The sequence below is a fragment of the Xiphophorus couchianus genome, chromosome 22, assembly GCF_001444195.1.
Source record: "Xiphophorus couchianus chromosome 22, X_couchianus-1.0, whole genome shotgun sequence".
Taxonomy (NCBI): domain Eukaryota; kingdom Metazoa; phylum Chordata; class Actinopteri; order Cyprinodontiformes; family Poeciliidae; genus Xiphophorus; species Xiphophorus couchianus.
The window spans coordinates 8,015,807-8,076,754 of record NC_040249.1 but is presented as its reverse complement, the minus strand read 5'-3'; the positions used below and the strand labels follow the sequence as shown (position 1 = coordinate 8,076,754).

Here is a 60,948-nt window from a genome sequence, read left to right as displayed (position 1 = left end):
ACAGCGTGCAGCGAGCTCCATTCATATGGAGGGTCCACAATATACCCGTGCGACTGTGATAGACATGCAAATGGTGGCATGCAGACAGTCCTTTAGTGGAGGTTTCAACAAATGTTTGACTATGTACCTACAGACTGTACAATGACCGGGAGCAATGAAAGCCGCATGTAGATCAGTAGCAGAGCGATCACACAAAGACAGGAAACTGTGAGGGAGGTTTCTAATAGCCTGTAAACATGGCTGTATCTTCCATGTTTCCACCACCACAAACTGCAAACACTGGTATTCTTTTGTCTGCTTTCTTCTCAATCTTACCGTCAATCTTGATCTGAACCTACTATGGCTGCACACCTGAAGTGAGTTCTGCATTGATCTGAGAAGAAGCCAAAAGAGCCATGTTAACTCTGGAGGAGCTGCAGAGATCCACAGCTCATGAGGGAGATGCTTTTGACATAACTAATATGTGCCATGAATATGGCCTTAATGAAAAAGAGGGGAAAGGCCCACTGTGGAAATAAAGCTAAAGTTAGTCATGGGGAAAACAGCAAATATAAAAAAGGTGCTCAGATTGGACATAAATAGATTGATTTTGGCAAATAATTACTTTTTTTTTTTTTTTTTTAGCTATTCTGATTTTCTGAGCCAATGAATTTAGGGTTTTTATTATCTGTAAGCCTTGATCACTGTGCATATTTAAAAGAAAAAAACAGAGAGGTAGAAAAGTGCCAAAAAAACAAACAAACTTAAAAACAATTCTAAAGTCAATTCTATTGTGGGAAATCTATTGCTAGTCATTTTACACATCAGTGTCTTAGCAAAAATTGTCCCGTAGGGTTTTTGTAGAGTTTGTAATAAAAAACTTTTAAATAAATTCAGTCTAGATTAAAATAAATTGAACTGAAAAGTGATAATTACCTGAAAAATATTTTTAAAAGACCAACAATCGCTTAAATTATCGTATTTGTGCTGCTGTGGATTACCTTTCAAGTCTTCAAAATGTCTTAGGCATCAGGTTTTATCTGTACTGGACACCTGCTTGAGGATATTGATTAAGTGCTGGTTTCACCATTTTACCCAGAGACAGTTATCCAGTTTTAAACAGCACACTGCCCCCCTTTGTGTTGAACTCTCATAACAAAAACTTAGAAGCAGATTGGCTGTGAATTTAAATCAATTAGATTTGTAGAAAAAGTAATCAGCTGCATTAGTTCTGTAGAAACGCTCTCACTCTTTGTGTGCATTCTTTTGTGATGTTGGATGTGTAAAATGCCCTGTTCTCTATTTTACAATTACTAAATATAGAGATTTTGCTCTTTGGATTTCCATGGCTTACATAACATCATAGAAAATACATAACAACTCAAACAAATACCACAAATGATGCAGTACACAGAATAATTATGATTCATGCTCGAGTTTGACTACAACTCAGGCAAAGCCATCGCTAGTTCCTGCTATTCATAAAATATTACACAAGGAAAAAAACAAGTAGAGATTTAAACCTTAAAAGTTCACAGCAGTCTGTATCAAATGCATGAAAGCAGTGTGAAGAGGCATTCATGTATGCAAGCAAAGACTTAAAATAGACAAATACATGAAATACATAATAAAGAAAGTAAAAACCTCTTCATGTAAACCATATAAACAAAATGAAGTGTGTCCAGGTCTGAATGCCATGATTTGTAATGTGTTTGGTGTTTTAACTGACCTTGAAACCTTCATCTCAGTATGAAGTCTGCTGCAGACCTCAGTTCCGTCCAGCTTTCCTCAAACCTGCTGAAGAAAAACAAACCCACGGTATGAAGCTGCCTTCATAGTATATTAATAGTGCATTCAGGTTCATAAGACATTAGGTTCTCACAACAGAGCATTGTGAATATACAAAAAGATATTTTTGAAAACCCTAAATTTCCTTCTACTCCAAAAATTTGCAGGATAGGGTTAACAAAATATAAAAAGCTTCAACAGGTAAGAAAACTATTTTTAGCATATTATATGACTGTGTGAAAAGTTTGAGCAAAACAATGTTTTCCAGAAATGCGCCATGGTCGTGGAATAATCTACAAAAAATGCATTCAACAAAAACAAAAAACCTTTTACACCCATTCAGACTTTTATGGCGACCTTCCTTTGTTTTTCTTTAGAAGTCACTGTATTTTGGATAGCTGCATCATTCTGTTGTGCTGTTTATTGTGTATTTTTCAAGTGTGATTATAGTTTGGATGTGTGTAACTGGTATTTTGGAAATTTCTTTAAAAGTTTCTCTGATCTTAATGGGATATTCTGGTTAATCAGTCATAATATTATTATTAATAATGCTCATTTTCAAAGTATGAAAAAGCAAAACCTACAGTTTGCAATTAATACTATAACAACTGCAGTACAACATAAAAAACAAACACTGCAGTAACATATATATTTATATCCATTGTAATTTTGCTCGATTAAAACGTGTTAAACAGAGTCAAAGGTGCAAAGACAGGACGATTCCCAATGAATCAAGAGCCATCTGCGCCCAATTTACATGCAGCTCGTCAATTATTGGGTTTAATGATATGGGTGATTATCATTGGACGCTTTGAGACCATTAGGTGGTCGTGTGAAACACTAATAGTGTTTGTGTCACGTGTCTGGTTGAGAGAATTGGGGGGTGAGTCGGGGCTCACACGCTTTAAAGACTGCGCACTGGTCATTTCATTCACGCTGCGAGACAGACTGACAGCAGCAGAGGGAAGTGATGTCTGCATTCTGCGGAGGAACCTCTCCAAAACCCGCTCCACATGAAGTTTGAGCACTGCAAGCCCGCTGCAAAAAAACGATAAGCTCACCTCCAGGCGCGTAATTACGCACAGCAACCGCTTCTTCCGACATTCCAGGTCTTAAAAGCATCCAAGGATGATGATACCTAAGGAGCGATAATGATGTCTAGCCATAAGATTTCCTTTTCTATAGCTGATATATTGGATCCCAACAAATTCAACAGCAAAAGAGCAAACGAACTTCCCATCGCTAAGGAGAAGTTAACTGTGCCGGATGCAGAGGGGACAAGTTTGGAATGGGCCAACGCAGCGGCAAGAGACTTCAGAGACGAGCGCACAGATGCAGGTAAAGAAAACGCCGCATATTTTTCAAATTATTTGATTACTGTAAGCTCAAAATACGCGGAGGTTTCCACAAAAAACTGGTAAATTAAACATGCATAAAGTAAACTAAAATGAATAAAATATATATTTTTTTGGTTCTTCAAAATGAAATGAATTGAACCTAAAATGCAGGAAAGTGATTTGGTATCAGATTTGCTGTCGTCTCTGGATGACCTTCCCTTAATTTCCAGAGCTGCGTTTCCTTTGGGGGAAGCCACAAAGGCTTGCTCCCAGAGCCCCCGCCTGTGATTGGCACCGGGACAGGCAGGCCAGATAATTGTTTAAATCGTCCCATTGAGGATGCCTCTGCGCGCTTTGATCGATATCCCATTACTGCTTCCTGCATATCTCCCTCCAGCACCTTGCAGGTACAAACCTCAAGCCCCATCCATGTCTGATCCTAAATATCGTTCGATTAAAACTTCCTTTTAAATAGATGACATTTATCGATCCCCGCAGCAAATATGAAACTCCATTAGCACGTCACGGCTGGGGTGGCGGAGCTGGATTTAGACGGGATTTCTTTCCGCAACATGACATTTGAAGCGCCAGGCGCTTTATAAATTATTCAAGGATTAGTGACCATGTCTTCCTTCTCCTCTGAATGCAGCTTTCCGCTCCACTAACCTCTGACCTCGAAACAAATATTTCTGAGATGAAATAAATAAATAAATAACTAAATTAAAAAAAAAAGAAATTTTTGATTTTGTAGTTAAATTTATCATAAAAAAAGACTTATGGAAATTTCTCTACGAAATAATTTTTGTCAAGTTTAGAGCACGATATTTGACAGATTTCTAACTTATTAAGAGCTGTCCTTCAGCACCACAAACCTGGACAGGGAGGGCCACACTATTATTTGGGTCAAAGTTCTTCATTGCAGAAGTCTTGCACGTTTATTGATTATTTTTAAAGTAGATTTAAAAAGGAAAAAATATATATATTAAGAATCCCCTAGGACTGTCAATTTAAAAACTATTATTTACAATCAGAATTATCCATGGTTATTAAAAAAAATAATTAGCATGGTCAGAGTCAACTTAGCAAGTACTGAAAAAGTGAAAAATTAAGACAACAAAATAAATACAAATGAGTGAAAAATTGTGTGAATAACGATTTATTGTAGCAGATGAATTAGTGAGAAATATGGAGGTTTGGGAGCTTGATGAACATTGTGTTGCATGCTTAAAATCTAATAAAGGGAACCTATGCAGATGAGGAGATGATGAGATTTATAAGACGCCGAGCATATCCAGTTTCTTTCAGTTTTAGAGCAACATTTTCACACACAGAATGAGCAAAAGTTCCAATTCAGACACATTTTCAAAACTTCAACCAAAGATTTCTTTCCATCAGTCCTTCACTTTAATTGTAGGGCTCAGTTTTTCTTGATTCACATTCATTCAAAAACTCAATTTGTAGGCAGAGAACTCGTTAAAGTATTTTATGGGTTATTTTATAACTACTTAAACAAAGATTTAAGTTTTACAAAAATGACTCCACTGTTCTCACCTTATTTTGTCTTTACAGGAGAAGAGACAGGCGATGAAGACCCAGCGGTCCTTCCTGATCCCATTCTAACGTGTTCCGCAAGCGAGCATGAGGACGCAGGCAGGAGAACCGTGGCCACCCCGCGGGACCCATCACCGCACAAGCGGCGGCGTGTTGACCAGGCTTGCGCCAAACCGCGACGCGCCAGAACAGCGTTCACATACGAGCAGCTGGTGGCTCTGGAGAACAAGTTCCGCACTACTCGGTACCTGTCCGTGTGCGAAAGACTGAACCTGGCTCTGTCCCTGAGTTTGACCGAAACGCAGGTGAAAATCTGGTTCCAGAACAGGAGGACCAAGTGGAAAAAACAGAACCCTGGGGCGGACAGCACTTTACAGACCAGCTCCAGCTCCCTGGTCAGTGTCAGTCCAAACCCACCATCCTGCAGCTCAGGTTCCGGCGCCTTCCACCAAACTTTCTCCAACTTCAGCTCTGGGAGTGTGATTTTCCACACAGCCGGTGGTGTTCCGCTTTCATCCACTGGGGGGCTCTTGCATCCCTTTATGCCAAGTGGATTCGTTCAACCTTACTTTAACTGACATAAAATAAATGAATCTGACTCAAACTTTGAGCCAAATCAATTTTTAAATCTTTTTTTTTTGTGAAAATATTTTCAGTACTGAAAATATTCATTGTTCATGCTATATTAACTTTTTAAGGTTTCATTGATGTACAGCTAGTTTACACATTTATCCAGAGTTTTGAAATGTGTTAATTAACGATTTCATTAGATGAAAATCATGATGATGTATTTGAGTTGAAATATGAACAAATCTTTAGTCCTTAGTTCTCACAAAAGCCTCTCTGTCTGTAGCTGCTAACAAATCCCCCTTCTTGTGTTTTATTGCTCCAACTGTGGCATATCTGTCTATATTTTGAAAACTGACATGTTCCACCTGTATGATTAAGCTAAATGACATAAATGTAACTTTCATAGAACAGTAAAAACATGCTTGTGTGTGTGTGTGTGTGTGTGTGTCTGCTTAATACATTGTAAGAACATTTCAAAAACAAGCTGTTCTGGAAAGACCTCAAAGAAAATTTTGGTAAAAAAGACATAATGATGATACTTTGCATGGCTGTCCTTGTCTAAGATCTAATTGTCTTATTTGTGGGGCTGACGTTTTTTTCTTCTGTATAAGACAACTTGTGAAAGGAGATCTAATAGCTCACATGAAAGGCTGATTCTACGGTCTTAGCTACACAGACCCGTGGATCGGGAGTGTCTATCTCCAGTGGTTACTGGGCCAGACGTGGGATACATCCTTGACAGATCATCACTCCATTACAAGTCAAAACACACAGTCAGGATAAACAGCCATGAATCCACACATTGTTTATAACATCAATTTATACGTAGGCTCCATGTAGAAGGCTGGCAGGCCAGGATTTGAATCCATGACCTTTCCACTGCAAATGTGCAGCCCGGCACTCACCATTCAATTTAAAATAGCAATACCTCTTATGACTTTACACAAATTCTTACTTTTCTGGGAGTTATCCACACATTTCTTTGTCAGGTTTTGTAATGCACACTTGCCTATTAACAGAAGTTGTGAATTAGCCAATGAAATAGCAGCAACTTTATTCATTCAGACATCCACATATTCGGAAGATTTGCAGATGTCCAAACTCAGGATTAAAGTGGCGGAAAGCGACTTAGCTGACTTTTAAGCGAGCATGGATGTTGGTGACACATGAGTTGGAAGGACAATTTCAAAAACTGCTGACCTAATGGGATTTTCACATATAACCATATTTCATATCAGTGGTCAGGAAAAGAGAAAATGGAAAAGAAAAAATTAGTGAGGCTACTGTTCATACAGCCTAACTAAAATTTAAGAATAACATATTAGGAAAATGTCTCTTTGTCTGACGAGTCAGGATTTCAGCTGTGGAATTCGATTTATTCTGTCAAAATTTGGCATAAATAACATGAAAGTTTGGATCCATCCTGCCCTGAATCAACAGTTCAGGCTGTAGGTGGTGATGTGGAACCGGGAGATTTTCTTTCTTGACACACTTTGGGCCAAAAATCCTCCTCCCCAAAAAACACAATATAGGACTATGGAATAAGAAATGCACAAAACAACCTTAAGATCCATACATATGTTCAATGTTGACATTTTTGGCTTTTCAAAAAACAGTTTTTAAAATATATAATTGTATGCTAAAATGCTAAAGTAAGTTCCTTTACACCCAAAGAATGAGCTACTTATAACAGAGAAAGGCTGCACAAGACAACACAGAAGTAGTCAGGTGTCAAACACAGTTTCAGCTTTAGATGTAGCCTCCTTTGTTGTTTCTTTAATCCAACTGTAAGATGTGCTTACTGACACTCTTACTCGTACTGACAAAAATATATATCTTTTACATTTTTTCTTTTAAAGCACTATAAAGTTTTAACATCTGCAAAACTTGTTTCTTTAAACTCTTTAAACTTAAAAAAACATTTAGAATAAGAATTATACTCGTTGGTTTGAGCTTCACCCAAAAGGCAACACTTTGGCCACCACTTAATACATTTACTTCCGTGATACAACCACAGAGTGTCGCTGTTTCTTCCATCCATCCATTTTCTAACACCCTTGTTCCTAGTGGGGTCAGGAGGGCTGGTGCCTATTTCCAGCTAACATTCCGGGCGAGAGGCGGGGGTCACCCTGGACAGGTCACCAGTCTGTCGCAGGGCAACACAAAGACACAAAGACCATGCACACACACACACACACACACACACACACACACACCCTCACAACTAGGGAGAATTTAGAGAGACCAATTAACCTGACAGTCATGGGCATACAATTCCAATTAAATACATAAAAATTAGCTTTAGTAATATTTGAAACATTCGAAAACGTTTAGGAAAACATTCTGTAAGACACCGTATTACTTCACTCATGCTTTGTTTGACTGATGCAATATTTTACCCAACAAGCCAACAGAGCAAGACCGACAACTAGAGAGCAACGGTGATCCATGTTGTCCATCAGGAGAGGACCAGCCGATTTCAAACCTGTCAGCCAGCATCATTAGCTGACATTTTGGCAGTGTGTTGTGCTTTCATTTGTTTGACTCTCTGGTCTAGGAAGGCACCTTTCTCTATATGCTGAGAAGGTGAGCATCCTGCTGATGGGGGTACTGTTTCTGGAGGGCAGACAAAAGTCTCCTGATATCAATCTGATTGTTAGATGGGTGTCAAGAAGCTGTAAATTAGAAGGGATGTTCTCACTTCTGTCAAAACTCGAAACATATCTTCACGTCACTGAGGAGCTAGCATTCTTTTTTCCCCCTTTCTCTCCTACCTTCCTTACTCTTTCTATTTGTATAAACCCATATGTGCTTTTGCATACCGTCTTTGCAAAAGCTCACCAACTCACAGAGTCCGCAAAGCAGTAAATATATAGTATACCTCTGATAGCGCTCTCAGTTTCATACTGGTGCATGTACATGTCTGCCCTTTGGTTCAGGGATATTCTTCACTCGCATAAAGTCTGGAATGCAGAAGATTTGACATCCTAATCAATAGTCTCCGAAATCTAGCATGAGGAACTCACACTATACTTTGGCTTCAGGCAGCTCTGACATGACAATATGATGAATAATTTCTCAGTGTGTTTGAGTGGAGTCATATGGTCTTGGCGGAAAGGGTGCTTGTTTAAAATTCATGTTTCAGTGACTATGCAGAGACAAGGTCATTACCAGGTCTGTGATGCATGCATGCATGCGTGTGGGCGTGTTTGTGTATATGTTTTATGTTCTTTTTGTGCGTGCTGAGCAGCCAGCGCATGGAAGGAAAATTCCATCTGTAGCCCCCGTTCTCTGTACTTACCCGAGTTGCAGACTTGAATAAATAAAAATGAGCAGAGGATTTCCTGGTATGTTTGGATGTTATCTTCAGCTGTGGTGGTCCACAGGGACTGGGCTCTTCTCCACGGAGGATCACAGGTCGCAAGCAAGCAGAACATTGTACAGAAAGAAGAGTAAAAGTGCTTTGAAGTGAAGGGGTGAATAAAGTTTAAAGCTGCATGTAAATACCAGGATAAGAGTCTGGATTGATTGGCCCTTTGGGTTCTTAGAATTGTGCAAACCCAAGACTTTTAACCTACTGGAGTCCACACTGAGGGAAGCTTTGAGTCAAATCTATCACTGACTTTATAACAAAAATCAACTAAATATAATGTCTTAACGCTGCATTAACATACTTTATTGATTCTCCCACATTAACTTGCTTCTTAAATACACAATTTTGACAAATCAATGCAAGAATCAATGCAAGCAAAGAAATGTGGAAATGGAGCTTATTATGTGACACTTTGTTTCCCCACTTGAGGTCACTAATTAAACACTTAATGAATAAAACATTGTAATAAAAATTACAATGGCTTGTTGGGGGCACTGAGGATCTTCTGTACACTCAGAGAAGCAGAAGAAACCATTAGCTCAAAAGCAGCAAAATGCCAGATTACAGTTTGCAAATGAACTCATTGACAAAGAGGTTTCCACTTTTGATGATTTTTTGCTTATGGTGGGTAATAGTAATATTAGAATATTATCTCAGACCAATTAAAAAAAAACATTTTTAATGTTTATTATAGGCTTAATGAAAGGTATATTTAATACCTGCCTATGTGTAATTTTTGAAAACGTAATTTTAACCTAACAAATGAGCCTCATGAGAAAGCACATTGACCATTCACACACACAAATGCACACACATTTATACATGGATACACACATTGGTAGACATCTTGGGGTTAAGTGTCTAGATCAGGGGTTCACCTTCCAACTGCAAGATGACAACTTTACTAAACATGCACATGAGAGTGGTGGATAAAACAGCAACTCAGTGAATTCAATGTTCCTTTTCAGAGGGTTTTTCACTCTGTTGTCATGGAAACATTACCTTTGTCATTGCAACCTGACCTAAAAAGGAAAGAAATACAAAAACTGCAAGTTCCTCATGCAAAAGCAGCATAAAATGCATCCACATGTCTTACATAACAGGGAACTGTAATTAATGTAAACTAATTTGTGTACATTGGTGCAGACTGTAGAGCAAAAGGTGGCACCATCCCATAGATTTCTTCTACAAACCAAGATGGCAACGGTTCAGATTTTTGCTCCTACGCCTCTGCCGCATATTTAAAAGTCTGATTCTTTCTCTCTGTTCTGTGCAGTATGTGGGCTGCATTGTCCTGCTGTTTGTGCTCTTATTAGGGCGAGAAAACACTAACTTCACTATTCCGTATTACTTAGGTTATTGAGGCTAGTTTATGAAATAAGGCATGTTTCTAAAAAGCTTTAGAATATTATCATTCTGGCCTTTATTCTCTCTTGTTTCAGTTTTCCAACACTTCATGTGAATGAAGAATAACAACCTCTCTCGAAGACTTTTAAAGCAACCCCAGGTTTTTACTTCAGCATGTCAGTTCTTGCCAGTTTTCAAATAAATCTGAACTCTTTTATATCAACCTACATTTCTCTTTGAATGAATGGTTGTAATGCAGACAACCATTCATGCAGACAACCAAAGATACACATCTAAAGATGGGTGTCTTTAGAGTAAAAGCTTATCCTTTAGACTTTGCAGATTTCCTGTTAAAGCTTTTGACATCCCTCTGAGATGTTTGTGGCTCATCTCATGCTTACCCCAGCACAGCAGGGGAGCAGTCAAAGCAGCAGGAGATAAAACTGATTTCTTCAGTGCCAGGCAGCATTATAGGCTCAAAGCATGAATTTGTAATGGTTTGTTGGTCAGTTATAGAAAGTGATTAAATGGGGTTAGCATTGCAAAATGAGATAGAAGCTAAACTCTGCAGCATCTGTAAGCTAAGAAACCCCAATAAACTGTTTATTATATGCATTTCTCAGAAGAACCACATTAAAGCAACAGCAGTTAACCTCCCTAAAGCCAAATGTGTATTCTTCCAAATCCAAACACTCCTTTGTATTGCCTGCAGTCTATCTTCATTTTTGCATTTACAAGAAAAATGCAACAAAATGAAATCACCACGTTAGTATCAAGTAAACATTCTTGTTTCTGTGTTATGATGACATCATGCAGTGATTCTCAAATGTCTGCACACACAAACTGTCAGCAAATAAATGACAGGTAATCTCAAAATTATTTCCACTTTCAACGTGCCATTTTTCTGCTGGGGTTAGTGGGGTTAACAACACAGAAAGACAAAGAAAAATGCTTCAGCAACAAGTTTTTATAAGAGTGCACACCCTTAGCACCACAGAGAGTTAAAATGTCCATCCAAATCAACAACACATTACTAAGAAAGCTAAGTTTTGTAACAACCTGTCCTGAGTTCAGAGCAAAAATATGTCTGAAAATCCAGAATATCCTAATTAGCGCTGTGGCTAAGAAATATTTGTTTATTATGTGGATAAACTGCCACCAAAGAGGACTGAATATGTTTTTTTAATCAAAGCGTGCATAAAGCATAGAGTTTGAACAGGAATGAAAACATTTATGCAGCCACTTCTCTGTTTTTATATTTTTTCCCAAATAAATGTGCTCTTTAGCTGACATATAAAGCATTTATGTCAAATTAAAGCTATTTTAACAGGGTTGTAAAACTTAAGCCTTTATTGTGTTTTGCTGTCTAATCAGGTCAATACTCTGACTTCTTCAGGTCATCTTTACCCAGTTGTATTGACTTTTTTATGCATTATTTATAGCATCCTTTTAATATACCAATTATGGTGCAATAGTTGAAATGTCTCCGCCAAGGGGAAGCATATTTCTAGGATAAAACCTGGTTTATATCTGTACAAATAGACCAGAGTAACAGCGAATGTGATTTAGAAACTCGAGAATTAGTTTCTTTTTCCAGGAAACTTTTTGGAAAAAGTCCCAGTGAAGGTTTTGCACAAGAAAGTCTGGAAAATGCATGCTCTCTGCGAATGATGTCTTCAATTAATCTGCAGCATGCCGTGTTATTTAAGCCAGACCAGTCCACGTTTCCCCTTCCCTCAGAAACCTTTTGACTTCACGTGTTGTATTCTGTGAATGTGAGCCAAGACAGACACGCTAATGATTACATGAGGTCTGGCAGAGGAGTTGAGCAGCAGATAAAAGCTGATTTTCCAAGGAAGAGGCTTGAGTCAGTGGGTGAAATGAGCGGAAATCCAGATGCTTGAATCCACTAAACCTTTATATTGAATTCCTAAACTAAAGGCTGGTTCTTGAATGCTCCATCTTAAAACAAATGTACAGTTGACCCTTTAAAATGTTCAGCTTCAGCTACTGGATATTTTACTGCTGTTCTGACCCCACTGTAACATGAAAGAACATTATTATCAGGGTGTCATAACAATTGGGTAAATCTGGGTTTTGACATGCTCTGTGGTCAGAAAGTAGCAAATCTCTTTCAGTTTGTGGTTAGTCTTTCTCTCAGCGGCTCTATGTATGATTTTATCCTCTTTCTTCCCAACTCTACCAGAAGTGTTGCTTCACACTGAATGCATTCAAAGGTCATCGGCGCTAATGACAGAGGAGCACAAAGAGTTCAGCAGCCTACTAATAACACAGACAGAGAGTTGTTAATAACACGCTTTGTGAGAGTCAAGAACCGAAAGGCTGGATGACACAGTCTGTCCTCCCTTATCCACAAGTGGAGAAACTGCTCAGGCATTTGGGGCGGTGACAGGTCAGTCGGCATGTTGAAATCCAGGCTATCAGCAGCGAGACTGTTGTGCTTCGCCAGGAAATATAGAATATCTTGCGTAAAGTTGAATTGAAGTTACAAGGTGTGCAAGCATGCAGGAATCTTTCTCACCACCTCAGTTACTTTGGCGTCTTTGAGAAGTAAACAGATTAGGCTGTGAAACTGTTTGCATTTTGTCTTGTTATGACCACAAACCTCCGTTTACTTTGAAAGGATTTTACATGATAGGCTGACAAGGGAAGAAAAAAGGATGCATGATTTCCAAACTACATTGCATATAAAAATCTAAAAAGTGTGTTGTGCTCTATTATTTGTTACCACTGTGTAAATACTACATAGAACCATCATTAGCGTTAGTTATAAAACTAAGTGTTTGACAGGGTTGTTGGGTTTTAAAGTGGACCCAAACGCAGAGAAGGAGAGGCAGCAAGTTGGTGACGGAAGCGTCATGAAAATGATGAACAGAGATGTACAAAAATCACAGGGAAAACAGAGAGCCAGAGCAGAACAAAACCAGGAACCAGGAACATAAAGCCGGCAAGGTACTGACGGGTAAATAACGGGATATAAAGGGAGGAACCAGCCAGGAATGAGAGGAGAAAAGGTGTTTAGAGAGAGAAAGTAACACAGAGGTCAATGGACTAGGAAATGAATCTACCATAAAAGAATACAAACATAGCTACATAAAAAGTTAGAATGGGCTGAATTTGGCCTTGAGTTTGACACGTGTTTTAGAGGATGTAGTGCTCACTAAGTGTTTCCACTTAACATTCTCTAGTTGGTGGACAGGCTGGTTGCTTCCTCGTTGAAGCTCTCCTTTAGACTCAGGGCTTCTTAACCTGAAAACCTCTGTTTTAAGTCGTTGCAAGGAAAATCCGTCCCTGGAACCCATTTTTCCAAAGGTCAGACTTGAGAGACAGCTTCTCCAACAAATATAAGGTCTCTCCATAGTTTCATGACATGTCAGTATGAGATCGACCAGAATGACTCTTTCTAAGGCTTTTTGCGAATAGCTGCAACTTATAGATCCTACAGCCTTCCAGACTGGAGATCCACACACAAGGAACAGCAACTGAACAATCACCAACCTTAAAGGGTTATTGTTTTATCTCTGGACTAGCAAAATATGAAGAAAACAATAAAATGAAATGAGAACAATATACATATTCTCATATTTATGCTTGATTCTCTGGAGCAAAGTTTCACATAGTGAAAACCAAAACATCTGATGTGGCTGGAAAACCTTTGGGGCAACCTTTAGATTCATTCAGAATGAAAACCCGTGAAACATCCGCGACGATCAAAACAAATTCACAACTGGGATCCCAATCAATTTACCAAGAACTGACAGCAATTACACTCATGCTCTCATGCACATGGATACACTCTAAAGGGAGGCAAGTTTATTTAAATGTGACTTATCTTTATTTAGCAGCAGCAGATTCCCACGGCGCGCTCTTTCACGTGTCAGAAAGGAATCATTTTGCCTCTTTAAAGCCACAAATGGTTGGAGCTCCAAGGATTTATATGGTGGCAGCTTTTAACATTTCATTTCACCTTCCTTTATTTTTCTGTTTACTCCCTGCAAGAACCAGATGTCATGACAAATGGGAGTAGAGTCCGCTCGAGACAAGAGAATTAATTTCCTTCCTGTAAAGAAGAGGAAACGTGTCACTGACTTGAGAGGCCTGTATTATGTGGGATGTGCACTTCAAGGTTTCCATTTTTTGTAAGACAGCTTTTCTGCCTGTGCCAAATCTATATTTGCTGATAAGACAAGAATGTGTTTAGGTTTGCTTCTCTTTAGCATAACAGATTAAATTCATGCATAACGTCAAAAATAATGTGCGTAGATGGAGATAATTCAGGGCATGGGAGGAATGCTTGATCATCTACACAAGAAAAAACAAAAACATCTGAGAATGGGATTCTTTGCCATGAGATGTGGGAACTGGACTGTTGTTTTAACCAATGTATACAGTTTAATTAATGTAAAAGCATGTGTGAACATGGACCTAAATCTGATCAATTTTAACACTTCTTTTTTTAGAAATCACGTTAGACTGATGACAAGTAGAAATGCACCAAAATGAAAATTTGGGTTGATATCAATATTTGATATTAATAATGCTGCTATGGCCAAAAAACAATATTTGCAGATCATAGATTATATTATAAATATAGCATTTTGAAAACTTTAAAAGGAGCTAGCAGAAACAGATGGCATCGAGATGAAAATAAATATCGGCTGTCCATATCAGCCTGATTTTATTTATTGGACTGATACCAGTTTGTTTAAAAATTACTAATGTTGGCCGATACTGATGTGCCGATATTTTGTGCATTCCCAATGAAAAGTAATGAAAAACATATCTAAGTTGCCCTTATTATCATGCATTGAGTCTTTGAGTAACAATGAGATATCTCATAAACATTGCCAAGTTCAGCAAAATAGCACCTTGTAAGCTGTCTTTAGGAATAAAGTAGAAAAACATAAAAATTTGGTACATGTTACATTTTTGAAGCTTCTCTCCATTATGGATTACTTATTTTTATTCTTATGAATATGTTTTATACTTTTACCTTTTTGTCTTTCTTTTGGTTTTGTTGTTTTGTTTGTATTTCCTTCTAATTCATGTGAAGCACTTTGAACTGCTTTGTTGCTCAAAATGTGCAATATAAATAAAATTGCCTTCTTTTTCCTTACGTTTTCCAAACCAAAACTCTAAATGTGTTTTATTTTAACACACTGGTTGCATAGCTTGGGGCAGGGTATTGACTGCAGTCTATGGCAAACTATGATGAACTGCATACTCTCTCAGTGTTCAGCTAATAAAGTCTGCTGGAGCTCACCAAGGTAAAAACTGGACCAGTGCGAGAAAGCGTCTCCCCAAATAAACTTGAACAAGAAGCCTTTTCTCATCCAGCACTTTTCAGGATGAGTGGATGAGTTCGTTCTGAAAAACACTAAACACATATTTATTTGCCTTCATTTTTGTGCGTATTTACTGTCTAAAACATTCATCAACATGAGCCTAAAGGTTTGGAGAAGCAGCACCAAAATCTGCCTGATGCTCGGTGAAAGAATGCATTTCAAACATGAAACCCATTCACTGAAAGCTTCCATATTATTATTAGATGTTCCGCTTGTTCTTCCTACGCTGCTCCTTGCGCCCTCCTCGCCACTCCGTCTCCGCTCCCCCCCGCGCGCTCTCTCCGCCTCCCCTCCGAGCTGCGCGCGGCGGACCTCGGAGCTCGCGGTCTGATGGAGAGACGCTCCTGACGTCGCTGCTCGTTTTGCAGTTTGCCCACACGAACGCGGATCGCACTGGGGATAGGCGGACTGTATCGTTACCGTCAGTTCAAATTGGGTTAATCGCACGAAAGCGGCCGTATAAACTCGACTCAACTCCAATGTGAGTATTTTCTTGTTTTAAATCACGAACACGGACAATGTATGTATTTTTTCCTTGCTTAATTTTTTTTCTTTTTGAAGGGGGTCGGGGGATACAAAAACATTAAGTACCTGGTTTTTAAAACGGTTACCCAATTATTATTATTATTATTTATTTGTTTGTTATTTAATAGGTTATGGGTAGAAATGTAATTATTTTGTATTTAGTTGATTAAGCGTGAGGGCATTAAATGTCACCTACATACTGCATCGTTGCAAACTGATCAAAGGTGAGCTACGTGCCTCCAGTTCTGTTTAAAAAGCAAGTCCTGGTTAAACTGTTTCCAGTTCTGAACAGCTGGAGAATATCTCTGTGACATTTCTCCACGGGGTAGACTTACTGGAGTTCTGTAACACGCAAACAACTCTGTTATGAGTCAACCGTAAGCAGACTCAAGGTTGACTAAAGTTTATGGCTCAGCAACATCCATTTTTAATACCTTCCTACACAAACACACGTAAAAACTAGATATGTTCCTGTTGTTTCCTTATTATCTGTGTGTCATTTTGGACATTTGCGGTGTTCTTATAAATTATAAAAGTGTTTTAGTTTTATTTTTTTTTACAATAACAAACAACTGCCATTCTTTGCTCAAATAACATTATGGAACAAAGAGATCCAAGTAAATAACCTTCATCAGGTCTGAAGGGCCCAGCATGGGCGGGTTGATGCCACAGTTGGCAACGCTCATATGGTTGCAGGACGTTTGTTTTCGCACACTCTACCGAGAATATAGCTTCTGTAAAACCCTTCCTACTGCACTATCCATCAAGGTGCTTTATCATAATCTGTGGTTTACAACAGTGTAGTAAACACAGCGATCATGGACAGAAGAACAACTATTATGAGTTCACAAATTTGGAGAAGAAGGAGGAAATAGTGACTGACGAGCTGCAGGACATCAGGTACTTTCCATGTTATTGGAAGCCACAAAAACAGAGCTTCTGACCAGAACAGAGCAGGGGGAGCTCAGTGTTTTGGTCCAACAGTACGCCCTTCTTCAAGGCCTCGGACAATTGGTCCTTAAAACTATCCACCCTGATCTCTAAAAAAACGTCTCTGGAAGTCTGGAAGAATACTTTAAGCCATCTTCTGCACAAACCAACATGCCCATGAAGTTCTGACCAACCACACAATACCTTTGCCTGGACAGGGGGCTGAAAAGTTCACCAAAGGGTTGTGACAAGAAAGGGTGACAATAAGAGGCTGAGAAAAACACTATTCAATTTTTGTCACACAACTGCAGCAACAGAAACTGCAGAGCCATTGAGCAATGAAGAAAAACTAATGCTTTTCAAATGAATTCCCTACCCAAAGATATTTATATTGCTTTAATGTTCTTGAATCAGAGAATACTCATATTTTTTTGTTCTCCCAAAGGTTGACCCTTAAACTTTAGCTTATTCAGCATCCATCCACTTGGGATCCAAACTTTACAGTTAAATGTATCAGATGCTCTACCCTGTATGTCCAGTCAGCATTGCTTTTGCTTTTTTTCTATTTATTTCTCCTTTTGTCTCTGCTAACTTCATTAGACTCTGCAACATTTTTTGCCTGATTTTTCCCACGATTTCCAGTTTGCCAGAGTCTCCCATCATCCATCACTAATAGGCATTGTACAAAAATTTGATTGTTTGTGGGGGGAGCCACACCTCAGCTGCAGTCAGTTGAACATGTTTCAATATTTAGAACTGAATCTGGAGACCAGCTGGTTGTGTGAAATAAACACCGAAGACTCACAGTTTTTCACATGACTAAAACTTTAACAAGTTAAGGCTGGAAATAGCAGTGAAATGGAATAAAGGATTGGTAGCATTACTGTGGCAGTGTGACTGTTTATCGCTATGATTTATACTCATTGCAGTCACTCTACTAAACACCAGGTGTCAATGTTGAGCAAAAAAAATCCAGGGACAGAGCAGGAATAAAGCCACCAGAAGAAGAAAAGATAGAGGGAAATCCTATCTCTTTTATATATCTATAAAAAAAGAAATAAACTTATGAATATTTATTATGAATTTATTTATGAATACATACATATAAATACACCGAAATGTATCTTTGCATTTTTGGACACAGTGAAACGAGATACTTGTGCATGCCAGAAAACAAATGACTTATTTATACTTGTTTACAAGTATCGCGTAGCCTATCAAATGTATCTTCATATACTGTTACTGTCTGACCCTGTAGTCACTTTCTCGCTCTTCCTCCTCTGTTGAACGGCAGAGCAGAGGCTCTGACGGGTAGGCAGGTGACCTTTACACAGTTCCACCCTTCTGGACTTCCAGTTCAGCTTCTAAATCACGCAAGTTGCCTATTTACTGACAGCTTGAGAGGGAAAGAGTTGACCCTTAATGTAATGGAACAGAGAGACAGATCCAGTGGGGGGAGTTACAGCATCTGTTCACAGTTCATAAGTCTTCACACACCTAAGTTAAACTTCAACTGCGCCTAGCCCTGCAGCATATTTGGTCCGCTGGGTGGAGAGCCTTTACACAGGATTTGTGGAACAAATGCCTAAGCTGAAAAGCTGTCAAAGCAGTGCTTCTGTTGGCAGGGCCTTGTCTGGAAAGGCTTATATAACGGGGGGAGCAATGATAAGAAAGAAGGAATAAGTTGTGCCAAATTAGATTGTTTGGCCTGGATGCTGGGGTCCACCACAAATGGAAATAAGAGATTCTGTGAAAAAAAAACAACATTCATTAGGTGCTGGAATTTGGGAGGGATGAGTGATTTAGAAACATTATGGCAGTGTCCCAAAGCTTCTATTTCAGGACAGTAAGTTTTTACCAGACATTACCAATAGGAGTGGCGTATTGATGTCTTATTTCAGCTATGAACACTTTCACAATCGATGGAGATACGGTTTATACAAACTTGGAAAACAATTTGCAGTTTAATTACATTATATGTGAGATCTGAATGTTTCATGATTATTTGATCTTATTAATCATCAAACACTACTGTACAGAGAGAAGCTGAAATGCAATGGTTAAGACCATGAGTGCTGTGTTTATGGGGCTGAAATCTAAGAGTTTTACGAATCTAAAAGTTTTTTTTATGCATCTTCAGGGTCACATTTTGGAGCACTGTTTCTCTAAAACCATCACAGGTTTTATTTGCTTGATTTTATTTAAATTCAGCAGACTTCAAATTGTTTAAGATAACATAAACTATCTTGAATAAAACTGCGTGTACGATTAAGTCATTTCATCCTGGTTAAATTAGAGGTGCTACTATAATTATAACGCTGCAAGGATGAGTCACTAGCACATAGAAATATTTTCTGTTATATCAAGAAGTACTTCAAGTGAAACATTCTTCATTCTAGACCTGCAGCAGCAAGTCTTGTTTTAACAGCTTGTGTCAACACAATACAAAGAAAAACCTAAACTGTTCTAACAAGTTGTTTCTTCAAGGGCTGAGCCGATCCACTCCTAAAAGAGAGATGTAACTCAGCATGGGAACATGTGTACAGGTCACTGTTGCTCCCACACTTATACTGCACATGTGCACCACTGTGGTATTTAAGCAGCTTCTTCTCTAATATCACAGCAAAGAACTATGAGAACATTATTTATTGCAACAATAGTCCATACTTTCTTCACTGAGTCACACTGTGCAAAGAGTCAAACTGCCTGCATAAACTCATTTATGATCATTTTGACTAATATTTATCTTTGCACTCAGGAGGGAGAGGAGGGGGCAGTTCAAATTTCATGGGCAGATTGTTAAATGATCCAGGAATATGAAATAGCATCCACTAAAATTTGTGAATTCCACACTTTTGTTCCCAATTCACATACAGGGGAATCGCAGGGGATATGGAGCAAAATCTGCACCATATTCAATTAATTTCTTCTGTTTTAGATGTTAGAATTGTGAAGATCTTTCATTTATAATTCTTGTTTGATTTTACACTTGGTTCATTTAGCTTCTGCTCTATTTTTACCCAGAGTTCTTTGAGAAATTGCTGTATATAAAAGGCTGTTAGTGTATTATGATCAAAACAAAAATTTTTTTAAAAAACGGGACAGCCCTCATAAATCCACCATTCTGCACTGCCCACCCAGACTGACACACAATCTGCCATATGTATTTGCCCAACACTTTCCCTTTACCTCTAAGGTAATGTTTCATTTTAAAGTTTCGCCAAACCAAATGATGCATGACTATAACAAAAATATTTGAAAGCTTATGTATAAACTGACACGCACAGATGCAAAATCTACTTCTACTTTTATAAACACCATATCTGTGCTCCAGATGTCACTGTGGACTGTGGTTATAAATAGTTAATATGATCCTTTGTAAGGCTTATGTCCATTTGTCAAGACTGTACTTTTGTGCTTCTACAGCCAGCTAGTTCAATAGTGTGAAAATCTATGTTAAGTTTTTTTTTCTTTTTGTGGAGCGTGAAAAGAGATTGGAGCCATAATCCAGCACGGAGCGATGAATTAAGGTGGTTTACTGAGCTGTTTGTGCTCTCAGGGCAGTTTGAGATTTCCTGTAAAAAAAGGATTATCTTGGTTATTTTGTTTCTTTCACATTACTTTAACTTTTGACGTATTTCCTGTCCACACAGAAAATATTTTATGATTACCTCAGTTTTCTCATCTATCTTTGTTTGACCAGTCTTCTTTCTTTTAGTAGCATTAGAAATTTTGTTTTGCCTCCCATTTCCATGGTCTGCAGCCAAGCTTCAGTCACACAATGTACTGTAACGGATCAAGATGTGCTTACATAGTTGTAAACATAAGGACGTGATTTAAACATTTTTCAAGTGAAGCAGGGGAGTGTATGTGTGTGACCGTGCAGCGTGCTGGCTCTGATTGCCTCTTCTGTTTAACTAACAAAGATCCTCATGAGAAACCCTTCACATTCTGAGAGGTTTCAGTCCTACCGATTTATGATGCATAGCGAAGGTAAAATTGTGCACCTCTACATGTCCTGCAGCATTTGTGTCGGCAAATCCTCATTATCAGTGCCATTTTTCTGCTGTCTAGGAAGGATGAGATGTGCATCATGTTATTATGAGTGCAAGATGGAGGGTCAAATATATAATGAGATTGCTTGTGTCCATTTTTCCCCCTTGTCTGCATATGTTTAATCATCGTGCAGGACTTTAACTTCCCATTTAATGCCATAGCTGGCACCCATCTTAACAACCAGAACATATACTGCTAAATTAATTGTCAAACTTATGTCTATTGTCAAGAACTATGAGTATATTCTTCCTTTCCTATGCATAGTGCAGAAGAGAGCCAAATTGATATCGATCATTAGTTTAATTAAATGGCCAGTTCCAAATCTCAGCTTTAGAGTCTGAAGATCCACAGCTGATTAAAAATAATGAGGACCATCATTTTTCTAATTTACATTTGCAAGCTACTGATATGGTGTTGTCATTACTAATAATTAAATGGAACCTCAGTTGGCGACATTTGATTAAATAATACAGATCTATAGTAAAAAACAATCCAATTAGCCCGATCTACAGCTGAAACCACAGTTTGCAAACAATATATAAAAAGACTTGAATTTTTTTCACATTGTCTGATGTGAAATCAGAATGAACTTTTCTAGTTCTAGGTTAATTAGGATTACTGACATTTTTTTCCTAATTGCTAAATGCCAGAATAATGAGAGAAAATTGTTTGTAAAAGTAAATGTACTTTTGAAGAAAGTACATTTCAACTTTCCTCAAAAGTTTAAATGTACTTCATTAGTATTGGTACCATAGTCCTTAAACTGTATGACTTGGGCCAAATGTATTTGCTTTCCTTCCATAAGCTTCTCAAACTAGTTGGCAGGAATTTTGGCCCATTTCTCTTGACAGAACTGGTGTTCCTGAAACGTGTTTATATGTTGCCTGGGTCACACATGCATTTTCAGCTTTGTCCATTAAAGCTTGATAAGATTCAGATCAAGGCTTTGTGGTGGTCTCTCCAAAACGGTGACTTTGGCACCACTCTTGAACATGATATTAAGGCATTTAGATTTAAATTAGGCTATTCAATTTGAGGATAGCAAGGGACAAAGATGAAAAAACGGGAATAAAGGCTTGAAAATTAGAAGGATTGTTGTTCCAGCAGAACAGTGACCAGAAAATGGCTGGTTGCCACTATGAATACTTGATTCAGCCACAGAGATTTTTACAGCATCCAGAACAAAATGGTCCCAAAATTATGGTAGCAACCCCCCCCCCCCAAAAAAAAAACAACAAAAAAAAACAAGTCTTGTGGGAAAAAAGGTGCAATGCAAAAAACAACAGCTCCAAAATATGAATGAAGTGCACATGAACGGTAGTGTTCATGTTTGTAATATATAAAGATAAGCTACTCAATATGGTATGTGTTAACTTGAGTTCTTATAAGAATATCATGTAATGTAATTTGTTGCTTTACAATGTTGACGTTATATAACATAATGCCCTTAAGATTTTGTCACTTCTGTGTCTTTAGAATACAAAAATATCAAGTGAAAATGTCCAATTTAATATAAAAATAAAATAGTTGTTTCTCATTCTGGCTTTCTCTTGACTTTGATTCCACATCAATCCAGATGCCAAGTTATTTTAGGACATTATCGTTTAATGCACAGGAGTGCAACATTTTATTTTGTTTTAGGTTTTTGATGTGACTTTACCTCATTCCTCCCATCTTTTCTTTGCTTCCTGTCACAGATCAATTTTCATACTAAATAAATCTCAGGGTTATATCTCATGCTCATTCTCATACTGCTCATCCCTCAAACCGCCATTTTGTGTTTTCTCTGAATCTATTCCTCTGCTTTGTGCTTTGTTATATAAAATATTTTTCTGACATTTTAGTTAGCTTTGTTTGTAGGAGGTAAAGATGTTGAATTTAGGATTAATATCAGAGACACCTCCACTGTAAAAAGTTGAAGTATTTTATTATGAGTGGCTTTTGGTGTCATTTTAAGGAGGGCATTTCTGTCCACTGATATTTCATTAAATCAGGTCCTTAGTACCTCTAGAGGGATCAGAAATAAGTTCTCCTCCAGGCCCAGCAGCTATCCACACAGGCATGAGGATATTAGCATGAATTCCTGATAAGTCTTCCCTGAGCTATCCCATTATGACATCTGCACATGTGTGTAACCACTTTCTATGTGACTTTTCATAACTTTTATCAACCTCCTTTTCAGATATGAGTTCAGATCTGTCTTAAGTAACCCAATCTTTACAGTAGTCTCGCATTTAAAGTCAAGAAAGAAAGGTCTTGCGAAAAAAGAAAAAAAAAAAACTGAAATTGAGCTAAATGTTGTATTTTAGGTATTACTACAGGTCTGAATGATATAAAATGCCTTCATGCAATATTCCAAAAGCCCCAGGTTTCTTAATTTTAGGCGATACTTATGTGTGAGACCAATCTTTGCACCGATCTTATCTGCCTTTTCAAAGAGTTGAAAATTGGCTACTGTTCCCTTGCTCTTTGAGGGCTGAGAGGGCTGACTGTCAGAGCTGCCCACCAGGTCACAGCTGCATGTATGTGGTAAACAATAGTCACCATGACGTTGCTAATTTGGGGACATTATAACTATATTCAGCAACATTTTTATTAGCTGCAAATGACCCCTGACTGTATGATGGGCATTATGTATACCGTTCTTTTTTTTAATAACTGTGGTGATCCAAAAACACAACAAGATAATTTACAATTGTGATGAACAAATACATAAGAACCAACTTAATCACATAATCCATAAGCTCAGAAGTATGCAAGTCAACAAAAATAGGCTTACCAATGACTTGCGGATGAAATGAAAAAAAATATTATATTTAAAGTTATATTATTTAAAGTTAATACTATATTTAAAGTACTGTATTTTACATACTGTAAAAATGTTTATTTTTTAAAAAAATTCTACTTCTCTTTGCTGAACTCCGCACATGATTGTATGGAATTTTTGCTTCTTTTCACTATGTCCATTTGATATAAGGACATAGTGGAGATAAATTGACACCCTCCTGTATCAATACCCAATTTAAGCCTCATTGTTATAAAGCGTTGACCTTTCAGATGTGCAGAGTATGAGAGTGTTGGGGTGTTTTTAGTTTGGCATTACAGAACAAACTACACTTATATCCTTGAAACTCCTACCACTGAGCCAGGCTCTGTGGGCATTGTACAGCCCTTTCCATTAGGAAACTGGTCCTTACATAGCAGACCACACACACTCTGAAGGTAACCTCAAACATTTTTGGGGTGACTCCTGTTATAGAAATGCATGATTTTATTGAAGCACTTTTAGGCAGCTAATGTTGCTTTTTGGTTTCAAAGCCATACATTTAACACCTGTTTCTGTTCTCCAGGAGGAGCTTTTTTGCTAGTGATGGATCGACATAAAATGAAGACAAATGAGGATGTGTGTGTAAACACAAGCACTTCTATGGAAACCCTACCTATTTGAGGAAATGATTCCCTGGCTTCGTTTTCCTCATGCCTGCTGCTCCACTTCTGCCTCAGCATGTCTCTAAAACACAGCAAACATTGGAGCCACACACACACCGACTACAGCTACAGGCCCCACAACTTGCCCCTGACTGACAACTGTGGGAAAAGATCCATCAGGACATTTGTGGACTTCAGGCACACAAACATGCCTGAAGGTCTGGACATAAAAGGTTTCCCACTGTTGTGTTTAATCAACTTGACATGTGTCTCGAAAGTCAAAGTAGTTAGCTTCCTTTTGGGCTTGGTGCTGACGTTTCTCATCATGGCTTCGTACCTCCTGATGTGGGACAGAAAAGGACTTCTGCTCTCTGCCTTCCCCCATCCTTTCAGACCCATGGTTATCATGACCAGTGCAACAACTGCTGAAGATTCTCTTGACAGGGGCTTTATAGATTTGAAAACCCTGGTAAAGATGATCAACTCTAATGAGCAGAATACATCCAGGAAGGTACCTGACAAAAAGGACGTCATCAACACAGACCCACGTGTAAGTCTGAGAGACATTTTTATGTACATTAGCCAAGTAAATGACTAAAGATGTTGTTAATATTATAGGAGCAGACTGCACAGAGCAGACTTCTTGAACCTTTTCACAATTTGTCATGTTACAGGCACAAACCTGAGCATATTTTTGTGGTTCTTATGTGATTGACCAACAGAAAATAGACGGCGATTCTAAAGTCAAAGGAAACGTACACATGTTTTTTTTTTTTTAGAAATTCAGAAATTATGCCATTAAACGGTTTTCAGGAATCAAACATCAATACTTTTGTAATGTTTTGGTTCCAGCTTTGTTCATGTAGATATTGAAATGTTTAACACAAAACAGCTCAGTCTCAGTCATGTTGGCTGGAGAGTGTCTGTGAAGCTGAATCTTTGACTCATACCTCAGATTCTGAATTGGTTTGAGGTCTGGACTTTAATTGAGCCATGGTAACACAACAAGATGTGTCAAACTAGTTATTACATTGTACTTCTGGAATCATGTTTAGAGCGAATATCTTGCTGGAAGGTCAACCTGCACCCAGACTCAAGTCTATTATAGCCTCTACCAAGTTTTCTTCCAGGATCACCCTGTATTTAGCTCCAGCCAGAATGCTACCACCCAAAAGTGTGTCAAAAGTTACAATTTCAACTCATCTGACCTGAACAACTTTGAAAACTACAAATGAACTTGCTTATGAATATCTTTACATCTTCTATATAAAGGGCAGATTTGTGGCGTGCAAGACTATCGAGATTCTTATCTGAATCTTTTAGCATCACCATGGGTCTCTTGGCTCCTTCTCTGGCTAATTATCTCATTGTCTTGACGAAATGTGTTAAACGTTCAAGGAATGTGAAAACTTTTGCAGCATTTGGCAAATCACAGCGGTAAGCAAATACATGACAGCAGCTTCACGTTGGAATAATCTTTGCAGTAAATATTAGTTTGATGAAGCTTATAATGACCTGTTTTTCTAAGCGACATACACTTTCTAAGTGTTGGTTTAGGCTTATCTGTAATACCCTCTGGTATAATATGCTAATGCTTTTCTGCTCATTACAGCCTCATTATAGGTTTCCATGTACAACCCAGACTATTGCAGTGTTTGTAGAAATACCAATGACAGATGTTGCAACACGTGCGAGTCATTAAGTTAAATATCAGTTTGTGTTATGTGTCAGACATATATCAAAGTGAAAAACGGTTAGACAGACAGTGCCAAGTAGGTGATGATTCATCTGGGGTAAAGCTACAGAATCCTGTAATATTACCCATAATTATGAATGACTGATGTTTTGATGTGATTGTGGAATGACTTCAGGTATAACAGTGCCACAAAAAAAAAAAATCATACCTGCAGTCAGCATATGACACAGTGAAAAACAGAGTCCTGCACCCCATTTTTATGTTCTTTTCTTTAGTTCTTTTCAGTGATTCCTCGCCATTTCCTGCCCCACATCAAGAGCCCATGCTGGTACGAGGAGCTCTCTGGTGATATTGGCACGGACCCGTACAAGAACAACCGCTTCAGTCTCCGCTCCAAGAGTTTCAAGAACGTGTGTGACCACATGAGAGCCAGATTCCACCAGAATGTGTGCGACATCGACGGGAAACGCTTTCGCCTGCGCTGCTTGCCGTACTTTTACATCATCGGTCAGCCAAAGTGTGGCACGACAGACTTGTTTCACAGACTCTTGATGCTTCCAGAGCTTAAATTTAACACCATAAAGGAGCCACACTGGTGGACCAGGAAACGCTTTGGTAAGGCTAAAGTGATCTGGATCCGGAAGTGTGATGCAAACATTTGCAGCTGTGTGGTTTCAAAATCATGAAGGACTCATACATGTCACGTGGTGTGAGATTCAAGTTATAAAATCTTTATAGTACGGGGGTCATACTTTACAATGAAGATGTCGTAATGTGTGACTTATTTGCAGCAGAGCTACATGGCAGAAAAAAATATTTTAATAGCAGTTCAACAATTATTGGAAAGCAACACTGCATGATTCTTAAAGAAAATATTACACATTGCTTAACATTTGTTGTTAAGCAATGGTCAAGCAATGTATATTTCCCAGAATTTTAAGCACTGCCTTTAAAAAGTGTTCATTGTCCTTCAACTTTTTTGCATTTTGTCAGGTTATACACAAACTGCAATGTATTTTATTGGGATCTAATGTGATAGACTGACACAAAATAACTCATAACTGAAATGAGGGGAAGGTGATTAATTTTTTATAACTTAAAACAGCTCATTTGTGTTGACAGATATTCCACCTGATCCATGGATGCCTGCAGTTCTTTCAGAGTTACCATTGGTCTTTTGACTGCTTCTCTGATTAATGTTGTACTTGGCAGCCGGTCAGTTTAGATGGCCTGTCATATGTTACTCTTTCTATTTTCAGACAATGGATTGAACAGTTCTACTTGAGGCTCTTGTTTTTTTTTTTGTTTTGTTTTTTTGACAGCACAACTTTATCCTTAAGCTTCTCTGTTTTTCATGATGTAAGTCTTGATATGTCACTTAAAATCCCAATAAAATACATAATGTGTAAAAGTCTGGAAAGAGTTTAAGGAATGTGAATAAAAATATGTAAGACAGTTGGTGCCCCTGACTGCTGAACTAGTAGTAGTTTGCCTTACCAGTGAAGGATTTAAAAATCAGAAATATTTATTGAAAGTGAAGTCAGAGGCAGCTCTAAGCTGAAGCTCAAAATATGCAACGTAAGCAGTAAATCAGCGCATCCTGATTTTTTCTTTGATTGATTTTTAACAGTCCTGCAAGTTTTCGATTCTTAAAAATTTTAAATAATATTTCAGTTGAATCAGCTTTCATTTTTCTTTGTTTTCATTTTCACTGACAAGATGCATCTACAGTGTAAGAAACCTAACTAAAATTTAAATAAAGAAAAACATTTTTTTTATAAGTATAAAAAATAATTTTAAAAAATTACAAATAACCTTTTCCGCAGCTACTTTACAAAATCTTTAGACTTAAGCTATTGCCAAAGTAATAGTAATTTTTTGACAAAAAAGTTTTTTGCCTAAATCACTTTTGACAAAAAAATAAAAATAAAAAAAGTCATAAACCGTTATTTTAGGAAGATGACAATATTAAGGTTTTATTATTATGAAAGTTATTTTAACTCTGAGTGTCTGGTGGGAAGTTCAGCACTTTATTAGAAAATCCACAACACAATTATGTGGTTTGACCATAAATTTGGTCAAATCTATTATAATGGATGACAATATTCACTGGCCTCCATTTGAGATGTACAACAAAGAAAGCTTGGTTTGTTCATTCAAGACATTCTATGGAAAAGCACTCCTTAATGAGCTTATAATGAGGGCTGTTTTAAATTTCCTTCTGCAGGTTATATCCGTTTCAAAAAAGGCTTCCAGGAGCGTTTTCCGATAGAGGATTACCTGGATCTGTTTGACTTGGCAGCCATCAACATCCAAGTAGGAATCAGTGGAAATTCATCTGGAGAGCACCGTGCAAATGAGATCATAACAGGTAAAAATGTGTGTGTGTGTGCATGTGTGTGCATGTGGTGGCGTAGGCTTCTGTGTGTGGGGGTGGGTTGTGGGGGCTGTATGTCATTGTGAGTGGGTGAGAACAATTAGTAAAAGTTGGCGATGGTTGTATTTTAAAAGAATGTGTTCATTATTTTGCCTTTTAAATTTCAGGAGTTTAACTGTTTGGTGGCAAAGCTTTAAATCCAGTTTCTTGTTATTTTTACACGCAGCACAAGAGAGTTAATTTATGAGGCACACTTATTTCTAACTTTTGGTGTCACATAAAACTCTTAGTTAAAAAAATAAAGTGGGATGACAGTTTCAAATGGAAATACATTTGAGTGATTTTTACATAAAAGCAACCCTGCACTGCATGCAAATCAGAAAACAGACTGTAAGGCAAAAACTGAAAAAAATATACAGTGAGTGCAGAAGAGTGGGGAGTATAAAACTGAATTCATCAACAAAAAAATGAGAGCACATTAGTTGAAAGCACTGGTGAAAAGAATAGTACTTAGCATATTGCTTTTTAAGAGATTACATTAGACAGCATCATCATGTTTAAAAGCAACCTCACTGAATTTCTGCAGTAGCTGGCTTGTTTTTTTTAAAATATTAACTATAATCTCTTTTTAAAAATTTCACATAATAGTCAAGAAGACTTTTCTGTCTCACATTCAAATGTAGGAACTCAAGCTTTGCTTAGCATGTTTGGTGATTATTTTAATAGGAAGGTCAACACTTTACTGTTGTTCAGACAGCAAGGAAGTATTGCTGCTGTTCTGGGTAAAAAGTATGTTAAACACTTTCAATCAAATGCAGTATTTCAGATTTCTTCTTCCAGGTTATCAGTTTGTACTGAGTAGTTTGTGGACCTATATAGATTATTTTTAGATCTAGTTTTACCTCGCCCACTGGGCAACGAAGGTTGAATTTGCTTTCCTTTTCTGCCCTTGTATTCATTGGAAATGAATAGAGGTACTCAAACTATTGAAGAAATAAATCTTCCTTATTAGCTGGGATATTTAATAATGTACAATAGGTATGCCAAAGTAAGCAGTAAGAGTGTGAACGGACTCTCAATAAGCTCTGTCCGGTCACTTAACTCCCTTCCTGTGGAAAAATACCCCCAGCTCTGCCCTGCAGGTCCCAAACAGAAACAAACAGAATGACTGAAAACAGACAGAATCAAGATGTCGTAACACCCAAGTCAAAGTTCACACCCCAACTGGATTTATATGAAGCTGTGGAATTTTGGAAAAGGCATTCAGAGATAAAATTCTTAATGAACTGAAGCAATTTTGTCAAGAGGACTGATGATGTCATAAAGAAAATAAGTAACAAGTTGCTGCTGCTGGAGGTGGTTCCACAGTTCACTGAGTCAGGGTGTACTTTGTTCTTCCTTGCAGCGAACTGATTATTGAACCGATTTGCCGGTTTTGGTATTTTTATTGAACTTTTACTCTACTTACCATTTTGGAGTGAATAGACACTAATAAAAGTTTATTGCATTTTTCTGAATTGCCTTTAAAATGTGCTGTAATTCGGGCTCTTTGTGGTGTCATTCACAGGGGAAGCCAGCGCATCGACTTTGTGGGACAATCAAGCCTGGAGTTATCTCCACGGAAACGAGGAGCAGACAGAACCTCTGTTCCTAGCTCAAGACTTCATCCATGCAGTCCAGCCTGGCGCCAACATCATCATAATGCTTAGGGATCCAGTTGAGAGGTGAAAACAAAGTCTTTCATTATAAAGATCTTTTTCAAAACGACAACAAAAATAAACTGTCCCTGCATCCAGTGCAATTTAATGCCCGGCTTTCTCAGAATTCAGTTTATTGTGTCCTCAGGCTTTACTCCGACTACTTGTACTTTACCTTGGCCAATAAGTCTGCAGAGGATTTTCATCAGAAGGTGGTTGAGTGTGTCCAGTTGTTTCAGTCCTGTCTCTCTGAGAGGTCATTGCGATCATGCGTCTACAACACCAGCCTTTTCAACGCCATGCCGGTCAGCTATGTCCTTGCATCGCTTTTTAGATGCCTTATATCTTTTCCCTCTTTTACAGCAATATTTACTTACACTGAAGAATTGTTTAAAAATCATTTATATTTTAATATTTCTATCTGTCTGCCTTGTAATTTATTTCCAAGAACACACAACAACAACAACAAACAAACAACCCCAGCTTCAAATATAATGAAGCCATTCTTGCTTTGAAAGGAGAAATCTTTCCATCTTGATAAGTTCTAATTTATCAAACTCATTCCTTGGTCTCTCCTCCTTTTTTCAGTCTCAAATGGTTGGTGACCAAACAGCTACTTTGGAAGATTGGCTACATTGTAAAGCCATCATAAGATCACTTGAGGAGAAAGATTAATAAATCACCATGCGATCCCATTTAAATCAGTACTCCTTTCTAGAGGGACATAAAGAGCTGACAAATATGTAGATGTTCTAGTGACCTCTGGAGGACTCAGTGTGCTACAGCATAAGCATAAAGGCCCTTAATTTACAACATTTTAACAATGCTGCTTACAAGATAGTTGGCATAATGACGAAATAACATTATGTGGAAACATTGAATCTGAAATCAATCAGGAAGTTACAGTTCTGGCACAAATAGTCTTCCAAATGGACACATGGTCCATTTGGAAGACCAATAATACAACCAAATAGATTACAAAGTGACTTAAGGACAATAAAGTCCATATTTTAAAGGAGTCACCAAAAAGCTCAGATCTTAATCTCATGGACAATTTGTGAACATAGCTATTAAACTGACTCAGTTTCATCAGTTCTGCCAGGACTGATGAAACTGAGTTTTAACTTTCATCAAACTTCATTAAAAAAACTCTCTCACATTATTCTGACATTTAGTCAATTGAAATACTATTGAAATAATAATATAATAAATAAACCTAACTGATCTTGAGAAACAAAGATTGTCTTTTAATACTAAATTTCTGGTTTGTAATTTTTAAAGGATGATGCCATTAATTTAGTGATGAGCTTTATTTTAACAGTGCCGGATTATTAATTGGCTTAATGGTAGAAACTAAAACATGTAGAGTTCAGCACTTCTTGTATTTTTCAATATTGAACTCACTGAGATAAAACAGTCTTGCCTTTAGAGTGAAACATCCCAATTCTCCTGTTGTAGATTATGCAAATTATATAAAGATATTGTACTTCCATTAACTATTTAAAAGGGTTTGCGGCCACAGGTTGGCCTTTCAAGCATTGATACAAATCAGCCCTGATTGCTCATGATTATTGCAGTGAAGGATGTTAAACAGTGCAGCACTACAGTATTGATGTAGATTTTAATTATGCAGATATGCAGCACAGATGCTATATTTTCTACTAATGTTCTTCTAATTCTCCTTAAAGAGCTGACTTCTTCATAAAGCTAATTTAAAATATGATTTAAAGTGTTTATCCTGACATATCAGCCCACCTCTGGATTCTTATTGTGCGTTATGTTGGTTTTTGCTCACAGGTGAGACTCACACTGGGAATGTACTTTGTTTTTGTCCTGGACTGGCTGACTATTTTCCAAAGAGAGCAGATTCTAGTTCTTCGACTGGAGGACTACGCAGCCAACCTCAGAAAAACTCTCAAGACAGTGTTGGATTTTCTCGGCGTGGGTATGTGACATCTATCCATCGTTTCTGGGAAGGCTTGTGTGTTCGTTATTCGTTATAAAATATCCTCATTAGCTCTTTGTTTCTCCACTGTCCCTGCAGGCCCGCTGTCAGAGCAAGTGGAGGCATCGCTGACCAAACGTCCAATGTCCAATACGCGCCGGGCGAAAGACAGGATCCTTGGTCCCATGCTGCCAGCAACCAGGAACCTCCTCAGTCAGTTTTATCAGCCATTTAACAGTAAACTGGCCAGCATTTTGAACAAAAAGGCTTTTCTCTGGAGTTACAGCTGAAGCAGCCTGAGCAGGAATGAAATCGAATGGAGTTGAAAGATCAGAGAGAAATGTGACAGCAGACTGCAATAAAACGCCTGAAGTGAATCTAGAATGAAAGAACTGATGCTCATGGCTCTTTGAAGGGACACTTCAAGTCAATATGAAGATGAAGTAAACAAACTAATTTCACAAAGTGCATTCTTGGAGTCCATGCAACAACATGCCTGAATAGTTTCCACCTAATTTATAACTGAGAAGAATGAGTCAAGTGCTGTAATAGTTTGTTTTGAACATGTACAAATAAACGGAATTTGTTTTGTTTTGTTTATTTCTGTCACATTTGGTTTTAGGTTTGAAAACCTAACATCAAAATACACTTCAGGGGATTGTAATTAAAAAAAATATGATTTTCATATTGGACTGCATATTTTCTGTTGTGGATGTTACTTCGGTTACAAAACACAATAAAATGAACAGTGGTCAAAAAGAAGGTCATATAAAGTGAAACTTTAAAGCTGTAAACAGGAAACTGAAGAATAGACTGTGATTTAGGTGGATTCCACAATATAGTCTGTTGATGGAATTAGCCAGTCTAATTTATGATAAAGACTAGAACAAAATTTGGATCAGAGACAACTATAGATGAGCTTAAAGGAATTCAAAAACGTGAGACTAAAACCCTTAGGGACGTACTGTAAACTTCTGTTTGGTGATGTTTAACAATGGGTTTCCAAGTTCACACTGTATGTTTTTTAATTAACAAAAGAATTTTCAAGGTTTTCGGAGACTGTTCCCTTCTGAGTTGAGTTTGGGTGTTCTGCTTGTGTATGCATGGGATCTTTCTTGGTACTCCAGGTTTGTCCAATAAATTAAGAGTGTGTGTGTGTGTGTGTGTGTGCCTGTGTTTCCCTGTGATCTGTCAAGTGTGTCATGTTTACCCTGCCTCACATTCATTGAACTCTCACCACCAGGATTTGGCATAAGTGCGCAACTTTGAACTGGTCAGGCTTGTTCACGATATCTTTAGGATCTCAGTAAAATCCTAAATATGGGTCCAGATGATTGTTGATTAATTAATGTACAGAATTTATTTCCTAATTTGACTCAGAGATTAGCCAAGTGCAAATATTAAACAGTCAAATATACAACTCATGTCATTTTTGACATTTTGATTTTCAAAGATTTAGAATTCTGGCTAAATGTGTTCACATCATAGGACCTGTAATCTACAGATGCAGAAAAACAGACTAAACAAAAAAAATGTAAAGTTGTGGAATAATGACAATCCCTATGAACTGAATTGGCTTAAATTAAAATGTGGGAAAAAAAAGGTTTCAGGTTTTGTTGTTACCGACATACAAGAAAGTACAAACACTGATCACAAGAGGGCACTAAAATACAGATCAAAGCTAAACATTCACCACAAATCAGAACCCATTTCTGATTTTATTGTGACATTTGTCTACTCTTTCTAATAAAAACAAAAACACACCACACTTAAAAAAAAACACACAACACATTTCTATTTGAGAGTTATTGGCTTTTATTTTATTTATCTTTACAGTCTAGTTTGCAGATCTAGATCACATTTATCTAGGGGAAAGATTGGAAGTTATGTCAAAGCACGTGCAATTCCAATTATTTCAACATAAAAAACCAAATAATCCATAACTTGTCCTTTAATTTGTTTATATGAAAAAGAAGAGCGTGGGCACAATAGGGTCCACTGCTGCTTGTTTGTTTAATGCCTCATGAAGAAAACCTGTATTTTCCACAAGAATGGTTCAAGGATTTCCATCAATAAGCAAAGAAACTTATTAGACAACAGAGTACAAACAGTGGCTGTTTACTGTACTATTTATTTAAAATGTGAAGGGTGTCCTGGACACCAAACTACTGAGAATTACTGATTGCCTCCTTTGTGTTATGTTTAATCCTGTTCAGGAATTTTAAAGAGATCAAAATGTTTGAGGTTATCAAAATTTAACACTTTCTGACTTATCTTAAGTGAGGAAGATGTGATTCTAAACAAAAGGAGATAAAACATGGTCAGAGAAGTTCAGGAGAGAAATTTAAAATGTAAACATACTGTACTGATCCCAAAGGGAAAAATGATTACCTAAACAGGTACATTATTGACAGATTACATGATCAATTACATAAGATTGTCTGGAGAGCATGTTTCTTAAAATCTCCAGTAGATGTGTGTTCAGTGTGTATATGTGTGGAGAATATCCAATAGTGTCTTACCTTCTGAAAACGCTTCCTGCGAGGTTTGACCCAGCCTTTGTGAAAGATGCTGGTGCACAACTGATTTCTCACACACTCCTGTTGCTCCAAACTGTCACTCAGCGTAGTATTCATAAACAACGATTCTACCTCAGCAATAGCTTTCTGTTTTTATTAAGTCAGAGGGTTAGGGCACCAAATAAGATGTTTGTGCACATAGTGGTATGTAAGTGAACATGTAGATGTGGTTAAGAGGATGGGATGTTGTTATGATTAACTCATTTTTGTGTTATATATATATATATATATATATATATATATATATATATATATATATATATATATATATATATATATATATATATATATATATATATATATACAGAGAGGGAGAGAGAGAGAAACAACTACAGATGTATTTACAAAAAGAAAATAAAAGTCTAAAAAGTGGCAAGTAGTTGTAATCAACCACCTACAAATAGTTCACCCCTGATAGTTTGCGGGAAAAAATACTTGACATTACACTTTCTTCTTATCTTGGATACAATGCACAGTATCGTCAGTCTGAAGGTAACAAATCCACAGAGAAGATGTGTTCAGGCTGGCTGATCATTGTCTTTGTTTTCTCAGCCACCTGTTTGTCTGCAGAGCTCCAATAACCCCACAGAAATTCACAATACTGGCCAAACCTTTGCCTTCATCTGAAAGCCATCAAACCAGGAAATAAGCATATCAAAAAGATCACAATAATGTTTTGAAAATAAAAAAATGGTATAGATGTGAAAAAGAAAAAAAAAAACCTCCAATAAGGAGATCCACTGTTGACCCTGACTGACAGTAAGATCTATATTTACACCAGAGATTATTTAAATAAACTTCTAAGTCTTCTGGTCATTAGCTTCTTTTCGCTTTAACTTTGCAATCAGATTTCACTTTATTATCTCTCTAGGTATGCAGTTGATGTACAGTTGGTATACTTCACAGGTGGAATGATTTTCTTAAGCTAGCAAGCTTCCCCATTTTTCCTCTAAATGCAAACTAAGCTATTTGTAAAAATTGCTATTATTATTTCTGCTGCATTAATCTGATTTTGTGTCTAAACCTCCTTGTGTCCGTTAAGCTGGAGGAGAAAACAGGTAATTGGAGCTCACAGTCCTCCTCAGCCCAATGATTAGCAAATTATCTAAAACTGCAAGGGATATAGATCATTAGTCCAGCAAAAACTCAAAGCAGCTGAAGGAGGTAAAATGAATGTAGGAACAGAGGAAATGTTCAAGATACTTTTAATATATTATCTGCCTCTGATAAAGGTGATTTTTACCTGTGTAGGCGTATTAACATTATGTAAAGGTAAGATGTTTTACAGCTTTGAAAATACATTTAAAAATTAGACTTTATCCAATCTTTATTATGTGTTGTGCTGAATACCAAAGGCAAGAAATACCCAGGGGCTTCCACTAAACACTAAATGCTCATATTTTCAGGACAAGCCAACATCAGAACTCATTACTCAACTCAAACCAGCTGGAATTCAGTCCTTCTGCAAAGATTTGATCAGTTCTGAAGGCAAAATGGGTTCTGACCTGGAACTTGCAAGATTTACCCTAATACATCCCCTGATCAGAGTTTATAAATTGAAGCTAAAGGTAATTAAAAAGGACTAGATTATGTGGATTGGAATTACTTGGGATTGCATGGCATCTAATTCACTACAAATTTAAACAGTTTGTTTGTATTGAGATGAGCATATTAGTTGCAGATAGGACTGATCTGAATGTAATGTCTGTTCTGTGTGTTTTTGTGTGTTTGAGACGTACCCTGCCTGTCGTCTTTAGACATGGGGAGCTGGCCGTAGGTTTTCCTCCGACTGAAATCATTTCAGTCGTCTTCTGCATCTAAATTTTTCAAACATGTATTTGGTAAAGCAGATCTTGGTGATGGCAAATTAGAGATTTTTAGAAAAAAAAAAAACATTTCTCTTTGATAACACTCATTTTTAATTTAGCATTGACATCAGCATCAGTCTTGAAAACATGAAATAAAGACATCTGGTCCTATGACTAATCCAGCTCAATTAATCCAATTATATGACAGTTCACCCTCACAGTGATTAGATAAGGAATCTGACTTGCGGCTGAATCACTCTTATGAACATAATGTTCATGCTTTTTCTTTTCTTTTTTGTTAAATTGGTCCTTGAGTCTTACATTTTAGGACTAGATGTCCCCCAAAAAACAGTCTTTTGCATTTCATGAGAAGATTCACCTAGAGAAATATGAAAAAGAAAGTCTTTTGAACAGTTAGCAAGTAAACATTCAGTTTTAACTTTAGCTCTTTGCTGTATTTGTATATCATAGTGTGTTGTTTAGTCCTTTAAGTAAATCCGGCCTGGTTTTGAGATTTTGAATTTTACCTCCTATTTTTCCCACTTAGATGAAAGTTGGTATTTTCAGCTGGAGAAGGACCAACTCTCAATTATAAGAGATTCAGTTCATTGTTTATGATTTGAGAGTTCTTCTTTTGTATACCAGCATATTGAAGAGTTTTCCCTCTATAAAGGTCAAAAATTCATATTTAAAATCTAATATACTAAGTAGATGATTGGAGACTGAAGACTATGACAAATGAAAGAAATAACAGCATTACATGTTTTAGCAAGATAAACAAATGCACCTTCACTGTAGTTGGGCTCTTTTGAAGAGATGGAGAAGGATTAGTCTAAACATTTCAACTCATCTGATAAAATGATTATGATGATGATTTTCATTCTGTGGGAAAAAAAAGTGGTTATAAGCCAGCTTTGTTTTTTTTTGTTTGTTTGTTTTTTTAAGGCAGTTATCAGTGTCTTAATAGGATCTTTCCTTGTTTTCACGTGTAGGCTAAAGGATCAGCTTTTCCCTTAATACCGATCAGCAGCAATACAAGTTGGAAACATTGAGCAGCAGAATTTTACGCTTCCACAGACAGTAAAGGACTGTTAGAGATAAGTCCGTGTACACTACAGAGCCCAGGCAGAGGCAATCAGTCATGGTTGAACTCTGCTATGACTTCAATTTCAGGGAGAGGAAACTCATCCCACTATCTCATTTGGTTGCACAATAGAGCAGCCTTCTGCAGGACTCAGTTGCTTTCCCAGTAAAATAGAAAAAAAAAAAAATCTAAATTTTGCTGAATTATTTCAAACTACTAACCCGTGTGGACAGGATATGTGAACACTGTACCACTTGCATTTATTGCTGAATAAATAGCATGACCACTACCCTTAATTGTTTTTCAACAAACATCTGAATTGTTGATATATTACAGTAAAGTCCATCCATCCATGGTCTATGTCTGCATATTTGTGGAGGATCACAGGGGGGCTGAATAAAGAAAAGATTACCTTGTCTTGTCTCAGGAGGAGGGAGGGAAAGAAAGAATTAATTAGTTATTTCCTATAACCAATTTTAAAACGCAAATAAAGTAAAATCTTTTTTTAATTTTGTTATGATCAGTATATAGTGTTTTATAAAATATGTATAAATATATTATATGATGCACACTAAACTGCATACTTTTGCATAAAAAACTGTTGCTCGTTGCAGGTCTTCAGCTGGACACGGTTTGTTTATGAGATGCATCATTAGAAGGCTAATGATGCACCTTACTCTATAGTTTTAGTAGCGAAAAATCTTAACTGCAAACAGGCCAGTCAAGCATGCATAATATGCCTTTGTGGTCATGCTGTTATGGGTAATGCCTAATTAGTCCTGCCATTGTCCTGTCCAACACTTTACAGAACTCCAAAGAAAACATTAGGTTTATGAAGATATTGAAGTAGAAAACCTGTGTACCTTTCTTAAAAATGCATCAAAGCATCAGTAACACCTTCACATTATTGCACAGATACCCATTCCTTGGTGAGTGGTAAGGTCAACACCAAAATGCTACATCTTTTACTGGTATATGATGGACTTCTAGTCTTTTATCATATTTTTCCAGAAGTAAAATTAAAAGCCAGGTCTTCTCGGATTACAGAGGGATTTTTTTTGTTTGTTTGTTTGTTTTTCCTATTTGATATTAATATTGCTAGAAAATAGTCGTGCCAGGTTACAGTTATATACACAGTATGTGATCTGTGTGCACAACTGTTTTGTGCTGTGATTAAAGTGACCTGGAGGTGCAAAGGTCATATCCAACAGAGCTTGGATATGACAAAGGTGACACTGGTGATTGCAGTCTCAGTTTTACAGCCGGAAGTGTCATGTGGATGATAAAAAAACCAACTTATATATCAGGGTAAAATGATAAGCATCTGCTCTGAAGTCTAGCTGCAGAAATAACTGAGTTTTGCACATTCTTGCAGAGGAGCAAAGTTACATGTTTCCACAAATAATGCAGCCATGGTTTTTATTACATCATCTATACTTTGTTTTTTATTTGCACAGTAAAATTGGCATCCAACAAAAACCCAAAACCCTTTTAGATTTTTCTTAGTCATTCTTGTCTTGTGTTCCCACATGACATAAAATCTCCTCTTTTTTTCTGCTGGTATGTTCATTTGACCTCTGTGAGAGAGGCTTATTCATGTGTAAACCACAATTCTCAAGAAAGCGGTCCCATTGTGTTTGCATCTTTTCACTGCTGAGGTTTTTCTAATGAAATGACTTGATGGATTTTCCCTAAGCCGAGGGCTCTCAGACGGCTAAAACGATAATTGCATAGATTTATCTCATTCCCTCTGCAGAGATTCCCAGCCCCATCAGTTGGACTTTTTTCCCTCTCTCTTTTAAAGACGGTTTCCTTAAATTCCTCTTCTGGTTTTCCTTGTTGATTGACATGACAAGTTGTAAAACAGGACGTAGACATATGTGGTCAGTGAAGAATGGTCACACCCTATTACTTGTGAATGCCAGTCTCTCGAATACTGAATCTTTTTTCTTAGGGTGTGAAATGTCGTCTGTGAAAATATATTGGAGCTGAGTGGTGTCTTATCTTCTGCCTTAACCTTTTGTGAGCATAAATGGCTTTAAATATGAGTCGTTTTTTTCGGTGTCAGTTTGAAAGTGCCTGTCTGTGGTTTGAATTATTGCTTGTTAAGATTTTAAATAGCACCTGAAGCCAGATTGGGTGGGTGTCTTTGACAGAATGGTATGAGGGGCCGTTTAGGACAAAATTTACGTTTTGTCTCTCACACACTACCAAAAACTCTCGCATACTCCAAAAAAATAGCCACGCACACTCCAAAAAATTACGTTTTGTCTCTCACACACTACCAAAAACTCTCGCATACTCCAAAAAAATAGCCACGCACACTCCAAAAAATTACGTTTTGTCTCTCACACACTACCAAAAACTCTCGCATACTCCAAAAAAATAGCCACGCACACTCAAAAATTACGTTTTGTCTCTCACACACTACCAAAAACTCTCGCATACTCCAAAAAAATAGCCACGCACACTCCAAAAAATTACGTTTTGTCTCTCACACACTACCAAAAACTCTCGCATACTCAAAAAAAATAGCCACGCACACTCAAAAATTACTCACGCACATTCAAAAAATACTCAAATTGCGTATACACACACTACTAAAATGTCACACACACATTCACAAACGTTAACTTTCTCGCTCACATACACTACTACCAGCTCGCTCACATACACTACTACCAGCTCGCGCACATACACTACTACCAGCTCGCGCACATACACTACTACCAGCTCGCGCACATACACTACTACCAGCTCGCGCACATACACTACTACCAGCTCGCGCACATACACTACTACCAGCTCGCGCACATACACTACTACCAGCTCGCGCACATACACTACTACCAGCTCGCGCACATACACTACTACCAGCTCGCGCACATACACTACTACCAGCTCGCACACACACAGACGTTTATCTCTCACATACACAAGACTAAAGTTGAACACACACACAGTACTAAGACTCGTTTTATGTATGTGTGAGAGCGAGACTCTTTTTGAATGTGTGAGTTGTCACGGAAGAGGCGGGGCATAATTTTTGGATCAAACTGCGCATGCGTAGATCCTAAACTATAAGTTTCGATTGTTGACTCACTGTATGTTCTATTACTTAGTATATTTGTGCTTTTAAATATATATAGAACGTTTAACTTTCTTGTAGATTAAATGTGCTATAGAAATAAATGAATCTGATTGATTGATTAAAAATAGCAAAATTGCTGTAGTACAATCTGTCCACTGGGTGCCAGTATTACAGGAATTATTAACCGGCGCCAACTAGTGCCAAAGAAGAAAGAGTTTGCTATACCGAACATGGCTAACTCTAATTGTTTAAAATGGCAGCTGCCTGACCAATTCTCTCTCGTTTCGAATTAGAGTTAGCCACCCAGTGGACAGATTGTACTACAGCAATTTTGCTATTTTTAATCAATCAATCAGATTCATTTATTTCTATAGCACATTTAATCTACAAGAAAGTTAAACGTTCTATATATATTTAAAAGCACAAATATACTAAGTAATAGAACATACAGTGAGTCAACAATCGAAACTTATAGTTTAGGATCTACGCATGCGCAGTTTGATCCAAAAATTATGCCCCGCCTCTTCCGTGACAACTCTCACACATTCAAAAAGAGTCTCGCTCTCACACATACATAAAACGAGTCTTAGTACTGTGTGTGTGTTCAACTTTAGTCTTGTGTATGTGAGAGATAAACGTCTTTGTGTGTGCGAGCTGTTAGCAGTGTATGTGAGCGAGAAAGTTAACGTTTGTGTGTATGTGCGCGAGCTGGTAGTAGTGTATGTGCGCGAGCTGTTAGCAGTGTATGTGCGCGAGCTGGTAGTAGTGTATGTGCGCGAGCTGGTAGTAGTGTATGTGCGCAGTAGTGTATGTGCGCGAGCTGGTAGTAGTGTATGTGTGCGAGCTGGTAGTAGTGTATGTGCGCGAGCTGGTAGTAGTGTATGTGAGCGAGCTGGTAGTAGTGTATGTGAGCGAGCTGGTAGTAGTGTATGTGCGCGAGCTGGTAGTAGTGTATGTGAGCGAGCTGGTAGTAGTGTATGTGCGCGAGCTGGTAGTAGTGTATGTGAGCGAGCTGGTAGTAGTGTATGTGCGCGAGCTGGTAGTAGTGTATGTGCGCGAGCTGGTAGTAGTGTATGTGCGCGAGCTGGTAGTAGTGTATGTGAGCGAGCTGGTAGTAGTGTATGTGAGCGAGAAAGTTAACGTTTGTGAATGTGTGTGTGACATTTTAGTAGTGTGTGTATACGCAATTTGAGTATTTTTTGAATGTGCGTGAGTAATTTTTGAGTGTGCGTGGCTATTTTTTTTGAGTATGCGTGAGTTTTTGGTAGTGTGTGAGAGACAAAATGTAATTTTTTTGAGTATGCGAGAGTTTTTGGTAGTGTGTGAGAGACAAAACGTAATTTTTTGGAGTGTGCGTGGCTATTTTTTTGGAGTATGCGAGACGTTTTGGTAGTGTGTGAGAGACAAAACGTAATTTTTTGGAGTGTGCGTGGCTATTTTTTTGGAGTATGCGAGACCTTTTGGTAGTGTGTGAGAGACAAAACGTAAATTTTGTCCTAAACGGCCCCTCATAGAATGGCTATCACACACGTTCTTCAGTGCAGCTCACAAAGATAATGAAAGAGACAGAAATATCTGTCAGATTTATTTTACAGGATCACTTTACAGCCTGGGGTTCATCGGGTGTTTTAGAGCAAATCACCAAAAACACCATGGTGCTTTGATTTGATAGGGTGGAAATATATTTCCAGAGAAGGCCTTGTGACTGAAAACATCAGTGGTCCAGAAATAAAAAACAGAATTTAAGGGGATTTTGAACTGATTGCTCCAGTTCAAAATCAATATGACAATTATCTCACAAATGCCCCCAACAAATTAATAATTTCAGCATGAACTAACTCCTTTTGGAGCGTGCTGGGAGTTTGTATGCAGAGCTGCATGGGTGCAGAGGGAGGCACAAGTCTGAATATGTGCTTTGTATACTTGGCAGGATGGGGAAACATGGGCAGCATGCAAACTGGAGACATGAAGGCCAGTAAAGACGCAAACATCCAAGACAGAATTTGTTGTGCGGGGCATCACAGGATTCAGATACGTTTAAGACTTTGAACACCAAAAATGAAGCTGATGGGGTACTTAGGTCAGAGTTTGTGACATTGTAAGTCTCTTATGAAACGGTTGTGTTCTTATGAACACAACCGTTCTTATGAACCTTTGAAAATGAAAATGTCTTTTCATTTTCAAACCTTTGAAAATGAAAAGACAAATTTGGGTGGCCTTTTTAAGCTGCAAATCTTGCTGATGAACTCAAGAAGCAGTTCATCACCTTTAAGGTCAGAGATCAGGGTCCCTCTTCTCACTTCCTGATATGCAGAAAACATATTCCAGCCGTCTAACAAAACTGGACTAATTGTACAGGTGTCACTTTGTCCAATCCACTGAACTCAATCACTCCAAAATGCTTGTAGAAACAGTCTGAATGCGTGTAGGTGCTGGATTTTAACCTGGGATTGGATTAGCACATCCCTGAGTTGTAAAGCTGCACCTATTTACATAAACAGCATCAGTTGCTGATATTAAACTTTTCAAAGCAGCCGATGAAACACTGGATGAGAAAGCTAGGGGAAACCTTAGAAGCATGTTTCTACACAGTGCATACTCTTTCACATTTATGAAAAATACATATAAAACTGTTTTGTCTTACTTATTTTTACTGAAATTATCTAAAAGATTAACCGCATGAACGACCTTACCATTAAAGAATTTGGTGGTTCAGATACAATGCTGGCTGTGGTCACTTTTGATAAAGCTTTTCCTGTTTTTCTTCTAGGTGACTCGCTCACCACAGTTTTCCCCATTACTGTATTTCCTGGTCATTAAGCAGGTGGTTGGAGATGACTCACTCTGAAGACTGAAGCCACAAACATCCTGCTCTCATTACGCAGCGGAAGCACAGCTCTCCAAACAGCTGGCAGACCCAACAATCTATTATTATTTCACAACATCTGGCAAAATTCTCTCTACATGGAGTTGAATTTGCCATAAAAAGGTATTTTATTGTTAGCAGGCATTTACAACAAGTTACAAGTTACAACAATGATCCTGACTTTCATTAGTCTTGCTAAACTAAAGTTTGCATAACACCTTCTAATACAGCAAAACAGCAAAAAATTGTACCAAAACAACAGACTTATTTTGGCACATTAAATTAAAAGACTTGAACATTGCTAAGATATGTCAGTGTTTTTGAAAAATTCATTCTTTATCATGGCTATCAGAATTTCATTTAATCACATTTCTGAAATAGTCTTGCACAGATATTTTCTCTGTGATTCAAGGCAGTGTTACTCTGCTGCTGCCACAAAGTGATGTAGTGGAGTGGGCTTCAGTGGGCTTCGACTATCCCAATATTCAACAGTTAACCTGAACTGCATTTAAAAATCAAGGAATGTAGATTTAAAGCACTATAAAAAAGTCTTCATCTGCCAAATATAGTCCTCAGGTTTTCTGACATAAATTGGTTTTCTCTTTGAACAAAAAAGAAAAAAATGAATTGATCTAAAGACCTCAGATGTGTAAGTGAACTTGTTGATTTAAACAATAATGAGTTTATATCGTTTGCCATAATTTAAAAAAATTAATAGATTAAACAGAACAACTTAACAACTGACTAAAAGAGTACTTACTGAAATTATCCATCATAAAAAAGTTAATATAAGTTAAAGAGTAAATAATGATAATAATAATCATAATAAGCATCAGTAGATGATTGTATCTGTATGCAGCTGGATACATGTGTTTTTCTTTGTGGAGATTTCTTATTTATTCAGTTTTGATTAATTTTAGAGATCAGGAACATTTGTTCATAGAGGCATTTTCACATAAGCAAAGATTCACACAGAAACAAAGTGGTTACTTCTGTGACCAGTCCTGAACTTTAAACACGTTTAAATGCTAAGGCAGACTAGTAGCCAAACAAAATATCCAAACATTACAAAAGTCACCCAGCGTGCTTACCAGTACAAACTGGTTGAAAGAAATCCACCGCCAGGTACTGTTGAGATTTGCACCTGCTCAGGAAAAAATAAATAATAATAATAGTAATATTAATAGTAATAGTAATATAATATAAAATAGCTAAATCAAGCAAATATTAAGATAATTTTCACATCCACAAAATAGTTGCAGTTTTGTGGAAACATCAGCTCAGAATAACCCCTGCCCACAGTCCCTTAGTGGGTAGCGCACAGAGCAAACAAGTGAGTAACACAGCCAATGCTGCACCGATCAGTCAAACGGTGATTAACTATGAGTCAATGCAGCACCCTGATGAGGCCACAGATCATGTTCATCCACAGAGGAAGGCACAGGACCTCCATCAAGGCAGATCTGGGGTTAGACAACACCTTCTGGACTACAAGCAATGCCTAGTAATCAACTCAGCTTTTGAGTCAGAAAGACAAACATCTACAAAGCAATATCCATGTCACCTACTGTCAAAGCAAATTCACAGTAGCCAGGCAGGAGCCTACCTGACAAAGTAACGCCGTTCTGTCTGAAAACACTTAGCTGGTGCAAAATGGCTGCACCAGCAGCACAAAGACACTGACCAGAGGAATGATAAGCTGTCCAGTGCCCAGATGCTGTAAAGACATTGAGCCTCACCCCTTCATTACTGATTCAGAAGAACAAACTCCTGAAACAAAGCTTACCTTGACACACTTCCTAAACAGATGGCTGGAGTGTAACACACCTGCCATGCAATCAGTGTAATATCTGTCTGACATTTCTACTGAGGACGTAGACATGTGGTGCAGGCTTTCTCCTTATGGCTGATTACACATGATATCAGAACTATCACTTCTCCTTCATTGTTTACACTGGCAGAATATAAAAAAAAAAAAAAATTAATTAGTGAATTATATATTCTCCACTACTCTCTCACAACCTGATTTGGTTTATTTGGTGATTCCTCCCTGTGATGAACAGGGGAATTTTCAAGGTGCTTCAACTCGGCAAAAACCTGTCTTACAGTGAACCTGTGAATTACATTTAATTTTAGGCTAATTCTGTGTTAAAACATGCATTTATAAATGATTTAATATGAATAGCAAAATTACAGATCAGGTATAACACTGTGACCACGGGCAGGTCAGATCAAAAACATTGATGGCTTCTCATCTTGTAAACCTTCAAGCATGTTAGGGAGGAAGTCGACATTTTGTTCTGAAAGCCATGTTGTGACAACTCAGCAACTGTAAAACCGCAGCTCTTGTGATGCGTTCCCGAGGTGTAGCACTAGAATGGCTTGATTTAGTCCTTTCTGACATATACCTATTTCGGCTTAGATAGTCCAACTGGCCTGAAGGATTTTATCTACCAGGTGCTTTTGTTCAGTAAATAGGGCCATTACCTTATAAGTACCCTGGTAATGGCCTCAACGCATCTCACAGTTGCACAATTGTTCCTTAGACTTCGACTTCGACTGACTTTGTTGTCATTTTTCATGCACAGGGTGTATACAGAACGAAATTTCGTTGCATACGGCTCAGGATAATGTTTGAGGTTCCAATGTTGTGAGTAAAATAAAATACAGTATAAAATATGAATATAAATCTAAATATAAAATATAAAGTGCAGGACTGACAGTAAAATAGAAGTTATTTAGCTCTGTACATGTGCAAGGTATAAAGTAGAGACCACTTTTTGAGTGCAGTCCAGTTAAGAGTTCAGCAGTCTGATGGCAAGTAGGAAAAAGCTGTTTCGGAACCAGGTGGGCCTGCACCGGATGCTGCAGAACCTCTTTCCAGAGGGCAGCAGGGAGAACAGTCCATGGTGGGGGTGTGAGGGGTCACTGATGATGTTTCGGCCTCAGGACAGGCATCCTGCATCGATGGTTGACCTGACACTTCGCCCTTTTGCCTGAGCTGGGTGTGGAAGGTTGTTGCCGAAGCAGTTTCTCCTTGTGTGCCTTCTTCTCACTCACATGAGAGTTACCGAACTCTTTTGCAAGCTCAACCAGGAAGTCCACCCGTCTCTCCTGCACCCCAATGCATGCCTGATAAAGCACATGTGCATTCAGTGCTGCCATGTCAATCATGTTTGCCAGGTTTGCTGACCAGCTGTCACATAGTGATGGAACCTTGGTCACCCCCCGCAAGATTATGACTGAAATAAATGCCATTAGTTCTTGTGAACTAAATAGGTGAAGCAGTCACCTATTTATCCTCCACAGCACAAAAGGCTGCATGCAAATTTGCATGTGCAAAGTCTCCCAGATTTCTTTTGCTTACACTTTTTGCATGATTTTTTTGAGGTGGATCAACACAATTAATTTGGTTAGTTTATTTCTAAACTGTCATTTTAAACCCTCTTAGCTTTATTTCAAAGAGAAACATTACTAATTTCTTTTAGAAAAACCTTTGCATATTTTTTGAAACAGATTGTATGTTTTGCAAACTCTATGTACATTTGGCAAAATGACCTGGATAATGCAGCACAACATCATGGATCAGCTGCAAAAGGTAACATCTCTCCAAAAACACTTCATGTATGCTTCAAAACTAAACTGAAGAGCACTACCTATAGGAGAGTCTACTGTAGAGCTGCCTCCATCATAGATCGCACCCACCCCCAACATGGACTATTCACATTCCTACCCTCTGGCCTGACGGTCAACGGCCACATTTACAATTGAAGAAGGGATGCTAATTTGAGCCATCAGAGTCGTCAGGGTGGACTCAGGGCATTTTGGCCCTGTTCAGCCAATATGGGGAGAACTCGAAAACCGAGCCATCCTAGTGGTAGTGGTCGGTATCTACATAGTTCATGGAAGGAAGGGTCACAGGGTCACGAGCAACAAAGACTCACTGAAGTATGTAGACAACAAAGATCCCCTAATGTGGCCTCGTCCAGCAGAATAAAATAGTTTTTACTGTTAACTAAAGTTGTTACACACACACAGCTCTATTATACAGGATCCTCACGCCATCTTATCCTTACTTAACTCAGCATGCAGAGGAACTTTAGTGAAGTTTAATCAGGTTATTCTGCTGTTCAAATTGGCAGTCTGAGTGTCTTCTGTAACCCACCAAACCGAGTCACAAGTTTTGAAACAGCAATTTCTTAAAACTATCCAGCCTTTGTCCCAACAGCAAGAACTCAGCATTCTGATTAAATAAATGATCCATCCGTTTTTGTTTGTGCTGGCAAGTACTACCCCTAAACCACTGCAGCAAGGGAGTAAGGCAAGAAAAACAATCTAAGATGCAGCATTCCTGGACGAAAATAGATGGTCTTTATTTGGGCAATCTGTATGCAGTCTCAGCCTGTTTGCTTGAGGGCATGGGGGAGCTATGACATTTGAGTTTAACATTCCCATGATTCAGATTATTTGAGAGCCCTTGATCCATTATGTTTACTGGAAGATATCCTGGATGTTGAAGGAGCACGTGAACGAAAACAAGACAGGCAAGAGAGGAGCATTGCAGTGTAGTGTATTCACAACCGCTGTGCGTTCTAGAGAGGCCAAGTTATTTGTCATGCTTTATCTCGTGTAGTATGAAACTTATTCCTGTTTAATGAGCAAACCTGCAGAAATGTTCTGCTGGAATTACAGACGGGAGAGAGTCGTTAAAGAGCTCACACTGCTCGGTGTTGTCTGTGTGGAGGAGGATTTGTAACACATTGAGTTCAATGTTGCTGCCGCTGATTAAAGGAAGATGCTGCACATGACTGACTCCAATTACTCTGGAGGTCTGACTGCCAATTTATTTTTCACTGGGCTAATTTGAAAGCACAAATATCAAATAGCTGTAAAAGCAAGTTGTTGCTGCTTATGTTGTTCAGACTGAAATTTTAACTGCTTAACAAATCAGTCACTTTACATAAATTTAAAGTAAGAGTGTTTTGATTTGTGTAGAGAAAGAAATGCCATGTGAAGCTCCACTCTGACACTTTTTAAAATCATGTTAACCCAAATGCACAAGGTTGTAGAGACTGCACTAATCTCTAATGAAGTCTAATGGTAGCCCTTTAGTAAACCGAAGTGTAAAGCTCCCATTGATTTCTGCTTAAAGATTAAATTGATCCTTAGAGACCTTTTATATACTTTAAGTAAGGAGTAAAATCTCGTTGTTCGGGTAGCATGAAGTAAACCTCTGCTCTTATCTTAGTTTCCTTACTCCTTCGGTTTCTTGTGCTTCCCACACTCCGTGCCTTAATGATAAGGGCGCAGCGTTTTATGTATGGCAGATTTCCGTCTGCTTCTCACCCACACGCTGAGTCTCTGAGGGAAATGTCTTCTACGCACACCTCCAGGCAGGGGATCCTTTCAAACTTTCTGAATACTTTCTGCTAATTGCTCTCGGTTGGTGTGCTCTGCTGTGGAACAGCTGAGCTTTTACCCAGTAATGAGAATTACTGGAGGCAGGTGTGACTTCTGACAAGTATCACTTTATATTTTAATGTAATTTCATTTTATTTATGCAGAGTACGACTACTTGAAAATGGTGCATTATATTCATAACCAAAAAAGAAAATAAAAATATCCCTATGCTTACCTCTGCCTGGCTTTCCTAGCTGTGTTTATTTTTAGCTTGCTAGCTGTTCTGTAATTAAAAAGCGTTTAGCTTTGAATCATAATGGTTCTGTGAAAAGGCTTTGTTCTGCTGCCAAGTTAACAGCGGTAATTATTAAATTATTTTGTTCTCTTAAACTTAATCAGCGTGGGAGAGAAGAGACCTCGGCACACTTATGTGTAAGTAAAGCGTTGCTCAAATTCATTAAAGCTATCGCTTTATCTTGTCCATCATTAAAATCACAAAGTTACAATAAAAATACATAAACGTACAAAAGAAAACCACTGAGCTTTTAAAATGTCAAAATGCACAGCATTTATTGCATTATTATCACCAAGGCATTTAGCAAAAAATCAGACACAGTTAGACAAAAATAAATAGCTTTTAAGCCTTTTTAAAGGCTCCATACTGTCACAGAAACAACATGCTGTTTTCCCAGTGTTGTCAAAAATAACTACCTTTTTACATTATAGATATAACTCAGCCCCTCTTGAGATGCTTGAGCTGGAATGTCACTTACTCTAGTTGCTACCACATTCAAATAAAATTTCATCATACAGAACCTGCACACTTATTGACACCCCTGTTTAAGACTTGTAAGAAGGCTTCAGATATATTCATCTCGTATTGCAGTAGTGTACAATTACGCTGATAAAACTACTGTCAACTCAAGCACTTCTTTTTCACTTTTTGAAAAATGCTATGTTTTTTGGTTTTATTTTTAACGAACACTCCAGTGCCACACTTACCGGAATAATCCCACCCCCAATTTTATTTTCCAATTAGATTTTTATTTATGTTGCTTAAAGTTCATTTATTCATCATTACATTCTGTTTTCAAAAGAGTAGGAAGCGACGCTGAAGCTTGTTTCTCTTTGCTTTTCCTTAAAAATGGGAAAACAAGAGAACATTCCACACACAGGGAGAATAGTAAGCTGGGTGGACAAAAAAAATCTAAAGTTAATTCCAGCAAAGTGTGGAAAAGCACCCTACTGAGACTCTTTAAGGCCTGGTTTCTCTTCTCACAGGCGAGGGAAACTTAATAAACTGCAAGGGATCACAAACTGCTTAAAATACCAGGACATTTTAGATAAAAATTGGACGACTTTTGCCAGAAAACTGTTTACATATGACATGACACTGAGACCTATTTATCTTAGTTACTCCTAAAAAAGGGGGAAAAGAAAATATTTTTTTCCACGCATTGAAGAGAGATGGTAAGGGCAAAAAAGCTCACAGTTAGAATTATTGCAGTATAGTGTGGGAAAGCACGTCATACTTAATGTGAAGTATGGTAAAGGACCCGTCATGCTGTGGTCCTGTTTCTCTTCCAAAGGCCGTAGGAACCTTGTTATATTTATTCTAAATCCCGTTGAAAAAATAAGGATATTTTCTACAAAAAATATTTGTCCTTGCTAAGTAAAACTAAAATCTTTCAGCATGAGGATTATCCAAAATTTCTGACCAAATCAGAACAAAAATTGCTTACCAGACAAAATTTGTCTCATTTAATTTGCCTTAGGAATTAATAAAGTAGTTTTGAACTGCATTTGAATTTGAATTTCATGGAGGACTTCAGTCCCTAGGCATAAATACAGTTGAAAATAAAAGACCAAGTGCTTTTCCTTTGGCAAAAAGAGGTTGTACAATATATTGACAAAAGAGGTTAATAAGTGTAACACCAGTGTCTTTGTTCCAAATAAAATTAATATGAGAAGTTTTAACTACACTAAAGATAATTTATCAAAATATTACATTAAAGGCTTTTCACAAGTAATAAACAGGAGAATCATCAAGTTTAGAAGGAGCTCTGATTTCAACAATGAGGTTGCATCACAAAATACGGTATTCAACCAAACAACAAAATACTGAGAAAGTATTTATAAGGTCTGATCTGTTGTGTTTTGATTAAACTAAAATTCATCATCTAAAAGGCACTTCATAAGTTACACTTTACAGTCACAATATACCGGGGTTTCAATAAAACCCCTCAGTTTAGTGCACAATACCACCTCTGTACTTTCTATGGACAGCAAATTCTCCAACATAATAATAATAAATCGTTACTGAGGTAAAAATGAATTTAACACAGTTATACAAGCAATGGACTAATCAGTGTATTTTCAGACTGCATAAGTACATAAGAGCCACTATGGTATAAGAAAATACTCCTGCAGAGTTCATCTCTCTAATATTAGAGCAATGGGGGACGTATACCCTGTAGATACCATAAAAGGCACCCTGTCCTTTAGTGAAAGTGTTGCTTTCTTTATACTATTTTTGCTTGGAGCAAATTTAAAATGAGGCTACAAAGCTATTGGGAAAGTAATGCCATGATAATCTATGCATAAGTTAAAGAGCTACACTTGTTTTCAGAGCTAAAATTGCAGTCAGTGTTAAAACATCAGTAATTTGTATGCATGTTTTACATATACATGCATGGTGCACGCATGTGTGCACGTGTGCACCACATGCACACATTCCACACTGGGATCGAGACATGGACAAAAGAACTTCCTCATGGCATTACATTGAGTTAATGTAGTATTGTATTCGAAGAAGAATAATTACTTTATTCATCCCAGCAGGGATATTATTTTGTATATACATTCTACAGACTGTGCTCTTGAGATTGTGAAAATAAAATTGACACGATGAAGCATTTTTGCCCATAGATCGGAGGTTGTAAGGTGTGCGTGTGTGGGTGTCTGTGTATATGCATCTATGTAAGACCTTGTAAGGTTTTCTAACCGGCAACCAATAAGAAAGACAACTGTGACTATAATAAAAAAATGTGGGTTTTTTTTTGTGACCTACTTTTGAAAATATTATGCCCTGTGCAGGAACAAATGCGCAGCTCAGTGAGTCAGGCATTATAAAGAGACACAACATGTTTGCCTCAGATGTTTTCATGAACCTATTTTGTCTATAAAAAATAGATATAGAGTATTACCAGCTTTGTTCCCCGGCGAACAACTGAGAGGCACACGTTTTGAGCTATGATGCTACAAAGAGGTCAATCGGCCGTCTTGAGTTTGATATACATCTCTACATATGATTGCCTTCATTGGCTGAGTAGTTGGTGGTTGGATACTGACCGTTGCATTGCAATTGACTGCAGTAGTCCTAGCTTTGTTTTCTACCCTGATGGAGGATGAGTTCAGAGAACTCCTCTTGAGAGCTTTATTGGCCAGCAGGCTGCAGGTCTTTCTGTACTGGTAACGCAGCAGTGAGTAGACAAACGGGTCACTGGCTGCCTTGCTGTAGGCCAGGCATTTGGAGAAGACACCCCAGTGAGGGTTTATGGGCCCTGGAGAGAAGAGCTCTACAATTCTACAGCCAAAAAAAAGGATAGAAAAGTCACAAAATTCTTGCGTAAGTGCTCGCACCTTTGAACGTTTTTGCATTTTGTCATGTTACAAACACAAATTATAATGTACTGTATGTATTGTAATTTTAGGTCAAAGAACAAATTGAAGGGAGTAATTGTGAGTGTAGGTAAAAATAATACAAGGCTTTCAAATGTGTGATAAAATTTTGTAGTTGGCACATATTTGTATTTAACTCCCTATGCTCTGAAACCCCTAAACAAAAGTACGTCTTTACTAAATACTAAGCGAAACGAAGCAAACATGTGCAGTTCAATCTTATTTTAAGTTTAGGTTTCATCAGCATAAATAAAGATGCTCTGTGAAGTCCTCAGTAATTTGTTAAGGAGCAGTAAAAAACAAGTAACAACACAACAGACATGTCAGGAATGCATTTGTGCAGATTAAAACAGGCTTAGGTCTGTTTTAATCTTTGGACAGAGCTTTGTTCAGGCCATCTTCAATGGCACAACTCCAAACCTACCCAAACCTGACCAAGAATAGTGTTAATCTGGCAAATCTAGTCCCTATGGTAGAGTTAGAAGACAGATGCCATTGTTGAAAGAAAGACATGAGAAATCCCACTGCAGCTTTCTACAGTCATTCGGGGGAGACAGCAAACACAGGGAAGGAAAGGGCTCTGGTAAGAGACCAAAATGAAACGTTAACATGCAAAACTCATCCCTTAACATATAGCTAATGCTACAATAAAATGACTTCATATCCATTTGCTAGAGTCTAGTCCAAGACTAGACCTAAATATAATACAAATGTGTGCAAAATCCTTTTGAAACACATTAAAGTTTGTGGCTGCAACATGACAGCATGTGGAAAAGTTCAGGAGTTATAAATACTTTTACAACACACCGTTGAGTTTGAAAGGCAAAATGGCAAAATGCAGAAAGAAGAAATACACAGGTAGAAATACATAAGAAATATTGTGTCATTGCTTCAGTTCAGAAGTTGACTTTGTTTTTTCATGGAATCACAGATAATTAAAATTAGCTGTTGTTTTAAGTCAACATAGGGCAAATAACAAAATCAATTTAAACTGCACTCCGGTGGTTTGACAGGAGTGCAAACCACTGTCGGTGGTGGTGAAACATGATTATGTTTCTCATCTCTTATGGAGGAGAAACATAATGACAAGTATTTTGTTTCTCGTCCATTGCAAACTGGGACATAATGAAGATGTGGCAGCCTAAATGTTTTAAATGTCACTGGAAACTCTGAAAGTGATAATTCTACTGATTGTAACTCAGCCAGGAAGTCTACGTTATGTCATTTGGTTTTCTCTGGATATGAAACTGTTTAACATTCCTGCTGATGTTGTGTATAAGAAATGTATTTTAACTTCTGTGCTTCGGAAAGGAGTTCAGATGTTCAATAAGAATGTGTATGCAATAAACACCCACATAGTCACCCACTCAAAATCCTCCCTATAAAGCGGCAGAGATTTCAGCTCACCTTGTAATGACGTAAGGTGTGAAACAGACCACAAATGTGCCGATAAATGTACTGATCTTCTTGGTGGCCCTCTGCCTCCTGTGCTTCTGCTCCTCCAGGCATTTCTGGCGAACACTGCCAAGGCAACACAGACACCGTCACCACTTCAAGAGCAATGACAAGAGACATGCAGACATGATGGAGGAATTTTAAACAGAAAAAAAAAAAAAATACTTGGAACTGACATAAACACAGCAGCCATCTTTGCACTGCATTTTCTGATAATTTTTTTCTTACTCGTCTCATCCTTTTGGTGAACTGAAATAACAAATAAATTGGAAACACAAATTTTATCGCTTAAATATATATTTTCTCCAGGGATCCATACAGTTCTGAGTCAAACACCAAATTTTTTCTAGAATTCTAATAATTTATCAACAGTTTTTAAAAAATACAGTTGAAGTCAAAATCAACGGATCTAAGATTTGAATAAACTATATGTTATAGTCACATAAATTAAGATGTCATTATTATTTATTTATAATTTCAAACATCATGTGCTGCATTTATGATGAAGTTATTTAAACTGGCGCTGTGATTCATCAGATAGATTCAAGCACCTGGTTGGTTAACCTGCACAGCAACTTCACTGAAGACCAATCACCTTCTTTTTAGCATTTTAACCCAAAACACTGACTCTGATGTGAAAGGCTGAGATAAAATAGATTAATGTCAGGCTGTAATGACTGATTAGCTTTGATGCAGGTAATTTGTCATTCTGTCCAGCGTGGGACGACCTGTGGGGTTGAAAAAATATTGGGTATTATTTTATGATTTAACTATGAATCACTGTTAAAGTTAGCTGCGGGAGTTTAATTCAGCGTATTACTTAGACTGCAGCTCTGTAAATATACAAGGAAGAGGATTTTCAATGCTTTCATTGTATTAGAACCACTCTAGAGTGACTGAATGGATCAGAGATTACAGATAATTTGGAAACACCATGAAAAGAATTCAGTCAAAAACATTCTTAATACTGGACCTCAATTAACACCTCTATTCAAATCAGTTAATATAAGATTAACTCTTAATGCTTTGGTTAAGTTGTAAGGTTTCCTTTTCTATTATTATTTTTTGGTTTTTTGGGTTTTTTTGCAGAATGAGCTTCTCTGGGGAGAGGACTTGTGTTTGGTTGTTAGGCTCACTCAGGTTGAGACTTATTGAACTGCATATGGCTGTTACACAGAACAAGAAAATAATACCCAAGTAAATACAGGTATATAGCCTACTGTATTTTGCAGGTATCTATTTTTTCTATATCAACTTTTCCAATTATTTCCTATAGATAGATAGATAGATAGATAGATAGATAGATAGATAGATAGATAGATAGATAGATAGATAGATAGATAGGTGGGTGGGTGGGTGATATTTCTTTGTCATTCTACCTGGGGTGAATATCCACCAGCAGCACCAACGTCTGCATCGTGATCACGTCGATGCGCTTGCAGTGAGACCTTGCAACTTTTAGCACTTTCAGGTATGTTACGCACATCACGATCAGCGTGAGGAGGAATGTGAGACAATGCAAAGCTACAGTGAAAACAATGAACTGTTTCCCAGCCGCCTTTGCCCGGACGCTGCAGAGGGTGCAAGACGCGTAAAGGTGGTTGTACCCGAGCCAGGAGCGGCAGGTGGCCACCGCGGAGAAGCACATCGAGTGTATCCAGGTGTACGCCAGCGCCAGTACCGCATCCCGGTGGCGTATTCGCGAGTGATAGCTCAGCGGGAACACCACCGCCACCCACCTATCGATGCTGAGCGCTGCCATGCTGAGCATTGAGTTCGTGGTGAGGAAAGTGTCGAGGAAACCCACGATCTGACAGAAGCCGCTGCCTCCGGGGTGCCCCGAAGTGACGAGCCCGAACAAAGTTAGAGGCATGTTGGACACGCTCTGCAACAGGTTGCAGAACGACAAGTTGAGGATGAAGAGAGCGGGCACCTGCTTGCGGATTTCCGGGTTGTACAGAAAACAGATCAGCACTACGACGTTGGAGAGCAGCGACACGATGATAATCCCCAAAATCAGCAAAGAAGCAACTACGTCCGCTGCGTCCATGGTGCCTCCGCCTGAATATCCAGACTTGGAAAGAGCGCATCCGCAATCTTCATGCAAATTGCCACAAGTCACGACAGCCAGGAGTCCCAATCATGCTTACCGTCTCCAAGATATAAATGTCTGCGGCAAATCGCTCTGTCTTTTCAGCCCCGTTAACTATCTGACCAGTTGCTAGTTCTGGTCATGTGAGAGAATCTGGATGTGCATTTGCCATCAACGGGGTCAGAACTGAAGGGGTTTCTCCCTGACGCTCTGCGGTAATTTCAACCCAGTGCATCACGCTGCTGGAATCACATTTCATCTGTCTTGCTGCGCAATTGCGCATAATGAGAGGCAAACTTAAAAAGAGCGCAAAGGGATTCTGTTTTTAGCTTTTCAGACTTTTTAATACCCCACTATTTTCCCTCAAAGGTGTTTCAAACTGCTGGTGCACCCCTGTACAAACAAAGCTTTTGTAGAGTAAAAATAGAAATACGACGCACCGTGACGTCACTGCCGATTAGGGTGAGGTCATGCGCGTCACGTTGAACTTTGCTTTGCTGCTTACGCAGAGGAAGTTTTCGAGAATTAAAATCGTGATAAAATGCTTGACAACATGATGCTCAAATTAGATTGAGTGAAATCAACTCATCAGCGTCACACTGGTTTATTAAAAAAAAAAAAAATCAGCACATGGACAGCATGTAACTACGGGATATTTCATTAGAGCATAGGATGCATCACAGAGGAAAAACTAATATGCATTCCCCCTAAAAAGAAAAACAAAAACAGAATAAGTGATGAAAATTATGGTTATGCTTAACTAGAAACTAGTTAATGTCACAAATATTTTTATGCTCCCCATTCAGGAATGAAAAAGTTCTGAGAGACCAAAAACAACAAAACTTTAAAAATATTTTCATCTAGAATTTTGCTTATCTTGGACATAACTTTTACAGTTTACCAAAAAAGGAAATTTAATCAAACTTAGAGAACAGTTGCTGAAAGAATGACATAAAAAGTTGCGATTTTAGCTTGTCACAAGCCAGAGTGGAGGTAATAAATATGCAGAAGAAGATCAGAACATACTTGAACAGTATAACCCTGTGGGATTCTTTTCTTCTTTAGGTATTAGCATGTTGGTCAGGGCAGGAAGAGAATCTTTGAGGCTGCAAACAACTCCAGATCTTTCAGCAGGACCATTGCAAAAATACAATAACAAGAAATACAATAGTACAATATTTACTTAAGAAAAAGATGAATCGCCTCTCGCCAGACTCCCTCGTGGTACCTCCTCCTCTCTCCGTCCCAGTAGTCTGTTCAGTGAAGCCACTAGGGTGTGAATACTATTGCTATTTCCTATATTGCTGGTGCTGGTCGTGATTTTAGCAGTGTGTTTTTGTTTTGTTTTGTTGTTTTTTTTCAGATAAGTGTTGGCTGTCACATTTTATTTTTGTCTGGATGCTTGTATAAACACAAACAGAAAAAAATCTTACTAGCTGAAGCCACAAATATAGACTATTTATCTGTGTCCTACTTAGACAGATATCTTGAGATTGTAGATGTTTTTTCAGGTGTTAGTAGGATGGAAGAACAAAGACCAGGCAGTGAGGTTTACAGTCCTGAGTGACATTTTGAAAGAAACCAATTCAGCTAGACTGCACACACACCACAGTATTAAACCACAGTTCAGAGGTTCCACACTCTCTGGCATTCAATAGAACATGTTGTCTGTAATACTTCAGAGCGTCACACTGGTTTGAGGTGTGAGGGATATTCACATAGGGATATTGTCAATGGAGTGAGTCGAGTGTTTTTATTACCTCAGGAGCAAAATGTATCTATGTGATGCATTTATCTGTTTTCGTGTGCAGTTTTTAGAGAGGACCCGTTTTATTTTCTGACTGACGTAAAGAAACTAGACATGAATATTTAAATTTTAGTCTGAACGACTGTCAAAGAGTGATCAGAATATTTGATTTGAGGGTGAATTATTTCAGCCAGTCACTTCAACTGTAAGAGATGCTGTCATTTATTTATGCTTTAGTAGAATTAAGCTACTGTACAGCATATTGGCCATGGCAATTTTTCACAGTTTTGAGTCAGATTCAGTGACAGTCAATTGAAATTTAATTCTATATATTTTGAAAAAGAATGTTCTAATTTAACCCTTTATGTTATTTTTCTGAATTAAGTATGTTCTATTATTGTGGAATTGTAGTCATTTTCCTACTTTTCATGTGAATCCTTATGCTTGGCTAGTAAGGGGAATCTAGCAACACATGAGCTACGCCAAGATTTTTTTCACCAGTGCTTTTTTATTGTTTCATTATCACTTGAGCAATGCCTGTGTCATTTCCTATCTGAAACAAGTTTCTTGGTTAAATATCTTAGACTTGACGGCTAAATGGTTCATAAAGTAAAAAATTATCCAAGCCACCTCAACAAACTTGCAAAACTAAGCATTTCCGTACGTCTATGACAGTAATATTCAATTTCTTTTCTCTCACTTTATTGGAGTTCAACATGGTGTTCTTTGAAAGTTTTAATTAACACATTCATGGAGACTTTCGAAGCAAGGACGGAAGTTAAAATGACTCATTTGCAAAAACTCATTTAACTTCAGTTTTCATGAGGAAAATTAAAAGGCCTGATGTGATATATAGTACTTAATTGAAATAAATTTTTGCCAATGTCTTACTACATGATTGGAGAAACTGTTCTATTTGTTAGAGCGGCTCTCACACACGCATCTGTCTTACATCCCATTACTAACAAGGAATGATGAATTGCCTGTGACGGAGTTTCTAAGGGGCTCAGAGGATTTTTAATTAATTCCACAGAGGGAAATTTCTCACTTCTGCCCTTTCTACTTAGCAAAGGAACAGAAGGTGAACCTACATTCTATTTTTTTTTTAATGCAGAATTAATTCTCTGCTGTGCTTCCCCGACCAGGATAAAGTTCAGCTTCATTTGCTTACAGTCTGTGAGTTAATGAGGTGAGGGGCTTCAGCTACACAAGGCTGCACAAACAGTTTCCTCAAAGTCTCTGACTACACCTGTTATATGCCGAATACATTTTCAAACGCACAGTGAGGTAAACGCTTTGCTTTCACTCGACATTTAATTTTTGGGGCGTTTTTACACGAAGTACCAAGTGAATCAGTGTTTCCAATTATTTGCTTGTTAACCAAGATGTCTCCTGTTCCACTTTAAATCACGGCTTCTTAAACCTGAATCTAAAATGATGGGAGAGAAACTTGCCTGTACAACAAATTTCAGCTCTGCAACATGTGCTCTCAGTTTAGTCTTTAGTCCTATTAGAGTTATGGTCAAAGCTTCCTTCATCTCCCAGGTGGTTTATTTTGCCAGACATTGAGCTTTTTTAAATTAGAATGTTATTTTTGATCGACTTCTCTCAAATGGTTGTCACAGTTGCAGATCATTATTTTTGGCCGCTACTCCACGGCCCTTTTTTGCACAATTATCTGCTTTGACATCTTCTCTTGTAATGAGAGCAACATTGCAGTGCACAAGCTAGACTGAAGCAACTCCTTGTAAAAACATTTTTAAACCTAGGGTGTGAATATGGATCTTGATCATGATGTTAGATGTAATGACTTTTACACCCTTAGCATCATAGGTTCATCATGTGGTTGCAGCAGCTAGCTGAAGGTATGTGGAATTTCTTTACTATAATTTCTTCTGGAAATTAAACGTTTTGATTTGGATTAAAACTTTTTTTTAAACATAAATACATTTGACATAAATGACGTAAGATATAGAATTCAGTTATGTATGAAAATGTGCAAATATAACTCAATACCAAGAACAGACTTAGCATTGGCTGTCTGGTCCTAGAGGGACAACAAAAAATATGCTTGACTGCATCCCAAACTGCATCTTGCCCAAGTTCAGAAACTGTCTATTCCTATTATTCTTTGTTTGCTTGTGCATGGGCAACTTTTATCTCTGTAGAAAGAGGTGTATGGCTTGTTTATGCTGAGTCATACATTTAAATATAATTGTGTGATTCAGAGGGAGGAAGAGATCACTCATAAACATGCAAGTATGTTTTGCAGTCTGAGTTCTGAGGGCAATGATTTTCATTATAAACACAAAGTCCACAAAAGGTTAAGTACTTGAAGCAGAAACTATGTTCATGCTTAATTTATTCTGTTTGTCACTTTGTGACACACTCAAATCTCAAAATGTTCAACTACTTTAGGGAAATTTCTTGTCTAGCATTGATCTGTGGAAGCTTGGACTTTATATGTTGAACTTAAATACGATTCTTCCAATTGCGTTTGTTGTGGTGTAGGTAGACATCCCATAAATCCCACATGTCATCCTGACTTTGTATGAGTGAATCAAAAAATGGATTTATTTAGATGATGCCATCTGGTTTCAGGTCCAAATGGGCATTCTTGCTTGTTTACAGCTTTACATGTCCTATTTAAAATGCATTACGTCGCCTCCTTAAAACAAAGAGTAAATTACAGCACAGCAGTTCTTACTGGAGATTTTGCTCACTAACATACCACCTAAATACAACAGTCCTCTTGGATTTGTATCAAAGCTCCAACATTTAAATAATGAATTTAATCCAATAAACAAGTCACACTCAAATTTATTTATATGCATTCTTTTTAATTTCTAATAAAAACATGCTGTGGTTAGAGTCATTTTAGAATGTGAGTTAGATAAAGGTTTTATATTTATCAGGAAACTCAGAAGACTGCATCAAATTATTGACTTCCCCTTCCAAATAAGCATGTGGTGACAGTGAACAGCTGACGGCCAATATTACAACAATTAAATACAATGTCGGGAAAAAGTATTAATTGATAAAATAGCAAGGGAGAGGGAAGTAGGTCAGTTATTCTTGCTTGACTTTGGCAACCTCGCTATGTAGATGCACTGTGGAGTTTGGTGTTTGACTCAGTTAAAAAAAAAAAAAGAAAAAAGAAAAGGTGACTTACACACTAA

General features: G+C 37.8%; 3 protein-coding genes across 4 annotated transcripts; 2 read left to right on the top strand and 1 right to left on the bottom strand.

Annotated features, from left to right (window-relative positions):
• The first annotated feature begins 4,143 nt into the window (after window positions 1–4,143).
• On the top strand, window positions 4,144–5,603 carry nkx1.2la (NK1 transcription factor related 2-like,a). Its single transcript, XM_028006409.1, has one exon. The coding sequence runs from the start codon at window positions 4,637–4,639 to the stop codon at window positions 5,231–5,233; it is 597 nt and encodes a 198-aa protein (XP_027862210.1). The 5' UTR covers window positions 4,144–4,636; the 3' UTR covers window positions 5,234–5,603.
• A 10,013-nt stretch (window positions 5,604–15,616) lies between these two features.
• LOC114137376 (carbohydrate sulfotransferase 15-like) lies at window positions 15,617–32,651 on the top strand. 2 transcript variants are annotated; one of them, XM_028005907.1, is made up of 8 exons: window positions 15,617–15,792; window positions 24,173–24,801; window positions 26,223–26,562; window positions 28,175–28,318; window positions 29,892–30,048; window positions 30,170–30,326; window positions 31,819–31,966; window positions 32,066–32,256. In XM_028005907.1, exons 2-8 carry the CDS (start codon window positions 24,328–24,330, stop codon window positions 32,254–32,256), a joined length of 1,611 nt encoding a protein of 536 aa, XP_027861708.1. In that variant the 5' UTR covers window positions 15,617–15,792; window positions 24,173–24,327. The 2 variants fall into 2 exon arrangements, with proteins under 2 accessions (XP_027861708.1, XP_027861709.1); XM_028005908.1 differs by lacking the exon at window positions 15,617–15,792 and having other exon boundaries at window positions 24,328–24,801; window positions 32,066–32,651.
• Window positions 32,652–49,821: 17,170 nt separating this feature from the next.
• LOC114137426 (G-protein coupled receptor 26-like) lies at window positions 49,822–57,700 on the bottom strand. Its single transcript, XM_028005989.1, has 3 exons — window positions 55,310–57,700; window positions 53,883–53,996; window positions 49,822–52,380 (listed from the first exon to the last, which is right to left on the bottom strand). The coding sequence occupies exons 1-3, from the start codon at window positions 55,978–55,980 to the stop codon at window positions 52,053–52,055; spliced, it is 1,113 nt and encodes a 370-aa protein (XP_027861790.1). The 5' UTR covers window positions 55,981–57,700; the 3' UTR covers window positions 49,822–52,052.
• Between the last annotated feature and the right edge of the window lie 3,248 nt (window positions 57,701–60,948).

Excerpts from the sequence above, each read along its gene's own strand:
- nkx1.2la (XM_028006409.1), top strand. The coding sequence starts at position 4,637 with ATGACTCCACTGTTCTCACCTTATTTTGTCTTTACAGGAGAAGAGACA.
- LOC114137426 (XM_028005989.1), bottom strand. The coding sequence starts at position 55,980 with ATGGACGCAGCGGACGTAGTTGCTTCTTTGCTGATTTTGGGGATTATC. Across the intron at positions 53,997-55,309 it reads CTGGTGGATATTCACCCCAG|TGTTCGCCAGAAATGCCTGG; the intron begins GTAGAATGACAA and ends TTGCCTTGGCAG. Across the intron at positions 52,381-53,882 it reads ACACCTTACGTCATTACAAG|AATTGTAGAGCTCTTCTCTC; the intron begins GTGAGCTGAAAT and ends TTTTGGCTGTAG.
- LOC114137376 (XM_028005908.1), top strand. The coding sequence starts at position 24,328 with ATGTCTCTAAAACACAGCAAACATTGGAGCCACACACACACCGACTAC. Across the intron at positions 24,802-26,222 it reads TCATCAACACAGACCCACGT|TTCTTTTCAGTGATTCCTCG; the intron begins GTAAGTCTGAGA and ends TCTTTTCTTTAG. Across the intron at positions 31,967-32,065 it reads GTTGGATTTTCTCGGCGTGG|GCCCGCTGTCAGAGCAAGTG; the intron begins GTATGTGACATC and ends CTGTCCCTGCAG.